This window comes from Opisthorchis viverrini (genome assembly GCF_000715545.1).
Source record: "Opisthorchis viverrini unplaced genomic scaffold opera_v5_12, whole genome shotgun sequence".
NCBI classification, from domain to species: domain Eukaryota; kingdom Metazoa; phylum Platyhelminthes; class Trematoda; order Opisthorchiida; family Opisthorchiidae; genus Opisthorchis; species Opisthorchis viverrini.
Genome location: NW_008751668.1, coordinates 957,966 through 1,030,054, shown reverse-complemented (window position 1 = coordinate 1,030,054; position 72,089 = coordinate 957,966). Strand labels below are relative to the sequence as shown.

General features: G+C 41.6%; 2 protein-coding genes across 2 annotated transcripts; both read left to right on the top strand.

Moving 5' to 3' along the window:
- Window positions 1-20,347: 20,347 nt before the first annotated feature.
- T265_12724 (hypothetical protein) lies at window positions 20,348-54,334 on the top strand (the record flags this gene model as incomplete). The annotated part of the gene is made up of 3 exons (XM_009165164.1): window positions 20,348-22,855; window positions 49,995-51,306; window positions 54,189-54,334. Coding segments are annotated over 3 exons (3,861 nt in total), but the record flags the coding sequence as incomplete, so codon positions are not given.
- A 12,918-nt stretch (window positions 54,335-67,252) lies between these two features.
- T265_12723 (hypothetical protein) lies at window positions 67,253-68,723 on the top strand (the record flags this gene model as incomplete). The annotated part of the gene is made up of 2 exons (XM_009165163.1): window positions 67,253-67,328; window positions 67,918-68,723. Coding segments are annotated over 2 exons (576 nt in total), but the record flags the coding sequence as incomplete, so codon positions are not given.
- Window positions 68,724-72,089: the final 3,366 nt, after the last annotated feature.

The following is a 72,089-nucleotide window of genomic DNA, read 5'->3' as shown; positions in this document are numbered from 1 at the left end:
CCCATTGCTACCTAGAATCGGAGCAGCCTGTTTGCAGATATAATTCCTTGTGAATCCCTTAACTGAAATAGAGGAGAATAGAACGTTTACAGTACTGATTTGGTAAAATACACCTGGCGCTATCGTGAATTTCCCACATTAAATAAATAGAGGACGGTTAATCATGAGTTGCCTCAATCCGTCGGGTGATGCGTCATGCAAATAAAAAAACCCGGCCTAATATTTCCACTCAGCCCGTGGGGGATGTTCATTTCTAGGGCCATAAACTTGGTGATTTTATGGTTATACCTTTGCAAGTTAAAACATTTGCCGCAAAACAGACAGTACAGAAATAACTAATCGAGTGTCCGGTGTTATATCGAGCGTAGTCAGCAAAGTCAAGGTCGTTTGGAATAGAATAATACGAAATCCTGAGTTTAAAATAGTTTGAAGAATCGACTTCAATCAGTTTACTGAACAGTAGCAACTCATTTTGAAAGGAAATATTCGAAGTGAAATCCAGCAATCCCTGAAAAGTTACCATCGTAACGGTTTCCACCACCTGTGACAGCGTGTAACAGCGTAGTAGCGTGTTATGGATAAACCGTTTAATGCCACATGTCGGATTCCAACACAACAGTCTTATAAATTCCTACCGACGGGAATGCTGGATGCATCATTCGTAAGTGTGCTTCTCTAGGTAGTCAATGCAGCCAATTTTAAACCATTTTTCACTGCAGACCTGTCGAACGTGAACCTCGGCGGCAAGTAACTCATAATACCCTGAACTGTTGGTAGGTGGGTTAATGATGATGCCCATTTGCGTATCATGATTAGTTTCTGCCAACTTGTAGGATATGAACAGAAGCTACGGGACATGTAGGACTTACGCGCTGAGTTACTAATAGGGTCGATGCAGATGACAATTTCAACGTCGTATTGAGTGTCCATCACATGGGTAACACATCCAACCCATATCAATCCTATTTCCTACTTGGTCATCAAACTGCACACTGATAACAACCACGCCGCAGACGATGTACTTATCACCCAATGACATACTGCATGGGTTAATGGTGACCAGTGATTTAATGACCGTTCGCTTACAGGTCCTCCTTTGTTTACTGATCCTCATTCGAGGTGAATGCTTTTAAAATGCAGATAAGTGGAAGTATTTTCATCAATTTGCACCCACTTACGCGTTTTGTGTCTAGTTAGTACACCATCAAGCATTTGCTCCTAAGTGGTGTCGGTATATAGCATCCGTTCGTACCGTTTTACTTGGATACTATGGAGAGGAGGAGATCTGCTTAAACGCGAACAATGTGCATGTGAATCCCGAAAATCCAGATGAACACAACTGACCCAGCGGTACCATCTGAGTTCGAATTCCTGACAGGTAAGTTAATCGATCGAAAATACTGTGACAATTACTGGGTGTCGAGCAAACTAACCACACAAAAAAAGCATGAATTCAAGTGCGTCAGGCGTGCGCTGCCTCTGATTTCAAATGCCGAATGTTCAAACCCAACAGTATCAGAGCCTTGCTTTGCTGATGAGCTTTGATGAGAGCGAAACCAAACCCCAGTTCTTACCTTGGTGCAAACGCACCAGAAAAATGAACGCAGGAGGGACTTAGTAGTATTCATACGAGAGTGATAGGAAGACAAACCCTCATTAAATAGATGAATCTCTCCTTTTAAACGGCAGGTCCATTGGCCGAACTGCTGCGTGTTACAATAATTATGCAATAATGGGAGTTTTGCTGTAGAGAAATGCATAGTTTTCCATGCTTTGACATGTCAAACCGATTATCTAATTCTTGATCCATCAATTCCATTTTCATGGCGAGATGTCATCATTTTTGCCAGCGTCTGGAACCTTTGCAAAGAACTATTTCTTCTCGCCGTTTCCTTGCAGTTAATGGAATAAAAGACAAAGTTACATGTTTGCACACTGAAGCTTAACAAAAGCTATGCTTTTATTAAAGCTGCCTCCCATAAGTTTTTCGAAGTTTGTAATGGTGTGTCGTCAGTGGACGATTTGACTGCTACAATAAGATGAAGTGAACTGGGTATGGATTGCACAGCTCCGAATCCACATGTCCCCACAGATGAGGAGACTCATTTTCGCCATGCCAATATCAGCCTCTGTTTTTTTTGTTTTGGGATATAAATGGGTCGAATAAGTGGCTGTCTCCGAACAGCAGTCAACAGAACGACTACCTCAGAGATCTGCAGAACAAATCCGTTTGTCTTCTACTAATTTATTGACGTTCGTTCTATTCTGTGTATGACGTAGAGAACGGCATATTCTAATCTAATTTTCTTGAATATCTTGAGGGTGCAGATCAGGTTACATGAGATTCCATGTATCAGGAAGGTCAGTTTCCTGAAAGCAACCACTGAATGCCCGGAATCTGCGGCGACTCTCAGCTCCGCTGGGTGTTAACCAGATAACAACGCCCCCTAGATGTTAACCAGATAGACAACGCCCCCTCAATATGCAGCGCGTCACAGCCTTGTGTCAAACCCAGACAGCGCGAGTCAGCGTTGATCAAGGTCAGACAACAACTCCGCAATATGCAGCACGTCGCAGCCAGACCGTGTGCGTCAGCATTGGACCAAGTTCAGAAAGTTCCCTTCCAATAAAAAGCTTGAGGCCGTTGTACTTTTCGCACTCGCACGCACTCGCGCTCTCGCAACCACTTTGTTGGAATATAGCTATTATGTTCCCTTCTGTGAGTCTTCTCTCCGACACTAGGCACAGGAGCGGGTCAGCAGCAGATAGCACAGGCCGGCGAATCAGCAGATATAACACCATGTGAGCCTCAACGTCGAAATCGGCGTTACCCACAGTTGATATGTCTACTCTTTTCGTAGCACCAAATTCTACTTTGGGATGAAAACACAATCCACCTCCGTTTTTGTCCCGTTAATGGTTATCACAAACTGCATCGTGCGTTTTTGTGGTTGACTGTTAAAGTTTCGCTCTGTGATATGATTTAATTATCCGGGGTCCCATTTATTCCACCAACAACGCATAAGAGCATCGCTACGTCAGTAGTGTTAAAAATATTGTACTAGCAAACATTCCTTTAAAGGATTTCACGAATGATTCAACTGGAATTCACTCTTCTATAAAAATTAATTTACACTTGGGTGTATTTCCTGAGTTTTCAGGAAGAGCCAAATCGGTCGTGGGCGCTCGGAGGGCTTCAACATCCTTTTGTGTGGTGTTTCTGCCTAATCCCACAGTCTAGTTTGTCGTGGCCCGCTCCCGGAAACACCATTCTATCAGGAGGAACTACCGCTTTGTTGTTAGTGTACGAACAATATTCCCTAGGCGCCATTTCGAACCCTGTATTCACTGTTCGAGTTTGAGATTGGTTCGGTCTTCGAGTAGTTCATTAGTGGTTTGTTTCACTCGTTCATTGCTGACCAAAACGAAACGGAATCGAATTATGCCTTGCGTTGACCCTCGATTTTACACTGAAATATCGGGATAACTGGTCAGCACTTTGCCTTTTAACATGCTATAGGCACTACATTACATCCTATTTCTTTCTATTGTTTGTTACGAGTATAAGCCATAGCAGATAAGCATCAGCCTATCATCATACTAATCACCAAACAGCCGCAACTGGTTACCTGTTACTTTGCTTTACAGCATAATATTCAAGACACAAAGCAGTCTGACGTGATTGAAAGAGAGAATTCTCATCAATTTTGGCATTAAAGCTTATGAGTCCAAACTTGGAAGAGCAAGCAAGACAATGAAACTCGGTGCTGTAGAACAAAATCTTCATCCAGCATTGGAGAAACTCCAAATGAACATACCGACCTTATACAACCAGCGTTCCCCACAAAACTACCAAACGCTCAAAACACGATGGCCTTTAGCCCTATTGTTTCGCTAGTTCTACAATTTGTTGCGTACACAATCGTAAGGGAACATCTCATCTAATCAACATGGACTATCTCCACTACATTGTCTGAAGAGAAGACCGCCTAATTTGTTTAAAGGGATTCAAGCGAGGTAAACATCTAATAAACAGACGTATTTGTTCCCGCGTTCTGGTCCAGCATAACTGACTACTTATTACTGGTTGCACTTCAACTGTGTCTCAGATAACACCACAAGATAAACTCGATGTGGTGGTCTATTATTAAACGCCTTTTTACTTTATCAATCACTGTAAATTTAGTGTCAGTGAAAAGCACACGGCAATCAAGATTCTTCAGTTAGTGAGAGTTCACATCCTGAGCGATTTACTTTGACAATCAATACGAAATTTCTTCACTCACGACATTTTGCAGTATGCAGTACGTCACAAGAAAACCAAATGCCCTTTGGATAAAGTCTCCGTTGTGTCCTCTCCTCCGCCATTTAGGAAAACTTTGTCATTTTTTAACTCGCCAATGAAGTATTCTTTTCAAAATATTCCGTTGCATGCAGACTGTTAATCAGCATTCAGGGCGCCAGATCCCTTGAGGATTCTGCTCATTACTAAATTATTAATGATCGTTAACCGGATTTTGGCCAAAAACACGATTCCTCGTGACGGACTTGTACATTTAAAAATGCGTACTAATCTTACGGCGAGAATTTGCGAACAGTGTTGCCTACTTGTTTATTCATATGACATCGTGTGTTGTCTGAGTAGACAAGAGTACTGCCTTCATATGTAAGGTAGTTGGATAAGTCGCCATGCACAGTATATGTTACAAAAGAGAGCTGGGTGGAATGCATACTACAGTCCCCTTGAGTACACAGCAAGGATATTTCTATATTACCCGCTTTTGCCAATAATTTCTACGCTTTGTCATGTATTTGAAACCTAATGAGTTGGACACAGCGTGGAGTCCGTTCAGAAACAAAGTGTTTCGAGCTATGCATCTAAGCCAGCACCATTCCTCCACAATTCTCATCCTTAGCTGGTCTCGTCAAATTTGAGATTTACGGGCCCTACCAAACACTTATTCTCACATGTCCGGTCCCATAAGATTCTCTCCAAATTTAGGTATTTTAGCGTTAATACGCAGAACTTAAAAATAGAGACAATGGAAGTAATATAGGGGCAAAATTTGCCCCGAGAAGCGCAGCACAATATATCATTAAAATCAGCATTGTATGTACCACTTAACAGTGGTGTGGTTAGTTCTCCGTTTTTTAGTGACCTGGCACTGACCGTTATTCATGTGAAGCAGCTTGTGACCTCAATCTTCGTGAACCTGGATAAACGAAATACAAGAGGAGTTGAACACAAACCAGATTGATGTTGTCTCGGTTGCTGTGAAAATGCTCTATCGTTTGATCCATCACAAACTATACCTAACCTTGAATTTGTTCTCAGTTTCGATTCGTCACATCTTTCCAATTGGGAATCCATGAATATGCAGCTGAAATGTAATTTTGTGCTTTCTGTGCCTGTCGCACAATTATATCAATTAGCTACTTAGGAGATACTGGGTTTTACTCAATGGATCCACAGTAGCAAGGTTGCACACGGAACTCCACCAAAACCACTGGCTTTTGTTTGATTTAATTGCCTCCATATGCAAAAAACGAATCTTTTGTTGCATATATTTGGTTTTTAGCCTTATTGCGTAAAATAAGCGATCAATCTATAGGAAGTTACTCGTCGATGGTCACTGAATTAAATTTATACAAAAAAAAACGCCTGTACTTTACTTTTCAAAGTTTCACGTTAGCTGCCTTTCGAGAAATGTGTATGTGTCGTGTCTACAAAGGCGATATGTCGTAAGTAAACCTCTCTAGGAAAGCATCCAATTGTCCTGTGTCATTTTGAATATATTTACGCACATTTTCCTGCTCAGTAAGATCTAAATTAAAAAGTAGTAATCTGGGTTGCCAACAAGCATTACCAGTACTGTTTAGGTAGGCGAAATATGTACAGTATGTTGTACTCTGAGTCAGGAAAAATTTGTAGCCATCTGAGATGCATTCACTGGAGGTAGATGCAGGAGTTGGTTCATTAAGTCCACCCGCATATCTAAATAGGCTTTTTGGAAATGAAGATGCATAGCGCTACCATGGAAAACGCATCCGTAACATGAAAGATTGTATTGAATGCACTCAAAATTACTTGCATTGCAGATTCTGTGCACTCGGATTGTTCGCATCTATATTTCTGCGCTTACACTCTGCGGGAGTAGATAGAAACGTCAGTCTCAAATGCAGTATTCGTGCAAGGTTACATTTTATGCTTCAATATTTTGATTAATCCATAAGTTTTGTGGTTTGTATTATGGTACTGTGACCATAACAGTCAAGGTTGGTCTGAGAAAGCAGTGGGACTAATAACACTCATTTTAGTTCGGTTTCTCTATTGATCACTCATAAGGAAAATGTTTTTTATCTCGAAGGTAATGGTGAAAAAACAACGGACACAAATTTATAAAGACTACAGTCCCATAATTTTCATCCAGTCATCATGTCTTTCAGTTGGTGAGCTTATAACATCTGCCTGTGGAAAATTATACCCTGGAATTTTTCCTTGCCTTTGTTTTTGACAGACTTTCACATTACCAGTTTTTTTAGAAGAACATGACTGTAGACTCTTTCTTAGCCTAAGTAAATACTTTTTGGGTAGACATTTTTTAAGTACTATAAGAGTTCCGATTTCGCGTTGTATTCTAACTGAATCCCTTACGCCCATCACATGGGCGAAAGGTTCCACTAACGCTGTGGAATTCGGCACGGTTTGCGGTTTCACGGTGGTCACATAGTACAATAAGCCAAGACTACATGACCAGTTATGATGCATTCCTCCTCGTGTGGTCCAACCTAAGTGCAGGCGACATTTGGACAATATTCAACGAATTATAAATTACACCAAGCAGAAATGTACTTGACTAAATAACTATTCCAGGTTTGTAGCGGTAATGATAAACCTAGTGTAGTTTACGACACTCATTCACATGTCAAACTGGTTCTGGCGGGGGACTCACCAGGAACCCAGTTGAACCTCTTGTTTATGGTGTTGGAATTACATGACTGCGACATTGCTTCAGGAGAAAAAGCTTCCCAGTTTTGATCATACTTAGAAACTACTCTGAACTGAGCCCGGCAGCGACGTGTGAGCCATTTCATTCATCTTGTACTGAAGCCAATCCATTTAAAATCCGCCTGTAGTTTCTAGGTGTCCTGAATGTATATTTTAGATGATCATCGATAAAAGCAAAGGCCAGATTCCAAGTCAAACTAAGCACCCACTTTAATCACGTCGCCACACATTTTTCCGCCTGGCATGTGCCAAAATGAAGAGAAGTTTTTCAACCCGCTGTGCATTATTTTTATGAATGAAACGATATTTGTCTGTTGCTTAGGGTCTTTGGTTATGAACGAAGCTCCCAAGCTCTGCGACACCTCCTGGTGTCGCAGCACAAGGGTGCCAGTGCACATGCTGGATTGGCTTTACCTGTCTGTCATTCTATTTTTGGTTATTCCACGTACTATTGCAGGAAAAGTAACCCTAATTTCTGAGTAGCTGCTGACAATAGTGATACCCACAAAATATGCCAACTCTTCTCCATGTAACTGTGGCAGTGGCATTTCTGAATGTTTCACAGGCATGCAATTCACTGAAAATTGCAACTAAATATTTCACACATTGGCACATTTTTTCCGTCCTGAGTTGAATAAAAAAAGCTGATGCCATATTCTAGTAAGACGTGCTATTACATTCGGTAGTTTAGTCTGTCTGTGTCCGAAAAATTGATCTGAAAATGCGCTTTACTTGAATCTTGCGGAAGTTCGAACTTCATCAGAAAGGTGCTCAGTGGCACCATTTAGTGAGTAGTCGTGGCCAGCAAACACAGATCAGCCCAGGCAACGCGTCTCAGAATATGTCTTCCTGTGCATTGGAATGTAATATTAGTATTTAATATTCTGCTAGATAGCGTGAGAATAAACCGGACATCTGTAAGTCCCAAAAGGCTGTGCTAATGAACCAGACGAAGGGTCCACATATTGTTCAAAGATGTCTTCCAGATGCTATGCTAAGGGAATGTTCACCAGAGTTGCTTATTTCGTAGATATTTCATGGTTATAATCTTTGAATTCGTTTTAATGCTTGCAGATGCTTTGATTTCTTTGGATTTTCCCTCAACAAAATCCACTGGAAAATATGTTCATGGTCGGCTGGTGTCCTGTGTGGATAGTCTCGGTTACGGTCCCTGAACCACTAAAATTCTGTGCATTCTTATGATAACATGAGTCGTTTGCGAAAAGCCAGATGCACGACTGCGAATGAATTTCTAAAAGCCGTGCAAATAAGAAAATATAAGAAAATAGCCTAGTCTCACGAGCCTTGTGAAACGCACCAACTGGCTATGCATTACGACATGGGAATGTACCCTAGCATCGCATCACAAGGAGGCACTGACGCAACCCGTCGCTTCTTTTACTTTCAGCGTAATACCGCCGACTGATTGTAGATTTTCCAGAAAGACACCTGGGTGCGGGAGTGAACGAACGCTAGATGTAAAGTGTGGCATATGTCTCCATGACCTAAATCAAAATAAGGCTTCACACTTACCTGAAGTCTAAACCTGTATTACAGTTTACTCCTTCGTTAGTCTAGCAAGACATGGTGTCCCCATAGCATCTGTTTAGGAATTTACTTAGAATGAGAGGATCTCAAGACCTTTGTCCTCCGGAGAATTAGAGTATCCAGTCTGGCCAATGCATGTGTACAGTATCCCCCAAATGCTCTGGATGAAACATGTCGAGGAATCAGGTCTGAAACTGGTATTTTGCCTTCATCACTGTACTGTACGCAAATGGAAGAAATACGAAGACCTAGTGAACAGCGAAAAGGGATTGTGTCCAATATGTTGTTAACGTCTCTTGTATTAAACGCCAAATAGAACACCCCGTGTTGAAGTACTTGTCTACCGTGTGGCCGCACATCAGGATGTTGCCAAAAGTAGCATTAAACTGACAAACAGGCTATTTTGTGCCCAAAAGAAAATTGATTGTAGGCGAATGGATTTAGGGCAGCCATGTTAAAACGGACAGTGGATTTTGCAGTCACCGTGATTGCCTTTTAACTCTGCTATTTCGGCTTAGAATATGCCGTATTCACAATCGGTAATAAAGAAAAACATGTGTTCAAATCACGTAGCATCTACCCTGCCATGAAGGGAACTTTGCAATGCATGCTTACCATTCAACAGATACTGAGTAGCCACAATATCTGAATTTTTGATCGAATCCACGCTCAACGCAGGTGGATAAAATTTCATTAAAACTAATGCCATAATGCCTAAAGTGCTTGGCTTCGCGCAACCTGCAATTTGTATCACGCATGAATTTCTCCACTTTCCCAAGAATTAGGCACATATTCGTGAGATACCAAAGTCATTCAAAAAAAGACAAAAAAATACTACAAGTGGCTTTGATCACACAGTAGTCATAAGAAGTGATTCTATCAGTCTTTCGGCCGCCTCAAGCCCAAGCACCTGCGTATGTTTGCCAGGGTAAGGACGTTCTCCACCAAACAGTTGTATCCTGACCTCCGTTCACTTACTTTGCCAAGAGTTCTGCGTTACGCTGACACTAATGTCAGATCGAGCAACTTTTCACCTTAGTCTTATTACTTCGTTTTTTCGTTCCCACACCTAGAGAGAAAGACGCACATTCATTTGATTATTCCGGAAGTATATTATTCCTGAAACTTTATGAGGCAATTTTAGGACACTGGCGACTGTGCATAGGAGTATGTAGTCGACCCATCTTGATTTAACCATAGTTCGAGAGCAGCTCTGAGTAAAATGTTTGTGCACGTTTTCTGAACGCTTTCCTGCTTAGCTGACGACGCAGATGGTTCCGTACTGATGTGGTTGGCTTGTCAAAATCTGTACAGAAGTTACCTCTACCTAGGTAACCTGAGGAAAAGTGGGTTGAATAGGCATCACCATTGCACAAGAGAATGCAGTTCCTCGGATGACTTGATTTTTCACCGAATTTTATGCTTGTCGACCGTAAGTAAGGCCAAGACGTTTTAGGATGTATCATATTCTGAATGAGGCCTGTGGAAAGAAGTGAGCACAATTTCGCCGTGGTAGATCCTAAGGAAACGATAATTCTTTGCGCATCTAATCTGTGACCTCCTGTGTTAGTCTCACAGGGACCACTCAGAACAAACGGACATTCAGGCGGTTTCCATGAATGTTTTCTTTTTGACCCAGAAGAATTAGAGCCTTTGAGCGACGTCTATCACCTATAGCACTCCAAACTGTGGCACATTTTTCTTACAGCTCCAGTGAAATCTTGTTCATAAGTTTACCATTGCATTTAATTTTTTTTATACGGAGGTGCTGTTTAGATGCATACTGCTCTGTTTGATGGCGCTCAAACTCAACATTCTAGGTTAACTCGGTTTCTCACAGTTGTGCAAGCAACGCCGGACAGTATTCTCCCGACGAAAGGAGATTTTTAGAACTGCGGACCCAACTGATGTCAATCTTCCAAAGAGATGTGAAAAGCACGATGTCAGTAGCCATCCGTTCCCTACCTGTGTTTTATCATTCGTGTAGCTGACACAAAAAGAAACGAAAACAAACGCGTCTTATTGGAGAAAACTGGGCGACAGAACACCGAACAAAAGAAAAGACCGGGAAGTAAATGTGTAAAACTTCATATTGGAGATAATATAGTTAGTCACACCTCGTAGTAAGTTCGGGAAGCAAAGATTGATCTGGGATATGACAAATACACCCATTTGTATACCGATATTTTTCAGGGAAAATCATCTGAATCCTAGCTTAATCTCTAGCATATGATGTCATTATCACGCTGTCAAAGAGTTTTTAAAAACATTGTGAGTAGCGTATTACATTTATAAAAGGTGGCCAGTTACAAATAACCGTTTGGGTATGAAACAAGCTGTCTGTCACAGAAATGTCAAAAATTCTTTCTCCATCAACATCACAGTCATCATCAACCTAATCGATGCACACCTATTTAAGAGTATGCTAGTCATTTTGAGTAACCCATGGTTATGTTACATGTCCTACATGTTCTACTCTCGTATTTGTAGGAAAAGCAGTGGCAACCACTGATACCAAAAATCTCTTTCATTGCTGATGCTTTATCAGGTTATTTGCATTGATATACCAATATTCGAGAGGCGTGTGTGTTTCCGAGCCAGACAAACGTGGACTAAAGGGCTTAAATTAATAGCCAACTTGAGGATTTTGTTTGCCCAATCATATCAAATTATCCTCTGAATTGATGAAGTTGTGGTTGCACAGATCACGTGCCGGTGTCGGCACCGCGTAAGCTGTTTGACCCAGCTAAGAGAAAAAGAGAATTGGTTGAATATACAACACTGAAACACTTTGGACAGCTGTGATTGCAACCGGATGTGTTGATACGGGAACTATCCTCCGTCACAATACTGCAAATCGTTTAGCAGTTTGCCGTTGCCAATGGTTACTCGATTTCCACACGGTTGAACTCAACAATTCGTTTCTGGCGCAGAGTGACATTTATGAAATGCAGGGAATCGCATTTCGCTCGTGGACTAGTGAATTCATGCGAGAAACCGACCTTTATTCCATAGCCGTCCCGAGGAAAGGTTTTCTGATGAGTTTCAGAATGTCCGAGTCACTTTTTGGCCTTTGGTGCGTGACAAATGACAGATTGCACTTAATGTGGTTATGTAGTTTGTTCTTCAATTGGCTGGTTCCCAGGATAGACCAAGGAAGGTCTTTAGTAGACGTTATTTGTTCAGAACTAAGCGGAAAATTGCTCATGGAATGCAGAAGCTGAAGATGTCTACAGGTCGGCAGCTTTTAAGTATTGCGATTGGGGGATGCCCAAAAAACCGGATTGTTATCCAGCATGAAATATTCAAAGTAAAATTTACCCGAGGTGAGTAGAGTTTATCGATTTCCGAACTGGCAAGTGAAAAACAGAAAGATGCCATTTCAGATCAGCTCCTGTCGGTATGAGTACCAAACACTTTGATACAGACGGGTGACAGTTGACGTTACTCGGTGTGGACTACGCAGCTTGTATTATTATCAAAAATTACCCAGGCTGGAGGCCAGTTATTGTGTCCTAATCATTGTCTTCTCGTGAGAGTTACGAAATTATGTGCCACAGGTAATCTAATTCAGGTGCATTTTTTCCAGAAATCGAAATGTACGTAAACTGTGTGCCAAGAAAAATATCAGCGCTGGGATGAATGTAATGCGTCTACTACCAGTTAATAACGACGTTATGTTCATTTTATCCCGAGATCGCATCTTACTTGTGCACGGAACCCATTTTCATGTTAGCAGAGGACGAAGTTTGGTTCAGCAAACCTGAAAACTTCATTGAACAGACTTACCTTACCGTGTTTTTAGCGTTGGGTATGAACAGAAATTCTACCTTTATACTGGAGCACTACCAACGCAAAAGTCTATGATGCAAGTCAGATGTGGGTGCTATGGACGGTTTCGGACGTTTGTGGTAAGGAATTTTACACCTTGACTCCACCGCTAGGGTCTGGTAGAGACGTCTATCCCCAGTTGTTGCGCGTCTGGTCAGTTCGAATCAGGCTTAAACTAATCAAAATCTAAGAAAGGCGTGAAAAATTAATTTCTTTACACCTGTGCTCCTTGTGTAGACTTCGGTAGTGCAATTTCATATGCAAATTGGATGCAACTTCCCGGTCTGCTGGTTCTCAACACGACGTGTAAATTGGGGTTTTACGGCTGGATCCGGGTAATGAAGGTACCCGGCGGTTTCTTGCGGTCAGAAGAGCAATTTAAGTCACTGAAAACATGGACCGCTGTTCCTTATTTTGTCATGCTGAAACCACCGGGAATTATATTTGTGTTGTAAATATTCACAAATAGCATGTTGGATTTGTTAGCCTTCTGCCGGTTTGGGAACGATCAGCTGATTTAGGTTGTGAATTCTACCTACTTTTACGCTTTCGGATGATCAACACGAAGCGCTGCTGCAGTCAAAGCTTTCTGATCAATCTATAAACGGCCCGCTTTAGTGAGCACACTGTTTTTAGTAAAACTGTGCCTTACGTTATATTCAAATGGCTGGAAATGACAAATACTCAACCGTTTTTCGAATTGCTACGTCCCGATGCATAATTCCTCGCCACAGTTTAGGGCAACTTCTTGACCGGATTCACCGCACCCACTGATTGCAGCCAGGACGGGCCCCGGTTGTCCACCCTTCTCCATTGATGTTTTGCAACCATCTACACAACGTTTTCGAACTATTCGTATCTGCTGCTACCAACTTAAGGGTAAGAATACCACTACAGTGCTTGTTCATAGAAAACGATTACTATGACGACGATAACGTTCACTTTTTCTCAAGAATGGAGCTTCTAAAAAATTCTGCTTGACGCTGCGTAATGCACCTCACACTTGGAAATCCTCAGGTGCCACCGGGAGACTAGACGAGATAAAACGAAACTTCATATTTCCCATGTTACTAAATTAAACTTTGGAAACCTTGACCAAAATAGTTTTGTCTGAAAAATCATCTCTTCTGATGGGGGCCTCAGAAAGATCACGCCAGCTGTTAGCCCAACTGGCCCAATGACGCCCTCAGTAATGCCCAGGCATTTGGTTGACAGCTTTCACTGCAGAGCTTCACCGGTTACCGGATCAACCGAAATCAGCATGCAGTCTACGGCTGTCAAACTAGACCAAACTTGGCACTCGGGGATTTTAAAGTATCAGTCGAACAAACCAACAGAACAGGCATACAAAAAATAGTTAAAATAAGGACATAATGCTTTGGGCCACTAAGCTGGTCAAATATAGTCAAATTTTTCCGATTTACCTTCTGTCATCATAGTTTGACTCCTATGTAAAACTATTTTTGCCAAGTGAAATGGACGGTAAACAAGCGATTTCTTTTGAAACTTATCCGATTGTTGGATAGAAATTATCATCAATGCAGGCTAAATTTAACCAAACAGTATGCGAGATACGATTTCCGATGAGCTTGTTCTACTCATGTAAGAAACAACAGTGTTGAAAAAAGATGGTGACTTACATAATCAGACGAATATTTTTCAGGTGGTCTAGCAAATATTCCACATTTCATATCGGGCTCGTTAAACTGGATAAAATGATGCCACCCCGGGCACAATGTAATAAGCGCAGAGCACCAACTAGTGGAAATGTCGATCCAAAAAACATCTACCTAAAATAGCCTGATATTTTCCATTTCCTTTATTGCCTGTTTTCATTCGCATGTCATTACATCTGCATCTACATAACATGCAAGGTAAATCACAGCGCACCACTTGTTTGTAATAAGATTTGTACCCGCCAGTCACAGTTTCGCAGTTTTTACCCAAGCAAGACAAGGAAACCACACACTGAAGTCGGACCTATTTAGCAACTACACCACCAACAAAATTTTGTAGCTACAACCGTTCCACAATTTCTCATGGATTACCGAACTAATTTGCGAGTAAACGATAAAAAGAGAGGATGGCTGTTCGACTGAAATTCTCATCTGCATATCAATTGATTGAGTAATTCGTCAAAACCAAACTGGTATGCAGATGAGTGTGTTAGTCGAATTTCGTGCAATTTGGGTTCCAGTACTCCGGCGTTAATCAGGAATACATAGATCGTCATTTTGAATCCAGATTTTATTCCAAAAGCAGAAATAATCGATGCTGAAAAGTAAAGGAGCACTGTCCTACTGCTCCGCCCATCTTAGGAAACGTCAGAAAAATGTGAATTCTTACAGGGCTACTCAGGTGTTAGGCATAAAGTGCTCCGTTTACAGGGGAAAAATCCTATTTGGAAGCTCCAAGTCACCACGGTATTATCAGATGTTTCCTTAATGTGTGATCAAGTTTTTCCGATTTTGATTCACAATGACTAAATTAAAGCCGCCATCTAGTTTGTGCTCTACTTTCTGCTGATGGTGCGTAAACTGTTCCGGGTTTCGAGCATTTCTTAAACATCAGCTGTCTTATGCAGCTAAGTATGCAACAGCAAGAACCTATGTCCACCAGTACTGGTCTGTGTGAGAAACTTTAGTACCGGAGATCTATCTGACTACTAGATCAAAAAGATCGTTTGCAAGAATTATAATTAAAATATGTTAAACACTCTTATTTGCCATTTTATTGCCATGCAGTAAAATCGCTTGCTGCACCGCCAATTTGGTGCGCACACACAGCTTATTGCTGCTTGAAATGCGCTCACTAAGGCAATCAAAGCATGCGAGCTAAATGGGATAATAACAACAGTGAAATCTAAATCGTTACGTATTTTGAGGTCGTGATTACTGTGGGCTGCGAGGTGTCGAAGGGTTTTCAGCAACCATATACTTAGTGCATTACGTCAATACAAGCAGGCTCTGTTTGGTATACTGACCGTATAATGACGGCGGTGTTTCCTTTGGAATGGTTGGTCTTGTGAAAGTCTGTATCCTGGAGTTTCACCTTTTGTTAAACGAGATGTGATTGTTCAGATAATATATCGGTTTACCAATCCCGAACGAGGAATGCAGGCCAATACAAATTAGTTAAAGATTGGTTTGGTTTACAGTGCATAAAATTATGTTGTTTTTTATAATCTTCAGTAGAAATTTTCCATGCACAAGCAGATGTTCCTGGTGATCTGTTTTTTCAGCTTTTTTTCAACTACTCACAAGGTCCGATCTTCGAGTATGATCACATTGAAAAAGTCCTAACGAGAAATCGGTTTACCTTACTACACAGAGTTTGAGCACGACTAGTGCCCTTTGAAAGTCGTCCTGTGCAAGAAGAGTTTTGTTCTTTGAGGAATCAGACGCTCATCACCAGATAATTCTCAAGAGGTATCATATTCACATGATTATTTGAGGCCCGGCTCAATAGTGAACCCCCTTCCCGTTTACCTAAGTATTCTTTTGGGACCGGACCATCTGAATTCACAAGAGAACAAATTAAAAACGATGCGTTTCGCACGAAATAGATTGCCAGACAACGAAGCCGTGAAATCCAACCATATCCTAAACTCCGTTAGTTTAACCGACTTCGCAAGCTTAAACGTAGTCTGATTCGTGATATCTGGTAGCTGGGACTACTCAAAAAATTAACTTTAGATCTTCTATTTAATGTTCAAATAAAATAATACAAAGGGTTTGAAGCGTACAGGTTCATTGATGCAAAACTTTGGGCAAGTGTTTTGCAACCTTGCTTTTGTCTGGAAGATACTTTACATCCGAGGAACAGGTCTCGTAACGAGGGAAAGTTTGGGTTAAATCTCCAGAACTGTAGTGGATTAAAGGTTTTTGGGTGTGTGCTCTTATTAGGGGACGCTTTAATTAGTTTAGTTTTGGGCGTTCGTAGCACTGTTCTATACAGCAGTCTTCAGTCCATCTGTAATTTAACTTGATCATTCTTTGTTTGCTCCCTACTCACCGGACACTGGATGTCATTTCTACGGAGAAATGGCAGTTATTTCATGATGTATCTGAACTACACTAATAGGCTTGGTTGCTTATTGTAGACATTTCAGGTCTCACAACTCCTTATTTCAGTGCCTCATCTTCATAACCCGAGTGATTTTGGGCATTTGACAACTCACAATCACTAGTGGCGGAGCTAACCGACCTCTGAAGACTGTTTGATCGTAAGGTACGTAAATTATCTGCCGGTTGTTGCCTGCTTTCGTCAGCCCGTTGAGCCTCGGGAACTGAAATCCACACCACCAGTCTTCAGGCAGACTTAAGAGACTCAGTAGTTTTTACGTCAAACCTAAGTAGTTCTCCAAACTTCCCCCAGGGTTTACATCTCATTGGGCATCAAGTTCAGAACCGACGGATACTCGCTGTGTGCTTGGAATAGGGACGACCTTATGGACTATTTGGTGACTGCGAGGCAGATCGGCGCCCATTTGCTGAATCCAGATGTATGATACATCGAATGTCAACTTTACTCGATAAAATAATACATCATACGGAAATTGTGTCATCAGAGAGCTGACGATATTCCTTTGGTTCGTGAGAAATTGTTTGTAGGCCTGTTAAACAAGCCATCAAGGAATGTTCGCCTTCGCAAAAAATGTAACCATTTGTTGGGCAGTTGCACGCTGATAGAAATATATCCAATGTTACAGTTTAGGTGCTCATGCTTGAATCCAGAGACTGAAATATTCTAAGTAACGAAAACGTTCCGAAAGACTATGGAACTTTTAAAGTTCAAACACAGAGTAGTGGAATGAGTTATGTAATCCGACGTTTCAGATGTCATGGGCAACCTTTTTCAAGGACTTCTAAAATCCAAAAGCCTCTTAAAATAAAAATACAAAACCATTGGACCAGAAATAGTCCAAGGCAGAAATGGAATTTTGTTGCTTACACGAACCCAGAGAAGGACTTCTCAAATGAGCAGTTTTTTGTTTTTGAGACGGATACAGTATTGTTAATAAACCTATCACTTTGATCCCAGAGTTGACCTTTCCATGGTTATCGCTGAGAAGAACGCAATCAACAAACTGAGTTATCTTGGTGACTCTGAAGAGTATTGGGCGGTTGAGTCACTCTTGAGTTTATGTCGCGTAAGTATCTATGACGCATCATTATTCCTAGAAGCATACCTCTGAAGACGATTTTATTCAACCAGATGACCGGGAAAACATATTTTGGAACAAACGTCACTTTTTAATCCGTTTTTGCTTTCAATCACGGGCGGTAGAAGCACAGTGATCTTATCTGAATCTTTATAGTGCACATACAGACAAATACAAAACGAGCGAAATTCATTGTCGCACGAGACGGTATGTGAAGTATACTTTGAGTTTTTAAAACTTCCGGTTTGCTGTCGTCAGTGGCAAGGGTTGATAGTGCATACATACAAAGTAACTACTTGAAGTGAAACCATGGCAGTTTTTTCAGCCTCGCTTCGTGAGTGGACTCTCTGTGAAGGCAAAGTATGCGTATACTTACCGGTGTGCGGGACTTCAGAAAAATTGTCAGGCAAATTATAACAGCCTCCATAGCTTGCTTCCCAAAATGAGGGTAGAGCAATTGGAGCTGGATGTCATCAAATCTAGACATAAGCTGCGTTTGTTACTTTAACTCATGCTGCCTGCGTCTCGCTATGGCCTCAGTACCGCTTTTTCAGTTTGTTGTTGGTTACATGCATGCTCGATTTTGAATGCCTCTCTGAAACCCACAGCCCCCTACTCTGAAAACAGCTCGCACCAGGCAGCAAGCTTCGCCCCAGTAGTTCCACTGTCGTTGCCGACATTATGCAACATAAACTGTACCCATCACTTCAGCAGACATCTCCGTAATCGATTATGCGTCTATGGACTGGAAGATTGTAAAGCTGAAATCCAGTTCGGTCTCAGTGACTACATACTTTGAATGCGTATTCAAAGATGTGATTACCAGTACTTTCTGAGGGGTCGGCTGACAACCGGGTGTCCACAGCAAAGTCCTGAACAAGCTTTTACTGTTTTAGTGAATCAGAGCCGTCAAATCAGTAAACGCGAAACCATTTAGGTGCTCGAGAATTTCACAACCAGGGCTGTAGCATAGCAACGTGAGAAGAAACTGGTTATAGTCAAATGGAGTGATGCGGAATTTTTGAGAATTCCTGGACGGTCCCCATGTGATTCTAAATGGGCTTTGTTGTGAATTCTTCAGAACATCGACCCCTGTGGCGCTCTTGCCGAAGGAACCAGAGTCCTAACTAAAGTTTGCCTATCTTTACACGCTAATCATCCACCGTGGGGACCGCGTGATCCTCACTGGGGACCGAGTGATCCTCACTGTGCCTGGTTGGAGACACTACAAGATATGGCTGCCAACCGATGTCAGTGGCGTTCTTGTTGTCAGTTTCTGTCCAGATTGCCTGAGTGAATGTCTGGAGGTGTAGGCACCTCGGAATGATTGTGTTAAGCTAGCACCAAGTCCCTCCCCCATCCACCTTTATTCTTTTCTTTACAATAAGGCTTTCAAATAAGTCATGGCTGTACGGCAGTGAAGCATTGGTGTTGAGCACTGATGTCATGCTGTCGTTGATGATGATATGATGAATCATCCACCGATTACTGTGAGTATCATATGCTGAATTAATCCCACTGACAGCCGTCTACCATGATAGACTACTCAAATATATCTAGTTAAGCCCTTTTCGATAGCTGGCCATTTTTCCTAATCACAGCTAATATCCGGATTTTTCCAGCAGTGCTGTTGAGGATCCTGGTCTTGCGAGTATGCACTACACTGACCACTAAAACCATTAATTGCCAGTTTGCATCCCACAATGACCAACTACAGAATTATTGATGTTGCTATCGAGAAGGCATATCAGTAGGGTTTAGGTGGTACAGGTTCAGCTAAATACTGTCCCTCGTAATTTACAGATCACTGAAAACTACGAAGCGATATCGGGGAGATTCGGAGTGCGAATATGGACATGTTCATCCGTGCAGCTTGGAAAGCATTGGCTTGTGTCCGCTGGCTTGTGCTCAAAATTACAGCATTTGAAAACGCCACCTGACTCTTCAAGAGTATGACCCGGTTGGAGACTAGGGGAAGAAGGNCAAGAGTATGACCCGGTTGGAGACTAGGGAAAGAAGGAATGCAAGGTTAAGCACAACGTCATGGGTAACGTTCTTACTACGGGATAAACGACTTGGCAGTGGGCAATGAATTTCATACCGGTACAAGCGTCACGTAGGTTAGAAGCATCATTACAAATCTTTTCCAAAATAAGGCTACTAATAGACCAGCTTTATTGCAGCACATACTAAATGGGTTGCCACGCGCATAACGAGTAAGTTTAGGGAAAAATGTCAACATGACGCTTAGGGACTTTGCTTCAGAGGTTGCGGTAATAACGATGTTCATAGACCTCCATCGTTATAGTGTTTCGAGGGTAGAAACGATCCCCAAAAATCGATGCTATACAGACCGTAAATTATTAATCTTTCCAAGAATCTCTAATACAATCTGAGTTATCTCACGATGACTATGCTAGCAGTTTGCTGGCTCTGTTCCGCAGCGTGCTTTATCTACCAGATAATTATGGCGAGTACTGCAACGGGAATTAAAGCAATCGCAAACCTGGTCGGGGCATGTCAGGATCAGCAATGATGGACAATCCTGTGCGAAAGCGAACACACAGGTCAAGCGTGGGACTAACATGCGACAGCCATTGGCCAACTGAGAATGACACACGCGTTTTACGGTTGGTCAAATCATGATTGGTTGCCCACGCGATAAGCCGGTTTCATGGCACGCGTTTGGTGCACACACACTCGGAAGACAATGGGATAATTCCTTTTTGCTGATAAACAATAAGGATGCTAGGGTGTGTCAAAGAATTCAAATACAGTCAACCATCATCTAGAGACGAATGCGGATGGTGCTGGTCCCATTGTACCTAATTCTGGGATAAACCAAACCCACTATCCCATTAGCTCAGACTTACTGGAAGTATTATCAGGCAGCACATATAATGTCATTATTGAGCATTAGCAAACCAGATTCCATAAGCCGATGGATTCGAATTTTCACACTCCAGTTTCTCCTAGTCAGAATGCATGCACAACAAACCATGGAATTTACTGTCGTCGAAGAAAGCCCTCCTCAGACATTCATTGGAAACTTGAACACCGCATCCTCACTTCTGAATAATGTGGTGGATTCGCAAAGTATTGTTGGTGGCACATTCCAGCTGCTTACTCAGACTAATTTGTTCTATTTAAACTCTTCCACTGGAGAACTGTTTACTCGGAGTGTGGTTGATCGGGAACGGATATGCCCGGAAGCAAGTAATGTTCGTTTTCTCCAGTCTGACACCAGTGCTCGTACGAAGCTGCATTCGGAACGAACTCATGATGTGCCGGTGGTTTTGGATAAATTAGGAGATTCTACCTGTGTAATTCAACTTCAGGTGCTGCACTTCATGCATTCTCAACAAACGCCGGCTGATGTTCAGTCCCATCGCGTTCTGATCCTCAAGCTAACAGTTCTAGATATTAACGATAACCCACCTAGTTGGCAGGAAAACGTGATACAACTTGCCGTGCCAGAACATTCACCGGTAGGTACACGATTTCCACTGCCAACCGCCTTTGACCCTGACTGCGGACCAACAAATACTACTGTAAGCTACGCATTAACAGACGCAAACTCCGATGGACGCTCTTCCGGTATAAAACAGGTAGCTCACTACGGACACAGCGCTTTTCAGTTGGATACAGAACTTGTTCAAGAATCAGGATTTTCCGAGCTGAATAATCTCATGTGGTCTCAGCAAACTATGCACTGCACCCGACGGATGTTTCGCCTGTGGTTGAGAGTCACACGCGATTTGGACTATGATGACGTATCAACATCTAACCGTCTCGGCGAGAGGGAATTTTCAACAACCAGTTTACCTTTGAAACAGCTCCATCTACAACTGAGTGCCAGTGATGGCGGATTGCCGGTTGCTCTAACAGGCACCACCCTAATAAACATATCTGTTGTAGATATCAATGACCACTCTCCGATATTCAAGATACAAAATCCGGGGAAAATATCAGATGCTTCAGGTACAATGCCGGAGGATACTGTGGAGATAGAGGAGAACACCCTAGTGGGACGCGTGATCTATGTTGCTCAGGCTTCTGACCTGGACGAGTCGGACAAGGGCCGATTACAATTTTCCTTGGGCACGTCCGTCAGCCGATCTGTTCGGTCTGCCTTTGAAGTGAACATCAATACTGGTGAAGTGGTGCTGCTTCAGTCACCTGATTATGAAAAACAAAAGTCTTTCACTGTGCCCCTACTAGTCACAGATCACAAACACACAGCAAATATGAATTTATTAGTACGTATTAAAAATCAAAACGATCATCCACCGGTCATCGTTGTTCAGTCTGTGGGAAATTCCGCGCCAACAAATGTTGATTCAAACTATAAGAACACGCAGTCCAATATTCCCTACTCTCCTACCAGATCAGTTACTTTGCATATTACTGAGCATGATTCACCGGGACGTCTTATTGCGACGGTGTTCGTCAGTGATCTTGATGAACCGGACGGAACCGAAGTGGCGTATGACAATTCACTACACATTGCACCCTACCAAACAGCCCCTGCCCCATCGGCATCCGTTTTACCGTCCAAGTACTTTGAAGCTAGTTCTGCTGGAGATAACGGAATCCGATGTCAGATTAACCACTTAGGTCTTGCACTCTCCCCGCTGTTTGATGGCGCAGTAAATCAGTTCAAACTGATTACTCGAACTTCATTCGATCGTGAACAGCAAGCAGAGCACTTTGCTACATTAGTATGTTACGATCGAGGTCAGCCTCAACTGTCTTCCCAACTTGGAATACACCTGCTAATCGACGATATTAACGATCATGCACCAATTTTTAAAAATCAAAATATGGTTGCTTACTTAAAAGAGAATGAACCTGCTGGTACCGTAGTATACACAGCTGAGGCGACAGATTTAGATTTGGGTGTCAATGCACAACTTCACTTCAGTCTTTCCCCGGAGAACTTGAATGAATTTAGTATTGATTCTATCAGCGGAATTGTAAGAAGTTTGCGTGCATTTGATCGAGAGCAAGAGAATCAGTTTAACGTGACTGTAATTGTTCAAGATCGAGTGTTATTTGATAAGAACAAGTCGGACGCATCAATAAACCGTGGGATTATTCAGGTCAGAGGAATTTTTCCTTCCTCGATGGAGCGTCACTCGGTCAAAGCAAATTTAATTGTTCACATTCAGGATGTGAATGACTGTCCTCCGGTATTTGGCAATTCGCTTTATCAATTATCCGTCGCGGAAGATGCGAAGATTAATTCGTTAGTGGGACAGATCAAAGCCAACGACAGCGACGCAACTGAGACAAATAATCAAGTAAGTCCCCGGTTTCCATTCCAGTACTCGGTAGCGTATATCGATAATTGATTTTTTGCTCCGCGTTCTAATTATAGAAAACTATGCTGCACGGTTAAGCGTTTCGTAAAATGTCTACAAGCTAACTGGAGGCGCAGTTCTCTTCAGAAATCAACGATGATTCAGATATCAAACGATTTGACTAATACTAAAAACGCCACTTTGGATTTTACGCTGTCTAAACTGATCTGTTGTTCTCTGAAGCTACATTATAAAAAGGATTTTGTTAACGCTTTTTATGATATTTATGTAAAATGTCGAAATTTGTCTGCTTGCTTCTAAGTTTAAGGTTTAGCGCAAGCCCAAAAGCAATACAGTTCTATGACTGTGTGCCTGATATAAATGCCATTCACTTCACATTCATTTATTCTATAGAACTGAACTGTTTAAATTTGGGATAGTGCAAATACATCGGAATTCAAGACCTTGTGTTATTATTCTAGAACCGCATGCATGTTTGCAATAGACAAATCTATTGTTATTTCAGACAGGACATATAGTCTTGTCACCTGGTCTGCCTAAAGATTCAAGCCAAAAGTCTGCATATGCCGCTTCTGTCTCATCTGCTAGGCTACTTGTGGACATCTCTTATATACACGAGGCCATGTGCAGAAAGTGTTTAACATGGATTGGTTCTCCTCTCTATCAGAACCCGAAGGCACAGCTTGACTGCTTGCTGTTATTCGACTGTTTACGTTAGTGTCCATGGCTTCTGGTGGTTTTGTGGGCGCTTTTTTTGACGAAATCGGTCAGCTGAGCAGTGTCTAAACGTCACAAAGAGTGCAACGGTGGCTCACTTGTGGTGTCTTGTTTGCTTGAGTTAGACCTCCGCTTTGTATTTGTTTGCCGGAAACTGTGGTAGTTTACATCAAGGAACTAGAGACACCACCCTGAAGGCGTGCTTCTCATTCCCTTGTTCCGTTTATTCTCGCGGGATTAATCTCTAAAAGCTGGAACTACTGTACTTCAGTACGTGGTTTGAGACTGAATAATCAAATGACTAGATAAACGAAATGCTTCGTGAGATGGAAATCCACCCCCTACTAGTACCTGTCTGCCGATATTTTGATTAACTGATCAGACGCGACCAGAACAGGGCTAAATGCGTTAGGTCAAAACAAGATAATACCATTGAGAAGTTTCAGCAGGGTAACGCTTGAATATTTTTAAAATCTAGCCACACTAGTGTAAGAACAGTCCGCACCTCGATAATTTCTTTCTTTGTTGGTGGAAGAGGGCGCATGTCCGGTAAGGTTGTCATGGTTTCAGTCCAGTGAGTTTTGAAGTATGTGATCATTGCTGGAATCATTTTCTCGAAATGCGGGAATTAAGAGTAAGCTGTTGTACCATGGTTTACTTTGGTCGAGGAAACTTGTAGTCTTTCAAACATTATCGCAACTTTCAAGCCCATCCGTTGAGAAGAACTCGATTTTGTGGAATCAGCTTGGAGATAGATCATCAGTACGCTTTACTAGGCATGGATGACGTCACCTCGATTGGTGGTGAAACGTTTACAAGCAAATTGCCCACCTCAGTGAACAAACCAATTTAATTTATATCTTTCCAAATCGACTTTGCCCGTGATGATGGGAAATGCAACACGGTATTCCCATTTTCCCCATGGTTCACGTTTTTCCTACATAGGAGAGTCATCCCTCCAACCTTAAAGACATGATAAACGAGAGATTCAGCTGGGTTCCAGTTGAGTCTATTGAAATGCCAAATTTGTTTGCAAGTGAGTGTGTTTTGTTAATGAATTTCTTTCCAAAATTAGTACTCATAGTTCCGTGAATGGCGGCAAATTTTATAACTCATTCGAAAATTAGCTCATTTTAACGAGACACTCAGCGAACTCCCTTCTGAATATATGGTTTATGATATTTTTCACATGCGTGAGATACACAAAGGCCGCAAGTGGATGTATTTTACCATTTGTGTAAAATTCGGCGTCGATGTGGAACACAAGGCTGATGAAAACTCGAAGAACACGTCTAATAAGCCTCAAGAAGGACGAAATCTGTAGTGAGCCGTCAAAGTATTTTTTGAAAGCCTATGAGGTGTCTCTAAAGGACATACTGCTATATCTCGAATATCGTACGACTGTGGTGCACTCAGCCGAGGGATATCTCAAACAGGAGACCCAGTCGATATTCACTTGAGCCTCTTATTACCACAAAATTGATTTTCGGGTCAGTGGACTTTGTGGTACATTCTCCCAGGTGCAGGGGAATCAAACTAAAGGCGAGCTACTTGTGTAGCACATTGAATGAATGTACATCCATAAATTATCAGTCTAATCGGGCATTCGTTATAACAGTTCAACGGCACGTGATTTACTTGATAGGGGATATCCACACTGAATAGATTTATTTTGAATTATTCTGTCTTGGCGTGGTAGTATAGTTGTACAAGGCTTTTTCTAACAGACTTATAGGAATGTTGTCCGTATGGGTTTACCTAGACACAACTTCTGTCAATATTATATAACACATACCACCTGATGCAATAATCTGTATGCCACCAAATCAGAACGTACGATTGCCGATTACAAGCTAGCAATTCAGTAAATTCGATTGGGTCATTTGGCAGAGGGGAGCATTTCCCATGGTTGTCGGTAGAATAATCGAAATAGCGTTTGGTGATCGACTGATGCACCCATGCATATGATGAGCTTACTCTAGCTTTGAACGAGAATTCACGCAACCCGATAACCTGGACAACGCCTACAGCTGCGGCGCCGAGCCACTGACAGCGAGATTAAGTCCGATCTGGAATAGATTTAAAATAGTGCCCTTAGGTGGATTGGTAACAATCTCCGGCGTGAAACAGTTCACATTGTTGAGCACATGCAGGCTGACACTTCCATGTGCAAATCGCTGCTTTCGCACACTCTCAAAAGCTGGACTAGTAGTCCTTGCCAGGGTAGTAAATAGATGGTCCATCTGAAACGCTTGATTATTTTACGTTGAAAAACAGTACCGTTCTATCCAAAAAATGGCACGAGGTGATAGCGACATGCATTCGGTGTACTCTGCCATATTTGGCTATTCCGTTTCATCGTTTCCTGTAGCTAGCTGGACATAAAACTTGAAGGGAATTTATTCTATCAACCTGGAGGCCAGTTATGTTACCAACCAATCTGCCGACAAAGACAAGCAAAAAAATCAATGCTCTGTTTTATGCAGGGGAATTGACATCGGTATACAAATGTTGTATGCACAGTTGTCTCCTCTTAGAAATGTCAAGTTTTCTCGCAGAAATGAACGCTTTTGGGTTGAGTCATAACGCTATTTTAAAGTACAGCACCTTCAAATAGGAAGATGGATTTTAAGCCAAACTTTAAGCGTATTTTGGAAAACCGGTGAGCGAAAACGAACACGGAGTGGCTGATGACTGGAGTGTGGCAACCCTAGAGATGAGAGAATGTATTTGCAGCTCACCGCGCAGCTCACAAACTGAGATCAAATTTTGGCTCTTCCCATCGCAATATATTTATGACATTCAACGTTTAAAAACTCAGAAACGAAGGGAAATGATGCAGCTTTTCTGCTAGACCTCTCAGAAGCCTGGAAACTAAATTGCAATGTTCTGGAATGTGTGCAGCTCTTCAACGTTTTTGATCACTCGATAAACTGGTATCGAATCATCCTTACACATCCATCCAAATGTCCTCAGATTCATCACTGAAATCTCGTCAAAACGTGTTGGAAAATGCTCGGGAATTTCGCCATGTATGGTGTACATTTCAGTTTACATTTCATCGGAACGTAAGGAACGGGACATTTCAAGTCGTAGATAATCATTATAGTTTTTGGCAAGGAACTATCGTGAGGAGAATAACCTGAAGTTAAACATGTACATTGAAAGGGTTGTGTGCATGGTTTGTTGTTTCCCAAGGAGGGTAAGTTAGCAGGAAGCTGACGCATACTCAGTATTTGACGTTCACCTGTCAAAGGCAAAATGGATTCCAACGCAAAACTGCCGGACCAAACGGCATGCATGAGTAACTGGGATAAGTAAATGTTTACAGTTCAAATATCCTTACTTTCCGATTCTCAGAAGTGACCTCCTCAAATTATCATTATAAACCAATCTTTTCTTGAATTACGGTATACCCAAAGTTTTTGGATGAAAGTGTGACCAGCGTAAATGCTATTCACCCTTGAGGCCAAAATTCAGATAAAAAGCACGTGATCAAGGTCACCTTGTCACGAGGAATCAAAAATAAACTGACCAGATCTTATAGGATGACATATTGATAGGGTTTTTAATCAAATTTACCTGTGCTGAACACATCTACTACAGATACCTTATAGGATGACATATTGATAGGGTTTTTACTCAAATTTACCTGTGCTGAACACATATCAACTATCTACTGCAATGCAAAACCAAGGCCACAAGATCTGCTGACCTGCAGGACAGCCAAAAACACAATTTATCCTTTTTCTTTAGCTAGAAGTTCTGAATTTTTTTTCACTTTTACGTATTCTAGATCAGCTCTTCAGACCCTTCAGTTTTACTGTTAGAGTAGTCAGTGACGGTTGGTTTTCTACATTTCTCACCGATCCGACAAAGCTTCAAACACTCTCATATTTGTTCACTTGCAGAGTCTGGATTCCTCCCTTACAGTAATTTTCACTAAAATATAACTCAATTCCATTGAAGTTTGTGTTTCATGAGATTCACCACATTCCGCCTACCGACGACAAACTTATGAGAGGGTGTGGAATCGTTCAAACAGCTGTGGAATATTTGGTGTCAAAAACCTTACCACCAATCACGAAAAGTTCACCCAGCATATTCAAACCTTGTCTGGTTTAATGCAGCACACAATGCTCCACTTCTGATGTCACGCATCACGGCATTTCAGTATCAGCAGCAGCGCGACTTCCACGCTTACCGTGTTCTAGTCGGTCACAACTTCCGGTGCGTGACAGACGCTTTGACGGTGTTGCTGCGCAATGGAAAACAACATACATGCACCAACGTAGTAGTTGTTGGCTGAACGATTTTCTGCTCTGTTTCGTTTCACTGCTGCCGACTGCTGTGATTGCGAATAACATAGAAAAGTCCACAGCATTGTGGGCAAGAGTCAGTGACTATTTTTACGTCCCGATAAAGCGCTTGTCTGAGGGACAGTCCAGCGCATCTGGACTAGCTCGGAACAGTTGCCGAGGGTTAAATAAATGGCACCTTTGAATACTGAAATGGTATAAACATAAGATCCAAAAAGGCTTTGAATATAGTGGCTTGCCACTTCTGACGTCCTTCAATCAAATGTCTATCGAAAGTGCTACTTCTCACTTTAATCTGGGCATCTGACATATCGGGGTGTTGCTCAGTGTAGGCTTGAAGGCAGTTAGCCTCAAAAAAGCCAGGGCTCATCAGATACTTCTAACCCTCAAACCAGGCTAATTGTCTAGATGTGTTATACTGCTTACAAAATTGCTGCTCTTGGCTGAATACCAAAATACACCAGTGGTGAATAAACGTCTGATGTGGATGTGGGATGCAAACCATGGAGTGAGTTATTTAACAGTGGTGGTTATGCTTGCCCCGTGCGTCTGTTGTATAATTAAGTAAAATGCGGCCTCTAATTACCAACTGCAATGTGTCGCATTTCAATGAATTGGCTCAAATTTTCCAGTTAGTTTTTCAGAAAATACGACCATTGTTAAATAGCGAAACCGCTTTAAAATGAATGACCATTTATCCCTAAATAGTGACCGATAATCATCATCTTCGTGCAAAGAGTATGATGAAGATATAACAACTTCAGTTCCTAAACCATAGGCTGACACGCAATGTGGTTTCACAACGTGAGACAAATGACCCCGTTTCTCCTCATTTGGGGCAAATTTTAGAGTCTAAGTAAGCCAAAAATATCCCAAAAGGCTGAATTCTCCCGAAGTCAACAACCTAACGTTCGCAACATTGATTTTCCATAGCTGACCTCTATATTTTGCAGAACTCGCTAAAGTTCATATCCACATGTTGCCCAAAAAGGGTTGTCTAAGTGGAATAGAATGTAGCTGACTTGCTCTTTCAGATTAAATTATTTAATGGACATGAAAGCAATCATAATCGTCTGTACCGTTTCTTATATGTTGTTGATGCAAGACTGTTTGAAAATGGGCGTTATGCAATTTCTTTGAGACCCTCGTACAGCTATTCCTCGATGTAACTCGATGTAACTTTCTCGATGTAACTCACAAGTTAATTCACAAGTTCCAAATCTATGAACCTGTTGAAATAGAGGACAGTAAAAAGCAAAAGTCCGAGGAGTAACATGTGGAGCATCCATGTATGTGTCACTTGCAAACTGTCAAAAGGAATCATTCCTATGCTCCCCAGCAGAAGTGAGGGCTGGGTGTTTCCATATCGGGCTAACTCAAGCTGCACAGAAGGACTGCAAATAAACAAATAACGCGCTGGTGTGTTTGAAGCAAAACCAATAGCTATACGATGCGCATTCTGTATGAACGCTCCAAAAATACGCTTTTGAGCGAGAGTAGCCCACTGCTTACTTGGAAGTATGAAAATGCCCATATCCTTTAACTAATTGGTTCCAGTTTTTGTAGGGTTCGAAGCGCATTGGTCGAGACATCAAACAACGATCATGAAGCCCACAAAACAAGCAAACAAGGCTTAACATGTGGGTACCTGAATAAGAAAAAGTACAGCGCAGCTAGGTATCAAACAGATTATCAAATATTAAGCTGCGTGGCTGTGATGATCTGGTTAGGTGAGATCCTGGGCCTACATGCAAGAAGCCGGACCACATGTCCAGCAATATGGATGAGGGGACTGAAAAAGTTTCTTCACTAAGTTAGGATATGTCTCTGGTACCGCTCAGCCGCGCACTGGCAAATTCTCCTCAAATTCACTTGAACTTTCCTTGTCAGGCTCTATAATCAAGTCAAAAACAAACATTGTATCCATCCGAACTACATATTTCTGAAACAGCTTCGGTCGGTTAAGGCCTAAACCAAAACTGGAAAATATTCCAAATGTATTTACAATAGGACCGTTCAAAATAAACCTTAAATAACATACCCTTTGTGCGTCTTTTTAAATTAGTAATCAAATGCTCTTTCAGTCGACTACTGCAAATTTTGTTGCACCAGATATTGTGACTTAAGTCACCAGTCTTAACATCCACCAGTGAGATCCATCCTAAAAATGTAAAATCTAGACGTTTACACCAATAAAAACGGTTACATGAGGTTTTTGTCGAAATTTTCCTTGCGTAATTTCCTAATCATTCAGCCTCGTTTTCACAGTCCCATTTGAGCCAATTAAACTAAGACTGAAACGGACTTTGAACCATTGGCCCTGTATGACCCAGTGAACTGATGATGTGGCTCACCTTTGGTTAGACCGGGGCAGATACGGGGAACTATCTCAACCAGTTCATGGAATGAAGCCATTCCATGCTCACATTTGAAAAAATGCAGTCTCATCTTCACAGACGTGCCTTAGTAAATCAGTTAATCTTAGCAGGAAAAAGATTGGTAATGGAACTCATGAGCTTAACATTTGAAAATCACGAGTGTTTACATCAACTGATGTGATCAATGAGGCAAAAAGAGAGGAAAATGAAATAACGGTAGAAGAACTCCTTACACTACCAACAGTCGATAAGTAATTCAGAAGACAAATAAGTTGCATGACGAGTAGAAAATTTCATCTGAGAAGTCATCATTCGAGTAGCCAGTCAACAATTGACCATATGGTATGGTATTCGTGTTTGAACAGTGAGTGTCGCTGCACCATTGCAAGCCAGTCACACTGCTAACCAGACGGTAAAATATAAAAAATATCAACACAGAGTTTCTTGAAATGCGCATATCTGCTGAGTTCGAAAAAGAATGATCATCAGTTTTCAAGCACAGTTTATGTTTACTTACAAAAATATCTTTGTGAAAATTGAACAGCTTTCTCTTTGGAAACAATCATTGGTTCGTTTTTGGATTTTTTGCAATCAGCGGCTAGAGTATCCTCGGCGGCACTTATACATGCCGTTCAGCTGTCTGGACGTCTGGTTTCAGAAAGTCAAAATACAAACATTGTATCTTCAAATGCCTTTTCCTCTGTTAGTGCATGATGTGACAATTATGCCCAATAAATGATTAGGGCGTGAATAAAACGCTGGATGAACAGATTTTATGTAGAAAGTGAAGTTGTCTTAAGCCACCGGCACATCATCGGCGTGGAATAAATTTCAGTCCAACAGGCAGGTCGTCAGCACATTTGTTCTATTCAGGTCAGAAAATTGTCTACTTCTGGATTTGCTCAATATGTGACTTCTCACATCTCACTCCTGGTTATCAAACTGGGTCAATACTAGCACAAGAGAGCCGGGTTTTGAATTCGACACTGGTTAACAATTTACTTATCTGCAATGACAAGTCCTGATATGCAGCGTTCTGGTCTTGTTAATATCCAAAGCTTTAGAGTTTTATTTCCTTTTTAAACACACGATTGTGGTTCAGGTTACCGGACCGAAGCACCACTTTATTCTGGGCTTTATGCATTGTCAGTAGGCGGTTGAACGGCTGAGCCTATCAGTACTTAAGAGCGGTGGGTTGACTACTTCTTGTGGACGAGGAACCTAAATCACGTTAAATAGATTGAAGACAATGGCTGAACTTGATTACTGATATTTCTGATAGACAGAAACAGTATTTCATTACCAGCTCAGTCATAAATTTACCGGCGCAAGCCGGTGATTTATCCTTTACTGGAATACAGAAAAGCCCGCCGTTCTACGACTTCTTAAAAACTCTAGCTAATAAGACGATTCCGCACAAAACCCTTATCACGCCAAGGAACATGACATCACCTTTGTTACAGATTATTAACATGGAGGTTCCGGGATGAATATAACGATTTTCCTGGACTATTTCATCATGTTTACACTGCCATAATCCAGACCCGCATTCCACCTAAGTAGGAACGACATCTGGTGAATGGGTGATCGTCAACCACTTATTATAAGCAGGAAAGTAAGCTTTCATGATCCTGTAGTATAAGCACTTTAATGAGGCTAAAAGCATAAAAATCACTCGTCAGACGATTGCGATAAAATTATCGATTTTTCTTGTCATATTAAAGCCGGCGTCCCACCAGGTCATGGCATCAACTCATCAAGCTTGAAGTTAGACTAACGTGTGGGCCAATATCTTCCTACTGGCGGTTAATTATTCCTTGGCATCGGTGGCTCACTGAACGACACCCAACAGTTCTTTGGAAACAGTGCCAATCACACTAAGCAACACAAGTTGCAGTATAATTTCGTTCCCCTTGCACTTCATAAATAATGATCGAGAAAAGACCGTTTATTAAGAAATCACTCGAACAAGAAATGCCGGTCGTTCATCGATTTACGAAAAGTCGTTTTTATTGAATATAGGAATATCTTGAGAAGATATGTCCAGAATTTCCCTCAAATTTACAGGGATAAAGCGTTCATACTTTCAAATTTAGTAAAAGCAGCCTTATGAATTTCGAACATATCGAGATAGTCTAAAAAACTGAAGAGGTGCAAAACCGCGTTCACCCACTACGGTAACCTCTGAGAAAAATTGCAACCGTTGGCTGTTCGCTTTCAAGGACACAGTTCAACATATCCAAACAATTCACTGAGTAAATTGCTCGAAACCAAGACTCAACCACGTTCACAATTTTCTTTTCTGTGTAATCTTAAACAAGAAGCTATGTAGGCTTCAAATAAACCGAGGTTAGAAACCTGCTTCAGAATGAGCAAGCGACATTCGTGTTGGTACGTAACCGGTATATTTTGACATGATAAGTATATAATGTGACCTAAACTGCTTGTCTAATAGCATTTAAATGACAACTCTGGTCAACATCTCGCGGCCAGATGATATAGTGTTTTAATACTAAGCGAAAGCTTGCCCTAGGAATCAATAAAGTACTCACTGTCGACAGTGCACTACTTCTACATCACTTATCAATAACAATCTTCACCTCCTGTGAAGTTTGATTCAAATTCTTTCACGACTGAGCAGTTGTCTCCCTCATCTGACGCGTCATCGAATTTGCAGCTGTTTGAGGTAAAGTAGTAGTACGATCCCAGAAATTTTAACAATCCGAAACTTTTCGTTCCTATTTGGAGAACCTGTGCTTAATAATCAGAGTGACATTGGCTGATTCATATTCGCCTACTTGACAAATCCGACTAGGGACGAAAGTTTTCATTTGACAAAGATTTTTGCAGTAAAATGCACCTTTACGAAAAGCTGGAGATTTCTGTGTTGGGTTAATTTGACTTAACTTTCTACCTGCTCTCAGCAATGTATGAATGCTGAGAACGTGTCAAACGTAACTCGCAAACGGTCTGCACAAATGAACGCAAAAACACTGGCAAGATGTCCCATGTTTAGGTGCCTGCGCGACCGTGCTCAATCATGAACGCATAACTGTTCGGTGAATTCGACAAAACCACTTGTAGGAAATTTTGCCCATATAGAAGCATTTGTTGTAATTACCTTTCTCGTGCCCTAAATATTACCAGAAAACGTTTCAGTCTTTTAATATACCGAAGGCGCCGTTAAAACCGGCAGTTCTGTATGCACACAAAAGAATATACTGCGGTTAATCTAAAACTTGAGAGTTTTATGAACCATTACCCGATAAACTGTTAGGTGATTTATTGTGGCATCACTGCACGTTGAAAACAAGCACACCTGTGACCTTGAATGCAAAATGGGCCCACGGAAATTGTTCAAATACGACCATTTCTAAACACGGGTTTCATGCATCCTTCACTTTTAATTGGATGATCAGGTGTAGTCGTGTCTACACATTAAGGGAAATGTGCTTGTTGAAAATCGTCATCATGCACTAAAATCCAACGTATTTTTGTCTACAATGCAAAGAAAATCCGAGGATAATCTAATTTTTTTCTTGCGCTTTATCCATCGTATGGGACCAGATAATGGTGTGCCGAGCAGAAAACTAGTGTTCACGGTGAACAGGCATTTCTGTTGTCTTTGCTTGACTTTCCTAATCTAACTTTAGCCTATTTAGAGTCAGATAAGAATCACACTAACAGCAGACACAAAAGCACAGCTTTGTAAAGTCAAGTTAAAATGGAAACAAGCAACACGGCCCACTTTGGATCGCCCAACTGTAATTTCGTTATGTTCGCTATACTAGTTTATATTGTTCCACAGTCACCCCGAGGATGTACCAGGACCGTCTAGGCCTTTCACTCTACAACGCACCCAGAAGCACCAGTTCGTTGAAAAAATCTCAAGCTCGTTTAATTAGACTGCTATTTTACATACTGCAATTTCCGAAAGTTTTTGGGCCTTAGGTTTGAAGAAAAACCTCATAACCGGCATACTGTAGAAATACACGCAAAAATTTTACACCACTTGGTACCTCGCATTTTATCCTATTTACTGCCATTCACTAAAATTGTCGGCCTTTAAAATTAATAGGTAACTCTTCAAAATTCATTTGACTAATTCATTCTTGACTAATTTGAACCTTCACCTCAGGGAGCCATCAGAGGATCCAACTATAGTAGCACCAGGTTGGATCGATTTGAAATCCTCTCTCCAGATATGCATAAACATGCGTTATATTGCATGGAACTTTCGAGTTATGTGTGGCCATAACTCACCGTAGTCAACATTTTGCTGTGGTACTGCGTTCGTAGAACTAGAGGAATTTGGAGGAATTTTGTACACCTGTTGAAACTTGTTGCTTACAGGCTGCGCATAAAGTGGCTTACTATACCCATAACAGAACACGTTTTGGTTTCGGCGAAGCCATCAAGAAATAATGCCCACCGTGCTAAACATCTCACCACAGAGGAAATTGTTTGGTAGGATACTGTGAGGAAAAGTGAGAAAACGGTTGAGTAAATTATGAAATATTTCCTCAAAATCTAGTGCCTATTGTAGCAAATCATATCTTTCCATAAATACCATCAATGCCACGTGATGTTTATATCGCACTCTTCGTTTCATCCTGCTGTTTTGCACTTTTCGGGACGCCGAATCGATTCGTAAATAAACAAAGCTGGGAATCTATCAGTAGTCGCTCGTTCACTGGTCTGCTGCGTATGTCCAAATAATAGAATTGTTCTACATGGAGGAGGATGCGCAAGAATTGCTGGTGTCACGAATGTCATATGTATTATCTTTTGACATTGGACAGATCGACAGAAAGCGGCCACACCCTCAGGAGGAGCACACAAACCACTCCTAAAGGTGTGAGAGGAAAAATTGGGTAGAACTACAGTACACATACATATTACCGCATGAAGGCTTCGCAGTTCACTTGTAAACACCACCGAAATTCCTGCTCACCAGGCTGGATCCCTTTTACGCTTGATGGAAATCCACCGGAAGGCATCTTGCTTTTGGTAAAAAAAACCCACTGGTCAAACAGCTGGAGGCTGTTTCATCTTTTGTGTCTGTTAATTCACTTACGGGCGCACTCGGAAGATGGCGTCAAAATGGTACACAACATACTTTTGTATTGATTTTCCATCAAAGCAGCAGGGCAACTATTCGAATGCATGGAAGCTCTCGCTTTGCATGCATACTGGTCTAATCACTGCAGTTCGGTTCGACCATCATGTTGTTTATGTGTGCGTCAATCACGGAGATCAAGCGGCGATTTCATGCTGAGTTTGCCGTGTACATTGTGAATGACTGGCAAGCTCAGACATGTATGCACAGCAAGTGAACTCCGAGCGAGGCGGTCATTATCTCCAAGTACTCCTAATGTTCGGTGCAAATAGGTGGAAGCATTGTTTGGTTGCTTTCACTGGTGCGAAAATGTGGAGGAAAATTAGGCTAATGCCATCTGTCATTCCAAACATTGTTATATTTCATAGGCAGAGAAGAAAGTCTAATGATTGCGTTTCCAGCTCAAATTCGTTTACAACGTGGAGTAGGGGGGGGGGGTGAATGTCACGCGAGTCCACACGAAGGAATTCCTGATTGCTCCGCAGCGCGATCTTGGAGCTGAACAATGATGATCCGACTCGTATTTCGCTGTTTATGAATAATTCATGTACATCGCCACGTAGGCTTGGTCGAATAAAATCGGTTACACATTGCCTTGTTGACAAGAAGAAAGTGTCTCGGATCAAATTTGCTGCACAAAGGCCCTTTTATATTTCAGCCTGGACGATGTTCGAGCTACCGCAGTATATGTTCATGATGGAAAACACGATCACTGAAAATATTGCAAGCGATTTTGGTAGCCCGCGACTGCTTTAGCCCATTTTAGTCGCATCTTTGAGTTTCTCCCAACCTTGTGTTCCACCTGAAATATTTTAGGGTATGTGCAGCATGGTCTGGGTGTTTAATAGATGGACGTGAAGCTCAGATGAACCTCTTGTTTTCGATATTTTTCAACTGAATATGTGGCACAAGGCTACCTAAATCGTCATTTGGGTCGATATTTGGAGTACCGCAATTTATTATCTAGCTGGAGCGCCCTCCATATAAGGTTGTTGTAAATTCTTCGGAAGTCCACCACAGATTTCGTCCTTAACTTTCAGGCTCATCAGGTGGGCGCATACCCCAAGTTCCCATCAAACTTATGTTCTTTTTGAAACCATATTATACGCATTTCGCGGAATACATGCGTTGTCAACCTTGGCGCAACCTATTCTGAAGAATATCCTAAAAAGAGTATTTATCTGAGTGTTCCGTGAACATCAGAGGCAACTGTTTTTCAGAGGAGCATAAGGTTGATGGATTTTCGGACAGCGTGCCTTCCTCACGAATCCAAAAAGAGGGAAAACTGGTAGTTGGAGGAATAAGAGTTTCCGGAAATCCATTCAGTAGCGTGTTATATCGAGAAAATATGTTGAGGGTTCCTATGTATAATCAACCTTCCTGAAAATCCCATGCTAAGAGGGATAAACAATTGAAATATATTTTTTCGATTTTTCAATTTAACCAAACAACGTGGCAAATGTTTATGACTTGCAAACTTGCATCAATATCCGCTGTTACGTTTCCTTTACAGTGCTGCTCGCGAACGTAATGCGGGGAGGCTGGTTTTCGGTACTACACCTTGCTGGTGTTTTAGCCTTTCGTTTACATTTCCCCTTCGTTGATATTAGTGGATCAGTCTAATATCACTTGATGTGAGACATACTGAACCCATCAGCAACTAATTACAGATGAGGTCCTAATTCAGCATAGAACATGTCACCCACACTTTTATATTATTCACGAGGTTGTAGCAAAACGGGAGGCAGTCATACTCGGGTAGTATGTTACGTTAGCTTAATGACTGAACTGTTGACATCACGTCACTTGCAAGTAAGCTAGACTTAAAACCAATGACAAGTTGGTTTTCTGTGGGAGCCAAGAGGATAATTTCATCTTCTCAGAATTACTCACTTTGAGAACTTTTGCTCTAGACTGTGCACTGGACCCATGAAATTGTGGCTGGGAGCATGTTATGTTGTTCCATAAAATGCCTCCACAGATTGGGATTTTTTTCCTTTACACCCCCTGACTGTGACATCAACAACATGCGCGCATCAACCCTGGTTGAGTAAATTCACTCTTTCAGTTTCCTGTTTCAAGAACATTCACACAACTGCACATATTCCAAAAACTGGCCAGGAATATCACTGATTTGTGGACACTAGGTCATTTCAGTGCATTGCTGGGAGAGTTTTCATGATCCTTCGTCAGTTTTTCACACAAGGTGACAAGTACCCATTAGAATGACTGTCACAGTCAACAAATAAAAAGATCAGTACACCGAGGAGCCCAAGCGGTAACGTGTACTTTGTAGAAGTGGAGTGTGTTCAACAAAAGCCAAAAATAGCCTCTCCGTGAAGAAAGTTCCAGCAGGTTCCACCAGCAGAATAGTGGTCGCTGCAAAGTAGGGTTGTTAATTTGGAGAGTACTGCACGCCCCTGTACTGATATATCACATCCCCATATCCTAGCTGGCTACATTATTTGTCCGCACCTAACACATTCCATTTCCAGCCAAAAGCAATTGCTTATTAACTGATGCTTAAAAATCAATCCTATAAGTTGAGAACCAAACGTTGACCTGACAGATGACATGGATTTCCACTTGTTTTTTACCAAATTGCCATAAACACATCTCAAGCACGCAAACTGTAAATGGGGTTATCATAGAGATGGTGGTAATATTAATGTAGTGTGTTCCGTCTAGCCAACGGGCTGCGATATCCCGACTATCGTCCCAGCTAAAACGGATGGTGACCTTTGTGAAGCTCACTTAGATTTAAAGTATCATGACCTTGTAATTCGGCGTTCATTCAGTCAATTCTCTCGTGAAATTTAATTATTCGGAAAACAGTGTATGTAGAAGAAGCCTTGTTTCGTTTAGGTAAAACTGAGTAGCAATTTGTTACCGCTAACAAACAAATTTCCATCAGAAACTGGCAATAGTGGTCCACATGTAAACGTTACCGGGGGTCAAGGAAAATAACCCAGCGAGTCCTATTCCGTCGTCCATTGTGGATGACGAATAGTATAGTTAATGATAACGGACTTCCACAGTCTTCTCGGAGGATACGAAAGAGTAATCGTCGGGGGCTAGACAAATTGTTTGGCCAAAGCTGGTCCAAGCCACTTGGTAGAACTTGGAGTAGCAATCGGGCGCGAGTAACCAATGACAAGATCAAGAACTTCTAACGAAACTTCAACTCAAACTCAACTTCAACGTCGAGGACGAATGCCGCAAAGATTACCTAGTCAGCTTAAAACACGCCTTGAAATCAAGCTAAATGTCCGAAGAGCTTCAGAGACATATTCGACAGAAAACTGTAGCAGCAATCACACGGAATAGAAACAAGCAACTGATTTATAAAACGGGAAAGAGGCATTCAGAAATTGCCATGCTACCCGCAGACAAGGGGTGGTAATGAAAACGACAGATTATCATGTAAAGACAAAACAAATAGGTTAAATGGTCTGCAAGTCCATCAGTCATGACGCAACTTCACAAGCTGTTGATCTAATCAATACAAAGCTCAGAAAACTACAACTACGGAAGGTGTCAAACAAGGAACTCCATTTCTACTAATCGTTTCACTTCCGGTAATTCCATCTTACAAATTAGCAAGACTAAAGAAGAAGATGGAAACACCTAATTTATGGATCAGAGCACAAAATAAACAGTACTGACTAATTTCCAAGCAAACTACGGTGAGTCTGTAAAGGAGATAACGAAACCATGCATTTGTATGATGTCACATCACTATCCATTTCAATCAAACGAAACTGCTTCGGAATAATCCAAACACCCGAAAGTTTATGCAAGCTGTTGAACGTTTGCAAGGATACATCATTTGGCTATCATGGAAGAATACATCAAAAGCTGTAGGAACTCCAATGGGCTCTCCAATATCAGGATTTGTCGCTAAGGTAGTAATGCAGAGATCACGCTATTCCAGTACTGACTAATTTCCAAGCAAACTACGGTGAGTCTGTAAAGGAGATAACGAAACCATGCATTTGTATGATGTCACATCACTATCCATTTCAATCAAACGAAACTGCTTCGGAATAATCCAAACACCCGAAAGTTTATGCAAGCTGTTGAACGTTTGCAAGGATACATCATTTGGCTATCATGGAAGAATACATCAAAAGCTGTAGGAACTCCAATGGGCTCTCCAATATCAGGATTTGTCGCTAAGGTAGTAATGCAGAGATTGGAGCACGCTATTCCACCAGTCCACAATTGAATGCCATGAGTCCGCTACGTGAACGACACCTTTGTTACCCTGAAACAAGATTTGTGTATGAACTGCTGAATACCAAGTTTAAAAGTGTGCAATTTACCATCAAACTGGGGAGGAACAAACGATTCTTTTGCTTTTTAATAAACACGAAGGTAAATGGGATTCTCGAACGCTGCGCGTACTGTAAGTAGACGCATATGGATCCGATGAACCACAAGAACAGCCGTGCAGAAGCCGTGTTCAAGAAGGCAAGACAAACTGCAGCATCACTGGACCAAACAAAAGGAAGAAAATTGTTGATTCGGAGTATTCTAAAACAATGGTTGTCCAGGAAATTTTATTAGAAGATTGGGGAATAAAACATTTCATCAACAGTAACAGCAAACAAGGGGCATAAGGATAGTTTTGTCTTACATCAAGAATATATCAGAGTACACAGTCAGATTATTAGCTTAAAGAGGAATCCTCGTTAACCCACAAGCCAAATGACACTTTATAAAAACTGTATTCAAGACCGAAGGACAACCACGATGCTACCAAGAGGAAAAGTGTGGTATATCAAATCAACTGTGAAAGCTGCAACAAGTTCCACTTTGGACACACTGGGAGAAGATTATGCACCAGAAAGGAGGAACATAGCGTGATCATCAGGAGACAGGAACCTCTATCCCTAATATTCACACATAAAGACCAAGAAGGCCACAAAGTTAAAGCTGGAAAACTCAAAATTCTTGGCATACAGAGATACGAGACAATGAAGTGAATTTCCGGAAGCAGGGTACTCCACGATGTATTAGACAGGTTGACACATTGAATGGAACCACCTTACACTACACTACATTCAAAGGACCTGCATTTCAACTGGAATACTCAATGAGAGCCGACCATCGGACCACCAACCGAAACAAGAAAGGCCTTGGGGTTAGATGAACAAAGGTCACAAACTGGGACTCAGAGGAGTCAGAAACAGAGGTCATTCCTGTGACGACCAGAGTACGACAGCACAGGAGGCCAAGCTCATACATCATGTGATCATCGATCGATCAGAAGACAAAATGACGGAGCACCCAATGGAAGTATCCGAACGAACGACCAATCTTCATCAATGGTCAGCCCAAATATAGCAATACTGCCAAACCCACAACCACAGACTCATCGCTCAGCTTCACTACACTCCCCAGTAATGTGCTGGTGATGTCACCTGGGTTGGTGGTGAAACATGTGCAGTCAAATCGCCCAGCTCAGTGGAAAAACTAACGACCAAATATAGGTGTAGTTACATGTGTTGATAGACCATGACCCACTATCAACTGTGAGTTCAGTTTTGGTAGAATTGCTGTTCTAGTGTTGTACGGAACGTACCCCGGGATTAGTGTACCAGAACGAAAGACTTGTAAGTATAGTTCTTGGGAAACAAAGCCTGAATGTAAATGGTTGTCCAACCACCCCAAAGACAGTGCTGTGGTCGAGAAGTAGAAAGCTAACTCACGACTGGTTTACAGACATGACAGAAAACCATGAGTACACAGTAGTTTTTTGAAGATGACCGATGAAAAAGTGTTTGGTGGTTTCAAACAGACAAGCCAGGATATACTACTGGAACCTCACTAGAAAATGAAACGACCAGGCGGGTTTCTTGTGAGTTGAGTTAAAGCACTGGTGATAAGTTTTCAGTACCTGTGGGTGTACAGTCTTACACTAAGATTACAACTATGACTGTGCACACTCAATATTCTGTTACGGATGGCTAACTTAGGAGGAAATCTGTCAGAAATTACATACTCCTGTAGCTGATGGGTGAGAAGTTTACGTGATGGCATGGACTAAGAGACATACCCACACGTGTTCACTTTGAGGGTATATGGACCTCTCATTTGATCAACAACATATTTATCTCTATTTTCTCATAATTTACACCAAAACATAAATATAAACAACGGAACGATATGAGCGTCTGCCCCAGTGTGGAAACTACACAAGGGGATAACTAATGAAACTTGCAGGTATCAGCTGTTAGTTCGTCAGCCAAAATTTCCGACGAAAAAGCACTGGCTCAATGGGGAACGTGTAAACCCGAACGCTCAGTCAATAGAGCGGGAGAACTAACGACCGTCCCCAGAAATACTATCCCGTTTCCCATCACAAAGGAACAGAATACTTGGAGAGAACTACCGTATTGAAAATATGCCACTAATTCAAGGGACTTTTGGTTGTCGGATAAAAACAATAAATCAGTCTACCTTTTCTTGTAGAGAGCTCAACCTCTAGAAAGCTGTGTCCCACCGGCTGCCCTTCCAAAGAAGATCATCAATTATTTATGTGCTTTTGACGTGACACGAAAAACAAGGCATTTTTTTAACGTAGGCAGACGATCTGCAGTCAACAAATTAAGTCTAGATACAAGTGCGGGGTTTTCTTGGCAATGATCGTGTAATTTACGGAAAAAATCATATTTTCCTAGGATACTGACTCAATATCTAACAAAACTTATCTACAGTGCGCGCTTCGGTGAAAGTGCAGCCTGGGTTTCTGGAGCGTTTTGAGAATGTTGAAACGGCATGCGAGCAGAAGAAGTGTGTGAGCTGATCAGTTCACTTCGGTATAGTCTCTATGTGAAGCACCCATCGAAGTAAGCCTAAATATCAAACATCAGGCTTCAAGTGATGTGGATAAATTTCTGCCTTCTGTTCATTATAATGTCTAGTTATATTTGGTTTTATAATTTGGTATTATTATTAAGGGTAGATATTTCTAACTCAGAGTTCAAAAGAGCTTCGTGTATTATCGTTCACTGGTCCAGAAATGGTGAGTGCTTGGTAACAGGGCTGAAGAATGTACTGATGCAACAGTACCTCTGTCATTTTTGCAGCGCATACTTTATCACAGGAGTTAGTCAGACCCTAAATATGTGGAACAATATTATTAAATGGAAAATTTCAGCACACAGGACGCGATACAGACAGTAATCATGTTGTGATTGTTGATCCAAACGTTAACTGAGGGTCTTATTTCCGGTAATATTTTGATGTTCGTTTCAGTCATGATCCTTTCATTCGTCACTAAACGAGGAGAAACCTTTCTGTTACAATGCTATAATATGCCCGTTTAAATATGTGTTCTTACATTTCTCCCATTCATTCACTGCTCTCACTCCTTATGTAAATCTACCAGTTTGCAAGTGGCAAATAAGTTAAACAGGCTTTTGAAATCGGTCCTCAGATTTGTAACAGTGCTCTGATGATAGAAGAACTCTGGAGGCAAACGTAATGTACAGTTGGTTAGTGCACGCCTGCACTAGATTCTCGTCATATTTGTAAATACTATCTGTTCACTCGCGGCCTTTATTGCCCCCACGCTCTCGTTGACCTGGGAATCCTGGGTATTTTCATGCTTGAAAAGTATTTAAAGGTAGAGTTAAGCTTGTGCGCTTAGTGTACTCAAAGATAGAGACTATGGGTTATCTTTCCATTCAACCTCAAATTACTTTGCATTCCAAGTTATCACCTTCACATCGTGTTTGTAATTCAGACAAGACAAACCCAGAACTAGGTGCTTGGCCATTTTGTCGCTCGTCGTGCTAGCAATCAAACAGTAATATGGAAGTTTTGCAGTAAAATCTAGCAATAAGGTCCCAACTGACTCATTGTGTGTATGGGTTCACTTCAGAATTCTTAACTGGGCTCTTCCGATATCATCCCTTTAGCCAGCTGACTAATGACCTTGATATGTAGTCACTGGCTTCAGTATGTGCTGGGAAAAATCTGATTTTCCAAAGTAGTAACTTATCCAAGAAAACATGCGTTGTAGTCACTCTGACAGTACCCGGAGAGTTTGCGATGATTATATTTTTCTCTTTCAAAGTATTCCTAATAAGAGAATGAACTGTCTTTGGAGTGGTGTGAACTGTCAAATATGTTAAGGAAGTCGTTGTTATGGGATAGTTGCTTACTGATCTAAAGGTTGAATAACGACTTGGATTCACGTAGACGTTTGGTTTTTTCGGTTAGTTGACTCAGTACTTGATCTAAAACCGCTGAATTCAGAGGATGAATCCACTAATTTACGTTTGTCAAAATGACCAACAACATCATACTGAAACATGAATAGCACTTACATAGTATCATTTGGACGATTTAACAAATTTTGACCATATCATTCCAATTTTGATACAAACGGCCAAATTATAATCCCGGCCAAACCCCCTGAGGATTTTTTGTTTTTTGCCTCCTTTGGGTGAGCACCATTCAAAAGATCTGCAACTTACGGTCTGTTAATATAGGTACTATTTTGACAATGTACAATCGGGGTCCCAGTGCATTCGTTGCAAATTAAATTGGCTCTATCTTTAACATTTGATCATATCCAAGACACAGAGCTCCAAGGAACCCTGTAAACGGCACAGATAGTAAGGTTGTGTCATTTTCAACGGACTTTTTTTTCAACGGACATTTGAGTCAAGTACAAGTTAGCGGCCCGCTGTCTGCATGACAACCTTCAGAATATCATCAACTGAGGGATTTCGTATGGAATATCTTTAGAGATCTAAAAGCAAACGCCCCTGCGCAAGTATATTCACGTACGCACTATGCGCAAGACTGATGCCCCTTTATCTGGCACAGTCTTGAAAGAATTGGAACATTTGACCGAATACCTATTTTGTTCTTTTGTCATCTTCACCTGGGTTACCTAGGAAATCAAAGCATCAGATAGCTTGCTGTTGTAGGTTGGTATGAAACACGGGAGAACCAGACTGTCAGAGTTATTGGTTCTACTTATTCTTTTGAAGGCTGTATTCGGTTTTTAGTGCGTGTAAGATCTTAGGAGATAAGTTATGTGATGGACTGTCCACTAAATTGTAAACCAATTTCACTTGTATTCGTGGCATATGACATCCATTCTGTTAAGTTTACAATTATGGATGATTGTCACTTCTTCCAGAGAATGGCGCTGAGCCTCTCGATTGTGTTTATGTCTCAGGGAGGACGTTATCTGGTCCATATGCTTAATCGGGTGCACGTTGCTGCAACTAATTCAATGAATGCAAGCCTACTGCGATCTTAAAGAGTGCCCAAGGGGCACGCACATCTTAGAGCCTACGTAATTCATAATAATCAACAGGAGAGCAAAAACTAACTCTGTACTTTAGCTCTGTTGACAGGAATGGTATGGGTTAAGTCATATATGCTGAATTAAATATAAACCTACTTCGTGTTCAAAGATAGTCTAACTATCCAACAACCTAATGGAGTTTAAACAAGGAAAGTACCTTCCAGTACTACAGTACTCCGTTACACGGAAAACTAAGTTTGCGCTTTAGGCTCATTTTAATGTGATTGATTCTGGCGAGCATATACCCAAGCTAGCTGCATCCCTCATTCTCGGAGGAGCTCCGAGTGGTTTCCAGAATAACAGTCCAAATTGTGTGCATGGACGACTGCCAACCACATTATTCTGTATGACTTAACTGTTAAAGATTTGTACACTGAGCAGCAAACTGCTATATTCATCGTCGAGCTTTCTAACCGGAACAGTTTGTTTCCATACGCATTCATTTTGTGAACCTATCCAGTAGGGCAACGGATTGGCTGGTCAGTTGATTAGATAAATTGCTGGACATAGGTGATCGAATCAGCGGTCCATCACATACAGTCCCACTGGTAACAACCAAAAGGTGTGGGCAAGATAGTGCATTAAAAGATACGAAAATGTGGTGAAACCCTAACTTCTGATTTATTGCATTGGACTCCTGAATTCTAAGTATATGACTGATCTTAGTGCAGTAGGATGTCACATGCATGTACCATGTATGCATTGTCGGACATTGTTTAGTACGGTAAGACCATACAAAACTCACATGAAAATGACAGAAACAAAGTGGTCCAAAGTTTTCGACTTAATAACATCAACAGAAGTGACGGATGCTAACTTCCACTATAATCTGCATCCAGTCCGATGTTATAAAACCGACAAAGATATCCTACTGTGCGGCTCTCTATGTGGAGGTTGCAATTAGCGGAAACTTGACTGGATTAACTAGAAACACTTTGCAGACAAATACGGATAAAAGAAAGAAGGTCTTCGCTGCGAGGTTATGTATTGGGAAACACCAACTTTACAGTTACAGACTATCCGACAGGAAAGCAAAACTCTCCCATGCATCTTGTTTATAAAAAACTGTGTATCCGTCTCCTTCTCGAATGAGTATCCCTGAAAATTTCTAGATACTCATTGACTGTCACTCAAACGTAACCGAATGCTACAACGCGATTCCGAAAATTCCGCAATAAATCTCACTTTTCAATAGATGGAAAGCTGACTTATGAGAAAACCACATACTACTCCCATGCTTCATTAATAGCATCTACCGTTACATGCGTATCAGGTCGAAGGACAGTGTGGCGAGTTCGTTTTCTTTATCTTGTGTATGCCTTCTTCCTTCTGAAATGAAAAAGTGGAGTAGTTTCTGATCACATGTTTTCCAGCTGATAGATGGAAACGGCTTCTATCTGAATGGCTGATGTTTTGTTATTGCCGTTAAAAATAGATACTGTTTTATTTTCACCATACTGAGAGGAAAAGGTGTCAAGTACCAGAGTTTCCTCATGGAATCTGGCATCATTCAACTACAACTGTTGTTGAAGATACAGACCGTTGCCTTTGATTGGTAGCGACCGCTGTAGGCACCGTCGTAGGCCGCGACTATATGTGAGATCCTTCGCATTGACACTGCACTAAGGAATGACAGTATCGCATATTCTAAAAGATGGATTCCCCTTGAAAATCTCACTTCGTCAAGTTTCGTCATAGCTACCAGCTCGTTAGCGGATAACTGCGGTGTTAGTAGGTGACCTTTTCTTTTGCCTACACACTAGGTTGTCAGAGCTCATCACAGAGATCCTTAGTTGGTTTACACCTACCATGCTCCCACTAATATGTAGAATAGGTGAAATCGCATGAAGCCTGGAAGCCTGACTGAAGTTTTATTTCTTGGCAAGCAAGGACGTGCCTGTTCTTCATACGGGTAAACATCGAGTCAAACCTCACAGGTTTTCTGTCGCAAGCTGTTTATCATCAGCATCGTCATATTACGGACCTCCACACAGTTGTTTATGTGAACAAAATGCCAAGGAATCAACTTGTGTTTATCCGGTCATTATTTGTTGGTTTATTTCTGGTGGACTGGAACTCGGTCAAGTATTCTTGTCAAGCAAAATTCCACGCAGCAATCAAATGAGAAGATTCATCTATTAAATCCGTGAGCTGTATATCTAAACTGCCATCTTCCGACATCCGCAAGTCCTCGACACAACTGCAACGCTGTCTGAAAGTACTGATCACCAGATACCATCTGCGCAGAAACCAATGATGTATGCCCTTGACTCGAAGTGTTACTTCTTTTGGACAAACAGAACGCTGGACAATGTTCAATATATGTGCAGTGTTGTGACTGTGGATGGTTAGGCACAGTAACTGACGAACATACGGAGTCTAAGCGGCCTGGTGGTCCAAGACAAACGAACATACGGAGTCTAAGCGGCCTGGTGGTACCAAGACAAACAAAAACAAAAACCCTTCACGTGCACACAAACAGTGACAAACACACCGCCTCTCGTCTACTTGAAAATGAAGACTGAAGATGCAAAGAGCACGCAATTCTATCATAAACTTTAATTAGCAAGAATACGAAGAGCAATCAAACGCATTAATCTCACAAACGGCTCCCATGCTTGCCTATACCCTCTCTGCCTGGCTGCTTGGGGGTTGTCGACTGCTATCAAGCTTTTCAGTGACATAAACAATAAAACTTATAAATATTCATTTCGGCGGAACAACATCGTCGAGAATGAGATCCTAGAATGTGAACAGAAAAGAAGAATGCGGAATAGTTTGGCAAGATGGTGCACTTTACTGTGCACCTGTGTGTGAAAGATGGCGACAAAATTCCAAATAATGGAATGGCTAGGAAAACAAGCAATATTATAGTTGCAATATTGACATTCCTAGTCTTCCTGTCTAGTGCAGGCTGCACAGTGGTGCGAACATGACAAGAAATAGTTAATTTCGTTGTTTTGCCGAACATGTTTTACTTGAAACTGATCTTACTCGTTTTTTTGCGCCTCATTTGGATGTGCGCACTATGTCACTTTTGGTCATACTGTTACAAGCTCCTCGGTGTGATGTTTTATGAGTGTAGCTATGGTATAGATAATCCGCTAACAGTCATACGGGTGAATGCCAAAAATCGATAGTGCAGCCCGAGTGCTTCCTAAAAGGACCCGTTTTCCAGCCATAAATATGCCTGTGGAGAGTCTAATCTTGTAAACAAAGTCAAACTGGAGAAAAGCTCGGATGAGCTAGCTTGTCTCTTGTCATTAAACGGAACCAGTTTTCACGGAAGCATTTATGTTACTTCCAGCATTCTGCTGAAACAGATAGGTACACAACCGCAAAGGATATGACAAGAAAGAAGCTGTCTATCCTGTACTGGAAAAAGTGTTGAAACAGTAAATTTAGTGATTCAGGTGAAGTGTAAATCGAGACTTATCTAGACAATGCCGTTATTCTTGTTTGTGTTTCTTGGAAGAACACACAAAAATGGCATTCCAATGTTTGACGAACTGGACACTGTGACTAATAGACTAACACACTTGAAACAGTCCTCTGACTGATGCTTCTCCACCCACATTCGCACCTGGACGTTTAGATCATCGTAAAACCCTGTGCTTGATTGGTAGTGTTCTATGTAACTTTGAAAAATAACGCAACAGTTCCTAATTATATTGCACATTACTCAGCAGGTGAAGATCCTTTAAACAAAGGGAATATGAAGAGTAAACAGTATCAATTCTGTGTTTTACAACAGGAATATTGATCGGAGTGTTGTGTACACAAACTTTGACCAGGCACAGCACCGACAATGCTCAATGCACACTGTCACCAACGACTACCATCTTGCAGATATTTTTCAAGGAATTATGACAGGGGTGAGGAGCTCTTCCCAAAATATTTCAAACCAACTCACACTATCCCGCTGGAATAGCAGACGAAAAACTGGATTTTTTTAACAAGAGAGATTACATTCGAGGGTTAGTGCACCGCACATTGAAATCTACGTACTCATTAAAGCACAATTATGAATGTTTTATGTGTTCAATGATTCTCCTTACGAAAAGATTATCTGGAGAGAGCCGTGTTCGGCTGTTTAAACTGATGAATCAAGTCCCCGAAACCCAGCAATCGACATATACTCGTTGCCCAAACGTTTCTTGTGTGAGCAGGGAACAAGTCATTATGGCATCCCCACTAGTAGCTCAGTTCCCGCCCGACGTAACCCCGGACGAATTCTCTAGCAGTTCAAAGCTAGAGTACTCTTTTGGACGTAGACTATCCCGGTCTGGGTATGGTTTCTTCGTGGAAATTACCAAATAAACGGATACTGAGGATAGGTTACATGGCTTGTCATTGAAATGACAATGGCTTGTATCGTTGAAATTCTCTCAAAGGATCTCTTCTTTTTGTTGCAATGTGGATTCATTCCCGAGGAGTTCATTGCTTGTATCTGATAGCGTGTATATATACACACTAAAACTAAGCAGTGTTAAAATACATCCGTTCAAGTGATTCAGATGACGATATAGTGACCGCTATGCACGATCCTGTAGGCTGGGTAGTTTCTGCCGGGGGCATGTATTTTGCCAGTGGCTAAGATTGTAAGTCAGACAGACGGTGATATAAAGCGGAGTTTCCTCAACCAAACGCACAAATGACTTACGTTTAATCTGTGAGCATTTGCAAGCATGGAAATCAAGGCATTCCCCTCATAGTCAGGCATGGTATGACGGGAAACGAAAATCCCCTCGAACCGGTTTACACGATCTTATTGACAACTTGCCCTGCATTTCAATCGAATAATGTGACACGAGTAAGGTAAAACAAGCAGCTGTATGCAACAGGTGATGCACAAAAGCAGAACCTATCTCGGAAGTCAATCTCAACTCATTTCTGCATGGAAAGCCATACCTTGGTGCACTTATCAGGCTATCTTGGTCTCTAATCACATGATCTCAGGTATGAAGCAGGGAATTTGTTTCTGCATCTGCACGGATCGCAACACGCCCACCAATGGTAGCTTGGAGACTGGAAAGTATTCGGGACCCTCCAGAGGCCGTAAATATGCCTATAGTATTAACGCAATGACGGTTATCCTCCGTACAGAGTAACTTGTTGTAGATTGCCTTCGGCTCGTCAGTTCGGCTTGTTTAGCTGTATAGCTTTATCTTCGTAAATAGTTCCAGCGTCCCACTATATCCGCTTTCATGGCAACTTACTGTTTGTTTATTCTGCCATTCTATGACTCCAGGTACAATACCTTATAAAATCTCAAACAGAAAATGAAGGGGCACAGGAATTCCGTGTCTCTGCCAAAGGTCACATCTACGTCGCTCGTGGAAACTTGGATCGTGAACGTGTACCCAGTTACAACTTCTACTTGGTCGCTGTGGATTCCGGGGTTCCAGCTTTGTCATCAACCACGCAGGTTCATGTTTATGTGACCGACGTCAATGACAACGCTCCCACATGGGTTTTTCCTGCCCATAATAACCAAGCGGTCAACGTCACCGTTACTGAGCCAGTGGGGTATTGTGTCACGCAGCTGAATGCAATAGATCCGGACGAGGGTGAGAATGGAGAAGTCAGCTACCGTCTGATACAGACCAGTCGTGTTGCGACACTAGAAAACCTAGAACGGGGTGTTCCTCTAACATCCAAGGTGGCATTCATCCCTAATCGTCACTCAAATGCAGATGTAAAGTACGTAGGCCGATTGGGTGCAGATAAGCCGACTGCCGGAAACCTTTTTGAGCTAGATCCTAACAGCGGTTCCATTTATGTCGGTCGTTCTATGGGTACGGATGACATTGGATCAATCAAGTTGGTCGTTGAAGCCAGTGACAAAGGCCAACCAATCAAGGTTAATCACCGGGTTCTTCAAATTAATATAGTGCGTTATATGTCGGACTCAGCTACAGGGCCAGAAGATGCATCATACGGAACGGGCGAAAAAAGTCGCTACCGCATGTATTCACCCTCCGGTAGCATGGGACATATGGAATACGACTTGATTGTGATTGTAATTATGGTCGCCGTCACCCTGATTATATCATTGGCTCTTATCATCGCCATCCTTTTTCTACGATGTGGCATTTGCTCTACCAGGGGAATGGTCCATTATAACGCCGCAATACCAGCAGACTATCGTCATGATTCAGGCCACACCCATCACTTAGAAGAAGTATTTCGTGACTCCGGCAATGTGGAAATCAATGGATTATTGCCATCTGGGATGGAACAATTTTCCCACGGCAATCAGTTTTCTGATACAAGCTTAAATAGCTTTCAGCCAGCAACAGAGACTGAACCGATGTGCCGAAGTTACCTGTCCACACCTGGGGCGGAGCCCTGGGTGGTGACAACCTTGAGTCCAAAGAAAAGCGGAGGGGGACAGCAGTCGGTGGAATTCATCAAATTCAATAGACTCGGTGGATCGATTGCACGAGTACAGTCACCTGCTTTGGAAAAGTTTGCTACCGGAAAACGAGGAAGCGTAGTCAGTCCGACCGTTTGTTCAAAACATTGTAATGAAAGTACTTACCGCTCCCCTTCGGAATCCAGTGAGTTATCTCCATAAGTTGCCCTTGATTTACTCAGGGATTACGTAGAAAGATCACTTCGGCTTGTTCTTAGCGTGATATTATAGAATTCGTACTATCCATATAGTTTATTAAACCAATGATGGAGAATGAATACTGACATGCATGTGGCCCATCAAAACCAAGAAACGTAGCCGACGATAGCAGTCATAAGCAGTTTTTCATGAAAGCGTAATCAATCTTCTGATTCAGAGAAATCCGTTATAACCTGAACCATGGTGATACCAAGTAACAGCCTTCTTCGGATAGAGTATGAAACGTGGTTCCGGGTACCTGACTGGGTGCTGCATAGAACCTACACCTAAGAGTTTCTAGGTTCCGAGATCGGTTGCTAATAATTGGCGCTAGCTGTGCAAAATTACGTGCACTGGTTAAATTACAACCTCAGGTTATGCGGACGTCCTCTAAAAGTTTTTCTCATTTCTGTTTATGTCGAGGGGAAACTTTAGACTGGTGTAAACAGCGCCTTCAGATAAAACTTCCGTTCGTCATGATCGGCCGGCAGGCGTGTTTGCATGGGAAGTGGCTTGAATTTCATGGACTGATACCACAATTTACAACGTGTAAGCCTATAAGAGTTAAGGAACGCGCGAAATGGAGGTCGTGGACAAGGGAATGTCGAAGTTGGACGGACAGTCAGCTCTTTAAAAGTGATTTTAATTGATTGGCAAGTTAAGACTCCCTGCACTTAACGAAAGGCTGCGATAGATTTTCCGTTTTGAATTCGAAATTCAGGAAAAGAGAACAGATGAATTGAGAAATATTAGAAAGGATAGTTGTTTGAATGACAGTCAAACAAAACTACCTGTTCTACGGTCACCCTCAGGATAATTTACATCCTCCGAATGGAGAAGTGAGTGCACGTGGTCCGTTGATTTATCCTTTGATATTCCATAGTAGAGGAAATTTAAATGCACGGCTTGTTTTCATAACCCATCGGTGAATGTGTTTACCCAGAAGTCAAAAAGTCTAAGAGATTATCCAAAAAATCAGAAATATGACAAGTTTCTGTTCTTTTCTGAGAATGTATGGGAAAGGCTACAGAAAGATGCATTAAAACGTTGTTGATGAAATTCCATGCACTTGGGTCCCCAAAGGATTCCGTTTGTCTTTCAGCCGAAATGAACTTTATCTATTCGCGACTGTGGGAACTGCCCAACCTATTCACTTCTACTTTCACTGAAGACATCGTTGGTGACACTGAAAGAAGAACTGCAAACTTTCGTGCAAGCAGCGTCCTTTACTCTTTCAAGTGAAACTTACGATAACCCATAGTACTATCATTCAGCAGATTTCGAGAAGCAGGTCAAAATGATCGCTTTTGTAGGATAAGGTCCTCGTACTGACTCCAACCAAACTGATCCGAATTCACATTATGTAAACGAAGAAAGGTGCTTCTCTAACAAGCTCTCTTGTCGTCTAAATTTTACGTATTTGATTCGTGATTCGTGATTTTCGAAGTTCTTTTTCAAGAGTATCCTATAATCGTCAACATCTATTTTATCACAGGATTTACACCACGAGCTCACTTATATCACTGAAGGAAATTGGTTTTCAAGTTCCAGAGTAAGGTGAGACAGATCACTTTTAAACTCAGCTGGATATGCCAGACATTGCGTGGTGCCCAGAATAACTGAGAACTGGGAACAATCATCCTAAAACGATGAGTTTCCTGTTTATTTCTTGTTTGTGTTACGTCCACTTAGGGCCATATTCAAGGTGATTCAAATCTCCGCCTCGTCTACATCAGTGTCTGCTTTCTGTTTTACCCAATATTGCCACACAAACTACCCAGGCTGGATGCAACTGAAAAGAGAATAAATATTCAGTCGGATGAATGGCATGTTTTTACAGCCAGCGATTTTACATGCACTATAAAAGCCACAACAGGTGACTGCATATCTACATGCAAGAATGTTGTAAAAGGGTCTACAAACGTCGCGGAAACGAAAATGAGTAGGTCATACTGGAGGAACAGAATAATCTGCCTGCTTTTAATTCACAATGTGAGACCCATCTATGACGGTCGACTTTCCCTAACTACCCTGCCTAGAGATTTTTTGAGGATAAAAACGAGAGAAGGCAGGTAATGGATGTGGATGTGGGTAGCTTTGAGCAAATGCCGAAATGGACAAATCAGACAAACAGGAAATGGTGTGTCGTATCGGTTTTAAACCAAGCCGTGCTTTGTGACGCCCTTGCGTTTGAACCCGTGGAACAGTCCAAAGTCCGTGTATCTGAATTTGGCAATCTGGTAGCTGCCTTTCTCCGTAAATTGGTTTGGATTCTCCATGAACTACACCGACTAGTTTTCGTGGAAATTCCTCGCACTCAGTTGCCCATTCAGAATACAATAAGGCAAACCGAACTATAACATAAAAAAATTGACGTTGTTGATTTCTTGGAGTAAGAAATGGCATATGCTTCACTATACTTAGCAGGTATTTTCCATCTGACCAGACAAAGTCTTAAAAATTAGAAGCACCCGATATAATTTTCAATATTCCAATTAACATTTTACTGAGGAGTACGATACCTGAAAGTGTCAGCTTTTGTTTGACATCATATACCGAATTAAACATGTGGAAAGGCTTGATGTAAGCACCACTGGACCGTGTAGATTTATAGACTCTCTCCCGAATGTTTGAGCTTGGTAATGTTTCGTGATGCACTAATCTAGAAGCTAATGTAGCTCTTGCTGTCAATCTAAGTCGCATTGTTCAATACCGTTTTACATATTTCTACTGTCCCTAGCTCAGGTGTTTGTAGTTATAGTACATACAGCTTTATCATCTTTGGTCACCATATATTGTCAATCTGCCTGGTATCGTGCGCCATTTCAGATTCACCAGATCATGATTTGCGGCTGTTTTTGACCAAACGTCCGATGGTTCGAACCAATCCAATTCCTTGCTCAACATTTCGTGCCAGCTGTTCACATCTGACACAGGTGCGTCCAAACACGCCGTGCAAATTCGCAACGGGAAAGGTAAGCGTTACCAAACGTATCACTGCGAAGTTTAAACTGTCTGTATGTTTAACTCATCTGAGTAACTATGAAAAGCTTACACACTGTTTCTGCTGGTGTGTGCAATGGTCACACTGGTATTAACCTGTTCATTGCCATGTGGTCGAACGCAGTATGAAGCCTGCAATGTAAACCTACCCAAAGAGAATTTATGTTTTCTCTTTGTTAGTTGTCATTCCCCGTAAAAACAGTTTTTGTTCAACGTCCTCGTAATTTCACCCAAATAGGCTGGACGATCTTCATAGCCGTTTTGCGATTCGTCTTGACTTTGTACTACCCGGTTGGCGCCAACTTAGGATGTCACTGGCGTCAGTCACTTAACTTGGCACCTTGAATTCTGTCTTTTTAGGCGTCCGTCTGATCCAAACACAATGTAAGCTAACACTTACACCTAGGAAAAATGCAGCAAAAAACAAATGGGTGCATGGAAGGCGGCCATTTTGTGGGCGGATTGTAAGATGGAATGGTCTAAAAGAGTTTCCCATAGAAATTCAGGAGAAGTTTATGGGCATATTTGAGGTTCACATGGAAACAATTAATATTTGATTATTGTCAATGCGTACACATTCACGATGCGCAAAACTGCATTTGTATGGTTGCGAAAAGTATTTATCCATTCTCGAATCACATTTAAAATGGTGCTAACACAATGTTATCCATTGTGGTCTGATGTAGCTGACCAGGAGGTTCATAATTTAAATCCGACCTTCGCATCTTGACTGCTCTTGTCTAGGCTTTGGCAACCTAGCAGTATCTCAGCCCTCGTGCTTCATTTGCTGCATGTTTATGTATATATATATATATATATATATATAGTGCTTCCCTTAGCTGGCAGAAAAGCCCGATGTGTTAAAGCCATCAAAAACAGAAGTATCACTGTGAAATTGCCTGTTGCAACCGGCTTAGATTTGTCGGCCCACCATTATGGAAAAATTGGGTGAAGCTGGTGGCATCTGTGTCTGGCCATCCTGTTTAGGGCCAAAGATACTAGGAAAAAATGATTCGCAAATCATTAAGTATTGGACTGTTCTTACATGTGAACTCCCTCTTGCGTTGAAAGAAACATACCATGTCATGCATGATGTGGCTGAGTCAAGCTAGTCCAAACCATTGTTGAACTTTTCGAGCCACATGCAGGCAACACGGCCTGGCTTATTCCTGGAAATTTGGAATCTTTGTGGGATCGAGTTGTGAGTGCCATTCAGCTTTATGCAGAAGACAATCTGAATTTTTAGTCATCAAATCAAGCAAGCACTTACACCGGGAGAAAGTTGTGGTTATCTTACACCTCAGAACATTCCCGTCTGCACAGAATGATGGGTTTTGAACTAAACTTTACCGCGGGACGCGCGAATATCTGATGGCCACATATTCTATAATGGCGAATTACTCGCCCTCCCTTTTGTACATGGACATCCCACATTTAGCTTAGTTTCTTACCTTTCCTCCGACTTTAGTGCATCGAACTTTGACGACTTTTACCCTATTCTGCCTCTAAAATCGACACGTCACATCTTATCTACCTAAGTTCACTCTCATGTTACTTGCTTGATTTCCCCATACTTCTAATCTCCATTCTTTACCAGGCATGGTGTCAGTTATCGGTTGAATAAGATGTCGCGACATCATACCGACGAGAGCTTTATCGTTTTTCATGTAGTGCCTGTTTCAACTATGATTTCTTGTCCGATATGTTATTCCTCCATAGGTTGATGAGAACTGCTGTGGACATGAGGAGATGCGGAATATAACATTTATTTGTAAGAAGCAAAAAGCCGGTGAACGCAATCCGTCTTGAGAAAAACAGCTGAACCTCCCGCTGAGAATCGTTTAGCATCTGCTTGTAACGCAGCCATAAATTAACAAACGCACTTTGTGTGAAGAGGCACCTCCCAAACTCTCTACAAGAAAGATAATTTCGGCAGTTGCTTCGAAGTATATCGCTAGTAGAATCGATGTTGAAAAGGATTCCCCTTAGTTTGTTAGTCGAAACGGCATTCCAAAGAATCCATTCGAGCATCGGGAAAAACTGCTGTTGTTTCCCTCATAAAGCCGTCCGTCACAATCGAAATTACTACAGTATATAGGTGGAATGGTAAAGCCACGATTAAGGGATCCACTTGAAACAAGCACCAAAAATATAACATTAAGAAATAATCACTCTAGTTCACATAATTTCGCGGCATCCCACTCGACTGTCGATTGTCACCACGTTACATACGACACAGAAAATGAAAACAAAAAAAGGATTCAAGAAACAAGTAACCGGAAATTGAGAATTCATGAAAAGTAGATATCGCTGACGGGACATGATAATAGGAGAAATGTCAACCAAGTTCGGGGCACTTTCCTTGGGCTGAAGGTGCAAGCGGCAGAGTCACCGTAAGGAGAGAGAAGAGTGAATCAGTTTTATGGGAGATATCACCGTTCATATATTCTCGGCTTACCCCGGCAAATTGTAAATCAACAGCAACTGTTTTTGCCAGAATATTCGGGTCTGAGGCGTTGTGTAAATCTCATCCAGCGTAAGCATACCTCACTGGTTTGAACCCAAACAACCCGGAGGGAGTCCTGTATGTTAGTGTAAGACGTCAATAATTTATTAACTTTTCAATGACCAGGTTTCACCCTTGTTAAGACACATCAGATAGGCACAGTCAGAGTTTCCGTCAACTTTATGTTCTGCTTGGTCCCAAACTGAGCAGACTTTGAGGACTTCATCTAGCTGATGAAAAGGGTGAACTCGGTCGTGGGCTATCGAACGGTTTCCAACAGTCTTATGGTTTGTGTGTTACGTTTGGGTGATGTCACATTTGACACTCTGTCCACTGTATGCAGTATATGAAACTTGATCTGTACATGCCAACTTCGAGCAAAACCAAATATAGGTGCCATTTTCAAACCCATCAGTAAATGTGTATGACGTTCCCCATCAAAGCATCGAACGTCAAGAGAGCTGTGTTCAACAGGACCGTTAACATCAGTCTAAAAACCACATTTTGAATTGCATGAAGCGAAATTTCAAGCCGGCACAACAGTTTCGAATGAACGAATGTTTTCTAACATACAATAAGATATTTTATCAAAATTACGGCTACAACAACTCCATTTCAGACTTACGTGCCATACGTTTGTGTCTGAATAATATTGCCACGCAAAAGCCTAGAGATTACTGGTCGGCAGTGGTCACCATCTTAAGCACGTAAGCGTACTTCAGCGGATATGAATTTCCAATAACTGAATCATCCACTATGGCCAAAAACGACCTCACCTCTAGAGAATTCCATAAATGTATTAAGGAGTTTCTTTATCCCCTATGCACACACCTTCGTGAATGTGCAAACCAAATGCAACACCAATATCATCTTATACGAAGGACTAGGTGTCAAAATCTATTTAAATTAAAGTGTTTTGAAATTTTCCATGACTCTGTCGTCTTCTACCTACTAGATCTTGATCAGTTTCCTTGTCTTGCTACTCCCAGAATTTATAATTTATTCGATTCATTCGGAAAGTATCGAGATGCTTTGTCAGTTATATATGTGTAAAGTGTGTCCTAACAATCCATAAAGCACGTGTTGGCAATCAGAATGCTTTCTTCTGGGAAGCGTATTCACCATCTGGTCATCCGTGGAACCGAATTCGACTTGTACATAGTATTGGGTCCTATTCGATATAACGCCAGGTTCGCCAAACTGCTTTCTTCCTGAAGGCAGAAAAAGTGGCCCTAGTTTCGGGTACAACTATTATAAACTGACATTCCATTTAAAACACCCAGAGGAAAATTACTGGGCCATATTTTGAAAACCCATATCGTGCGTTCACTTCCTGAGCGCTTACGTAAAATGTTTTTTAACCGGAAACGAGAAAAACCAACGTACATTCGTTTGAACCCTGTGTGATTTTGGCGGTATGCACTAATTGGGTTTAGCATTTGTAGCTGACAAACTGAAGGACTAATCTGAGCTGTATCGGTGTACTTACTGAGAGGAGATGAAGTTTGGCAATACCAGGTAGTCATCAGCTCCCAAACATCAAAATTGAGTACTTTCATCTATCAGCTAACTACTTGGAAGCTCCAGCATCAAAAGTAGTGTTCCCCTTGGGACTTCTTTTGCTGTGAATTGTGTTTATATCATCGTAATCTGATAAAAGTTCTATCCTGCTTGAGTACTGTTTCAAGTATTTTCATCTAAAGGCTGCCGGGTTGATAAAATGCAAAAGATTTGGCTGAGTTTGTTTAACAGAACCTGATGGCTACGTCTGAAATAAGATAGCTAGAAAACAATGATCTTTTCAAAAATCTTACCCCACATAGTCTTTTGCGAACTATTCAGCGTCTACATACTACGACTATTGGACAGAAGTTTCCGAACAGGAATCCCGGAAACAGATGCGCGTTACACCTTTCGCACTTCTCTGGGCTATTGTTACTCTATTCTAGTTCAAGCGCATTATCTGACCAGGCGAACAGAAAGTTGCTTTCTTGCGGAATTTCGCATTTAAAAGAGAAACCGTGTGCCAGCAATCTTTTGGAATTCGCTCTAAAGAATTGTCTGAACCAAGATGATCAACCTCCTGATATCATCTAGACTGTAAAAGACAGAGCAAAAAGTTCGTTCTCAGTCTACAAGTAGAAGCAACATGTGGATTTCTCGGTGTACTGTAGAAGTGTAAGACAGTGTAGGACACTCGCACACATCCGTCTGCTTCGGTCAGAAATTGTTTGCAAAACTGTTCCACAGGCAAATGAGGATATCTCTCACGTGGATACCATCCGGAGAAACGCGTACATACAGTAAACTTGTGATGGGCATACTGGTCAACATTGTCGTTTTCCAATTATACGACAAATTTCAGGATGGTGTGATTGAAAGACACGCCTGCTGTCTTTTGGCAGTCAACAGGAAGTCATTTAACGTTGCTTGTGTTGGACAGAATGAACAGTTTTCTGAATCGGTGAATTTTAACGGTTGGTGTTTCACATCTTGAGACAAGACCTGCCAGAAAGATTGCCTTACATGTCTGGCTAATGTACAGTTATAGTAGCTTTTTTAACAACTGTGGTGAATGGAATGGTCCTAATATGTAAAATTATGCAGCTCTTACTACCGGTCCAGTGGAGTTTTAGTGGGGTTGTCAGTGGGCTAAACTGCTAACCCGGAGATAAACATTTCCTCTGATGCAATGTCCTGTCATTTATTCCCGATTTCTTGGCATTGGGCCCTTCTCTTCCAGTCTTAGGATGTCATAACGGTGATTCGGGGGAACAAACCAGGCTTCTTACCAATATCCCGCTGAGTAACCAATGCCGCAACCCGTGGGACTCCTTGTATTCCTTGTCTGGAGACGTTGGCGTGAAGTCGCTAATAAATTATTTTTAGCCACAAAACAAGTCGTTTACTGAGAAAATATGCCTCTGTATTTTGAGAATCCTACCAACCGAAACAAAACGCGTCCGTTGTGCTGCAGATTCTGTTGAAGTTAGTGGAAGAAATGTTTTGTCGGAATTCACCTGAGTCTCTAGTTCATACCAACTAAATTTTCAAATTTATGTATTTCTCCAAATGAGTACATTTCGGTTTTCAAGTTGATCTTTGGGTTGATGGAAAATCTGTAACTCCGCTCACTGATGAATTCCAAGAAGGAAAAAAAACCAGTAGTGGTCATTTTGAAAAATGTTGGCTACCCTTTAAACGCTCTTACATAAAAAATCTACTGGGTACTTCAAATTGCACGCGCAGATCATGTACCTACTCAGTCTTTATTTCACGCTGAGACATGCTCTAGCTCAGAGTTTCAATACAACTAGTTTAAATCGCGTATAGGTAAATGTTCTAAGTTGGTCTTCTTGCTTGACACTTGCAGAATGAATAGCTTTTGTCAGCTTAGTAAACTTGCTAGGCATTGCTATAAGCGCGTTAGGGAGAATTGCAACTTAGTCAGTAGAATGAAATTTGTCAGGTCAGCCGTCATCCCTGACTTACTATATGGAGAGCCGAATTGTTTCCTGGTTATTGTTTTTATACTGTTGTTTTATGCACTGTTGACTCACTGGCACACTTTAAACTTCAAATTTTCCCTCAGACTGTTACGAGACCTATTGGTTATTGACAATCACATATCCCACCGTCATCGCTTCATAGTATTTCTCGAATGGAGGCTAATTGAAACTAGCCTTATAGAATACTATAGAGTATAATCAGCTTTTCAACACATCTCTGTTCATCGAGTTATGACAAGATCCAGTTTGGTACATCCTGACTACCTAAAACACCACACTGCCGTCTTAAACAGTGTAGAACGTTTTCAAAGTCAATTTGTTGACGTGCTTCAGCTGCACCTAAGAAGCAACATGACCTAAAGTTTCAGGTCACAATCCAGGTGTTATTCATCATTATCTGTACTAATAATGAGATGTGCCTGAGATAGGGAAAAAACTTCACCTAATGTTATCCTCACGGAAATAATTTGTGTTAACTTGCGTGCCGGATTATGCAGCGTTATGTCTTGGTCATCAATTGTGTCAAACATTTTCTGGCTGATTCCCTGAGGAAGGCTTTTAGAAAACCAGATCTATCATTCCCCTGTCCCTCCTCAAAAATCAGAATTGCTCCGGCCTTTAAATAACCATTACCGACTCCATCAAATACAGAATGGCACCTCAGGCTTCCTTTGAGTGCTAATTGTGTCTAGTAAATTTTAAATTTGATGCACGACTAAGTAAGTAGGACAATCAAGCATAATCCACTCTGGCTAGATTCTGAAAATGGGATGATGGCAACCAACTCAGTCGTGCTGCATCTAGCAGACACGTTGCACAACATGGTGCCAAGCGAACGTTTCTACATTATCTACAAGGCCCACTTATCAAACCAGGTAGGCAGAGCAACGCACATTTGCAGTGGATGCAGATATCGCTATCCGACATCACCCCTAACCTACTGTGGGTCTGCAGAAATGCTTTGTTTGCGTGCGGGATCTATCACCATCCATCTCCTGTCTGCACTGACAATCTTGGGCCATCCTTTTGATAACTCGAAGTGGATGTATCTTGACAGGTAGCTAGCGTTGTCTCTCGGTCAGCTTCACGTTTGATGTCCACAGTGCTTATTAAATTGTGTGACGGACTGCTGTCTCTCGAGCAAAGGCTGGAATCACCATCACCATCGACAACATATCATCGATTTTCAACATTGACGATTTGATACCGTTTGTAGACCCGACTCAATGGCTAGAATGCAAAGTGGAACAGAGTCTCTTCAGCAAGTGGTCTCAGTTGGGATCGAGGGCTGTAGAAATCTGTGAAAAGTGCATGCTAAGTAGGCCAGACAGCTGAGTTTGCATCTGGTATGATTACGCCAAAAGAGAGGTATCACTGGTAGCTGATGTCACATTGTAGGGACTCTCACGGTTTTGGATTCCATTCTTGTCCCACATAACATCATACTTTCGAATTAAACGGCCATGAGCTCTAGTTTTCTTTGTCAAAAGGTAATGCTGACTAGACGGTACCTATTGTCTGGTCACCAGTTCGGTTTTCCTTCGAAGTGGCGAAAGCACAAGCAGTGCTCTTGTCTAAAACTATACTTTACGGAACCTGACTGGATAGACCTTATAAATAAAAGACCTCTTAATCCAAATGAGAAATTCATCCCTGCCTGTATTGCGTCTGCATTAGTAGGACTCTCAAATGAATTTTGTTCTTCCATCACTCCTAACCAGACACCCTAATATCTACTGTGATATGGGCATACATTAATTCAACAATACACACTCTAGTACAGTACACATACCTGATAAAACATTCTAACCCACGCAACACCATTATTGCAAGCTTCCATTATGCGGAAGCATCCACTCAACTTCCTGTGGGATGCTAGCGGACCACCACGCATCTGCAAACCTATTTGGTTTCACAGGAGACTCACCAGAAACCCAGCGGAGTCTCTCGTCAATGATGTCGAAGAGTTCCCACCAACCTTATAAGTAGTATAGTATGTTGATACTATCATTAATTGTTTATGAAATCAGCCAAGTGTTAAACCAAGTGGTTGTGTCGGGAATATGTAATTGGCAAACACTCCACCAACTTACTGATTCCAACTAACAGGACCAAACGGCCATGATTTATTTTGCCACCGGATACATATTGTGGTTTTTTACGTTTGCTCTGCCTCAATTTTTCAAGCCCATTATGTGTATGGCAAGCTGAAAATAGCATGTCCCTTTGACAGCTTCCACCAAGTGACGAATGAAACTGTATGGCACACACATTATTGCGTGTATTCAGATCAAATTTAGTTGGTTGTCCCAACGCGATGTCATATATTCTACCAGCATCTCCAAAGCTGAGTTTGTTCTTTTAAAAAATACTACCGGATTTAACTTTCATCCGTTTTGTTGACGTTTTTCTCCATTCTCGGGGATACGAAGGGCACTTTGACCGGTTGATTCCAATTGCATCTACCTGGAATCATCAGATAAAATATACAACCGTAGGATAGACAAATGCGAACTGGCGAAGGTCACCCTGCATGATGGATGACTTCCCTCGACCTCAGATTTGGAACATTTTCCGGTGAAAATCTGTTCGGAAATCCACTTGACTGGGAAATGTCAAACGTGCAATGCCATGATCAGATACCACCGCTAAAAAACAAATATTTTGCACGAATGCAAACCATCAACACGTCGCATCTTCACACCGAATCACCTTCAACGCCAAACCGAAGTGTGTTATAGTATTTCCCGATTATTGATCCAGAATTGATGGAAATAGATGTTTGTCAAACAGACTGCAGGAATCAGATGTTATGGCAGTTCATCGCCAAAAATTGTTTGCCTAGTGAATTAAATTCAATGTTTTGAAGCAACCAAATGCGTATTCGTCATACCTGATGACGGACGGTCATTGAAAGTCACCGGTTAATTTCTGCTACCAAAAGCTGTAGAGAAGTTATGTCAAACAGGATAAAGAACACTAACGAGACTGACAAACATTTCTCCGAGGACACTACTTTGCTAATTATCGGACTTCTTACCTTATATTGAACAGGCTTAGATGACCAACATGTTAAACATAAATCCTATTCTACCATAACTTATGAGAGTTTGGGGACGTCCAATTGCAGTTTTTCGATCTTTTAGTTCTGTTCTTGGTCTTCTGGTAACTTGAAAACGCCGGCCCGTGCTAACTCCGGCGTACAGTCTGGATGTATCGATCATATGCTGTCTGAACAAGCGTGAAGTTCTTCATGAAGTACTTCTTTCAAATTACGCCATCCAAATGACGTATCATAAATCTTTGGCATTAGCAGCCGAAACTGCTGTAGTTACAACAGTGCCATGATGTTCTTTTTGGGCATGCACTTTTATGAGATAGATGACATTTTCAGGGTTCACGTAGTCTTTTTCTGGGATATCATTTCAAATTCATGATGGATAGTCACAAAAGAATTGTCTTCGCTCAGTTTACCAGACCTAATTTGGTACGGTTGATGAACGGACGGTGAAATAGGTTCTAAAACAGACAAAGCTGCTTACGCACTGATGGCTTTGATGCTTTTCGGAAAAATCCAATGGTGCTTATTAGCTTATAATGTATGCAAAAAGTTGAAATCTTCCTTGTTTGGTTCTTGCCTACTCGCCAACTCAGTCATAGCCTAATTATTACTTGACACACGAATTTGTTAAGACTAAATTACTGCTGCTGACCTTTACAAAACGATTAGTTCTACATGGCCTACCAGAAAAAAGCTGTCGTTTTCTATCCCAAAAAGCTGGCAGTAAAGTGAAGGTCCATATTTTAGGATTTCAGAGCCTAAATTTACGCTCCTGTGCAGGTGCCGTATAATTAGCTTTGCAAAAGCAAACAATTTACTTTATTCAACGGTTGACTTATTAATATTTTGCCACCAGAGCTGGGGTAAACAGGTGTAGGATTGCCTGGTGAATTTCGGGTCTTCGAGAAGTCAGCTCCTGGAATTTGAACGAAGGCTTTTGTGACTCCAATATAACTGTAGTTTTGACTTGCGAAGAGGCGTAGCGTTGATGTCGTACTAATGTCATGGCGTAGATACACGATAACCATGAGATTAAACTAGTAGACAAGGTTGTTTGCCTTATCTACCACCTGGATGTCTGGTTTATCAGACAGTCAGACCGCTGCGGAAGTCGAATGTCAAAAAAATCCACAGCAATTCACAAACACAAGGTGAAAATGGCATCGAAATTTCTGAAAACATTGGTTGATCAAAAGTGAATAATTAAATATGCCTGGAAAAGCAAATTTCATTGTTTCCAGTGAATTACATCTTGGAGGTAAGGCATTAACGTTTAGCATGAGAATCATCGCCCGGTTGGTAAATATTTACTACATTTTCTCGCGCTTTATCCACTGTTAAGTTTTGTCCAAAAAAATTGGCATACTTAGCAAGGAATAGCTGACTTAACTAGTTTACCCAAAAAATAATGTCCTTACATCCAAATAGGCTTTATTGCGATGAAAATTGGTCGGACACACGAATTTGGTATATATTGGAGGTTGAACTGTGAGTTGGCTTCATGGTCTCAAAAGTGACAGAACTTCCCAAAGCCACCTGTTCTATCCTACCTTAGTTGGTGATAACGAGGAATTTCTCAAAGATTATCATACCGTTGTTTTCAAGCATTTTTTTTAGATGTTCCAAACCATCCCTTTGGTTTACCATCGTGTGAAAAATGTGTCCTTGCTTATTCATAATGCAGACATATGATAAACTTTAGATAAGTTGTGACAACTTGCTCCCCACCGTAATTCGAGTATAGTTAGATTTACTTGGGATCATTTAGATCGACATCTTCATTGACGTTATGATGAGATGACACCAAATGAACTATGCATAAACCTGTCAAAAAATGGACGCACAAAGCACCTGACGGACTAAACACACCATAAGAAATGGTGAAGGAGGGAACAGACGTGATCCGGTTTGCGAATTCTCGTGCTACTCACAGCAGGAACCTAATCTATATAGTAGTCATTACTCAGGATAGTTGGTAGAATCAAGTAAGTGGCCAGTTTTCTCAGTGGCAGTTTCCCACGGAACCAAGAAGCACACATGGAGACGGTGATGACACTGATGGACTGAGTCTAGGTAGAATGAAAGAAGACGCGAAGCATACAATTTATGTAGCGGTAACATTTTCAAAGCCACCCTACTTGGCTGCACATTATTAGTTTTCCCCGACCATGTGCACAGCAAACGCTGAGACAAGAAGCTGGTGATAGGAATGGACCCTAGCTGGACTCACTGTTCTATGATAGTTGAACCTCAACTTTCCACTTTTTAACTGCAATACACTCAACAAAGAGTTCTCAGCAAACTACTGAGTGGTGTTTTATTACGTAACTTATTACGATATTTGTAAAAAACCGTGCAAAATGAAACATGGGGCGGCCTAGTGCAGTACAGTCAGTTGAAACGAAACATCATAAACGAGAAATTCAACTGGATTGGGTTGAGTCATTTGCCGACGCCGACTTCGTCTCACAAAAACTTGGGAACTGGTTCCACTACATGAGCATTAAGAAACCCGAAACTGTCGAAGTGTTTTAACGAGATTGTGAATAGTTTTTTCTTAGGTCTAAACGTTAATTCCGGTGAAGTTGCTTCTACTTTCCTCTTAATTTGAAGGCTTGCGTGTAATTACTTCAACGTGCGCGTTTGCATCTTCAGATACCAAAGTAGTTAAGACATATATAGGCGCGTTACAGCACTCTTAATTTGCGACTAACTATGACTGAAACGTCACCGGGCTAAAATCTGTTTGAATACAACTTTGTCTTATGTTATCGAGGATTGTCTCCATGGTTAAAGCATCTCCGATTTAGTGACCTGACCACTCTATGCACCTTCGCACCTCAAACATACCATCCAGTGTGACATCCGATTTCCTAACATTCCCCTAAATGGCTGCTGTAGCCCACTATGTGAGGGGAAGATTTTCGTAGTCGTCGTATTATTATAAATTTAACGCTCGCTAAATTTTGATCCATCTGGTGTCATCCGATAGTGAAGTTCGATTTAAATTGCTATGCGAACAAACCCTCGTTTCCATGCATCAGTTCATAATGCTGGTTGCTCTATGTATTCTTGGTTGGTTTTCCGGCGATGGAGCAGCCAATTTCATTCCGCAAATCAGCATAAGTTTGTCAAGACTTCAGAATCTGAACCTGTTTGATAAGCCCCGAACAGGGTAAAACCGATTGCAGGCTGTCAGAGAGTTTTTAGCAGCCTTGTGTGTAGAGTTCCATCAATAAGTCGATCTATGGAGAAAAACCGAAATAAACAGTCTTTTTTGTTATTGAGAATCTTTAGCAGTACATACAATTCAATGTTTTAATGGGAAGTGAGTCGGAAACCGAGAAATTGAGCAATTTCTAAGGTCTGATCAGTAGATATACTTGGAAGATAACACCACTAGTCCGTCAATCACTGGGTCTTTGTTGCTTCCGTGTGGTGTTTTGGTGGCCTCTTGAATAATAACTTGTTTATGCGGAGCTCGTGAAACGTGTATCATACGTATTTATCTGTTTTATAGCCAGTACGTGGCGGTTCCATTTCATCGAATCGATTTGCTCCAAGGGTACTACATAATACGTATATACTATGCATACATACTATACTAAGTAATACATACTACATTCGCGAATTGCTAATGGTCTCCAGCGGTGCTACCAGCAGCCTTTGTGTAGAGGAATCATACGGTAAGCTCATACAGGCGCGTCTGTGGATTACCAGTGAAGCATGTATAATCATATATATATATATATATATATAATACAAACAACGGTTGACTTCAATTCTTTTATAGTCTTGCGAAGATATCGACAGGACAGACAGCGGACATGGACGCAGTAGCACAACGGATAACGGTGTTGCGCCCGCGAACGAATCCAAAGCTACGAAAGGTGAGGTGGTTGTTTTCTTCTTATTACTACTTGTCGTCCTGAGGACAACTGTTCTTTGTGACGTATATTCGTCTCAGCTTTGAAATTCTTATCAGCCGTGGTCTTCTGTGGGCGCTGTTTGTGAACAAATGGCCACCGGTTACTGACATTCATAAGAATTTGTAACGGTTTTGAGCTTCCTGACATGGAATCCGTGATACATGGTGCACGCTTTTTCAGACACGGTCAACGTAACACAGGTTCCAGTGGGTCTGCAGCAACAGTAGATTAAAACCGAGTGTAGAACTATTCAATGTAGGTGGTCCTTGTCTGTGGGGATGGAAATACAGTACACAAACTTCTACTCCTGTCACTTCTCGGACGGATAAACATTGTAAGTATATGGATTGTAAGTGGAAAGCGGCACATCAAACTACGGGATAGACCGGCCAAGCAACAAAATAGACTTAATTCTTCATGAATATTTAGCCTAGATTTGTCATGCGTAGAACCCGGTAGGCACTGCCATTTATTGTTGACCAAAACGGGTAGATGTGACCATTGAACAAACGTATTAGTTGTCTGATACGCGTTCTTACTATTATGACAGGTGAACTCCATCCGCCAATGACGAAAGAACATACTGATCCAGATATTGGCCTTTTGACAATTCCTACACTTCAATCTCCCAGATCAAAATGTAACACACTGCCTTCGAAATGCAATCTGGAAAAGATAGCCAAAGACGAAGCTTCAGATTCCGCGTTGGACATTCCTGATCGTTCTCCGGTCAGCACATCACAAGGGCAGTCGCAGCTGCAGAAGGCCCGACAGTCAGTCACCTGGAAGGAAGCGGATTATCAAACGTGCAACCAAGATGACCAACATAAGCGGACGGTTGGCTGCCTCATAGGTAACCAACATTCATCCGGCTCTCACGCCAATTTACCTGGTGAAATGGATGAATCCAGTGAGGGTACCCTGGTATTATTCAGTCCTGTGGACACCTCAGGTTACGCTCAATTGGTGCGCCCGTCTTTACCCTCACTAACTGAACAAGGTTCGCCAAAACATTCACTTTATTCGGCCTTCCCCACCAGTTTTGTGTGAACAATCAAGCACACGTGTATAATATAAAACTGATCGATAACACATAACTAGGTACATGGATAGGCAACGATCCAGTGCATCCCACTGCCTTCACTTTGAATCTTGTGTTCTTCTCTGTAATGGCTGAAATTGACCAACTTCAATATGCATCCAGGGGCTTGTATATTGGGCTGTTTTTACTTCCTTTATGATCTCATCATCAAAGACTCCATGTCCACATGAGACAGTACTATCTGCCAAATTCCCTAATGGCATGCCAGTTTTGGGTCGTGATACTTATGCTGCTTTGGATAAACCACTTGGCGGATATCTGTTCTCAAATCAAACGGGAAGGCTTGGCACTATAACACACTACTCTGCAGCTAGGAGTGAACCACTTTTTACCAATCAGATTAGCGAAAATCTTGATGAAGGCCTTTAATAACTTCCTATTTGTACGTCTGAAAATAGCAGTACTGAGAGATCAAAAATTTTCCACGGCTTACCGGGTCAGTGGATGATTAGGAAGAGTATAAACAACGACTTGTCCATTTGATTTGGAAAGATGATGCTGCCTGATTTTTGTAACATCACGCTGGTAGCACTCTCTGCTCAACGGGAATGTTTCTGACATATCAAATAGTGAAAAGATATAGCTGAAAGTTCTCCTGACATTGTCCTGCACAATTTAAAGCATTCGGTCATCCGACACTTCCAATAGGAAAATTCATTTTTGGCCGGTTTGCTCCATTTTGTAGAAACCAAGTTGAGTGTAGTATTGACAGTTATCGAAGCGGACACGGGAACTTCAGACAGTGATGCAATCTTGTGACCATCCTTCGTGCTCTTACATCAGTCGAACACCTGGTGAGCAGAATAAATTATCTTTGAGTTAGCATAAAGTACATGGCGGATTGAAATGCCTCGATAGCTCTCCCTAGGTTACTCCTATACTTACCCTCATTGGTCAGACATGGAATCCGAAATTCTGTTAATTTTGAGTCGTTTTTGAGCCCCAAATTTTGCATATGTGTAGAGAGACACATTTGTAAATTGAGCTAATGTTAAGAAGCTACAAATCTATGTCTCTCTTTTATAATAATTCTCGATACAAATGGCCATCTTATGTTTCATTCAGACTCTATTTAGGCCGACGTGGTATTTTGTTCCATATGACATTATTTCGAGCCAATGAAAAACCTGCCGTGATGCGTTACCGCTTTTACCTCGCAACGAAACGCTGCACAGTTTGATGGAGATTTCGTTCTGTAAATGAAGCCAATCTGTGCTTAAAGGCTGAGAATCACTGTACAGCTGTTTCATCCTTATTGTTTAAGTGCGAGTTCATCACACTGCTGATCAGCCGCTCGTGGCCAAACGGCTAACTGTTCAAACTACTGGCTGGGAGTTTGAGGGTTCTGGACTCTCTGGAGTTTCGCAAGATGCGCACTGCTGATAATTCCCAATAAGAATGAAGCAGCTGTACAAAGCCTCTCGAGTTTTCAGCACAGATTGTCTTCACTTACAGGACGAAATCTCCATAGAACTTCCCAAATATCTTTAACAAAACTATAAACTTAGAGATTATTGTCAAAGAGAGATTCATTTGCGTACATTGTAAGCGTAATTCTAGTCCTGAAGTATCCGTGAAATTTGTTGGACAGGTACAAATTACGGTTGTTGAAAATTCGGCAGCAACGCGCGAATAATGAAGCTAGAAATAGAAGAACAGGTAGAGGGACGCCCAAGAGGTACTGTCAGCCGTAAATTCACTATCATTAAGAGGTATCCTTCCGTATTTTGAATGGTATCCTTTTGGAGCAAGCGGCGGAGTGCTGACGAAGATTGTGCACGATAGGTCTCTTCGAGCCACTCGTTAGCACCACCCCAGTAATCAAATATGTCCTGGTTCTTATGGTAGGTCTCTGTCATTATCAAACCAGCCCCCATTGCGAGCCAAGAGGCGACCCCAATGGAACCTTCGCCTCTTCACTATCAACGTGGTACAGGATCATCTTGAAATTAATGTTGACGTGAAACGTGATTGCTTGTACTTTCATCGGTTGAATGAAATTCCTTCGAAATGTTATTGGATAACCAGACGGTAAACTAGTAATGGGATCACTATTGGTACATTCATCTGATAGAGGAGTCAGATAGTTGTTTATTAGGAATCGGAACATCCTCATCGTTCACAGATGTAGGCAGAAGGAAGTTACCTAGACGGTTCATTAGCACCTTCTTGGTGGTTTAGATTGGGCACGATGCTGACTACTCAAGGATATGTGCCTCAGTTTTGTACAGTTTCAGGTGGCTGCGATTGTGCCACTTTTAAATGATACGTATCTACCTAAGCATCCGGGTCGCTTGTGCCTAAAGCTTTTTAAGCTTCTGCAGGCTGCACCTCCACTGTGTTAGTTGCCATAATTTTCCAAGATCTGAAACCAAGTTTACACTACTGGCGCTTACCTGAAGGCCACCACGATAACGTAATTTAGACGGTTCCTTCGCTCCAGCTCCGCTCGTCACGTGACCGTAAACTAATTCCTTCGGAATGTGGATATCGACCATAAGTCTTACTTGGTCTATCTCGGGGGACACTCAAATTTGATTTTGATTTGGCTAACAGCCATACTGCCCGGGTTCCGACCTGACAGTTTGATTTGTAGAATCCGGCACAAGCTTTGTAAGTTGAATTGCTTAAACGTACCAGTGTGCCTTTGGTATAGTGTTCATGTGTCCCTGTAGTACAGTGAAGAATAGTCGGGGCAATTGCTGTGAATGTGGGCTACAGTCTTACCAACTGCCGTTGATGAAGTCATTCTCAGAAAGTGACGTACGGAACTGTGACCACCATAGCTGCGGATTGGAGATGAATGGAGTAGAAGAGGATGCCATCATGAGAGTAATTGGATAAACAATCCCAAGGCAACTCAATACAAATCAGAGTCAGATACATATTGAACAGAGTATAAGGTAGAATGCGGCCTTGCCTCACTTTCAAGTCAGCACAGGGATCTCGTAGTCGGAGCAAACCGGCTTGGTGAACTTATGGCGAACTTATGGAAAACGAGCCTCGGTACCCCATTCCTCAAAGAGTTGGAATCTTTCGAGAAGTCCACAGAAATAACCTAAAACATTTTACTTTGTTTCCGACGCTTTCACTGCAGCTGACGCGCAGCAAACGCAGGTTCACTGGTGTTGCATTCGCTTTGAAATCCTGATCGCTCTTCGTGGATATGTTATTCCAGATTACAAGTGATTAATTCGAGCAAGACACTTTCCGGAACCATACCTGAGGAACACAAAATACTGCCGCCTCTACAGCTGAGCGGTTTAACAATGCTGCGGTTAAGGTGTCCTCAAACAATTGTGCGGTATTTCCAGCCACTCATATTGAACACAACAGGTAAAGAACTTCAAACTGCGGTACAAGTAATTCGGATGTTTTCATGAGCACTCGTTTTTATCGCAGTCTTTCTGTGTCGTAGGTCCCATATCTCTCTTCAAAGTCCGGCATCGTAAGCGTGAACTGGAGAGGTCCATCTTCACAAAGGCTTGAAGCAGTTGAAAAAAAATGATGATAAATGTGCTTCCAAGCCATCAAAATGTATTCGAAATCCCCCAAAATTCGACCAGTCCCGGTATTCTGGGCGTATTTGGGACGTTGTGCTTTTTACCCTCAATTTATCG